This window comes from Quercus robur, chromosome 6, assembly GCF_932294415.1.
Source record: "Quercus robur chromosome 6, dhQueRobu3.1, whole genome shotgun sequence".
NCBI classification, from domain to species: domain Eukaryota; kingdom Viridiplantae; phylum Streptophyta; class Magnoliopsida; order Fagales; family Fagaceae; genus Quercus; species Quercus robur.
In genome coordinates this window covers 37,853,657-37,925,745 of record NC_065539.1, presented here as the reverse complement: position 1 = coordinate 37,925,745, position 72,089 = coordinate 37,853,657, and the positions used below count along the sequence as shown (strand labels likewise).

The following is a 72,089-nucleotide window of genomic DNA, read 5'->3' as shown; positions in this document are numbered from 1 at the left end:
AGGCTATCAACCAATAGGCCATTGGGTTATATACTGACTAAGTTCCTTAGAATCGATGGACTCAACTACAACTCTGCCGCTGGATTCGGTGGTGATGGCTCAGCAAATTCAAGCACTAACAGCTAATGTGCAAGAATTGATGAAACAAAATGAAGACTTGCAGCAAAAAGTGCGTCCAGACGCCACAAGTACGTCACAGTCACAGCGTAACCGCAATGACAATGACGACGAAGCCCATAGCCTAGGAAATAACAGAAGAGAAACTTTCGAGCACATTGCACAGTTGACTCGTGGTAGCGATCAAATGATGAAAAACATGAGGAAGGAGTTAGATGAAATCAAGAACGCCATGAAGGGAAAAATAGCAGTAAATCTTGATGGTATGATCAAGAGGACAGACTCACCCTTCACTGCTAGTGTTTTGGAGTACCCCTTGCCTCCTAAATTTTATCTCCCTCAGTTGTAAGTATATGATAGCACTAAGGATCCCCTTGACCACATAGGGGAATTCAAGACGATATTAAACCTCCAGTAAACCCCAGATGAAGTAATTTGCAGATCATTCCTAGCAACCTTTAGAGGAGCAGCAAGGGTGTGGTTTAGTAAGCTGCCCGCGGCATCTATCGTGAACTTTGACTAGCTGAGCGACTCTTTTGTTCGCCATTTCATTGGGAGCCAACGCCATAAGAGACCTACCTCCTACCTGCTAACTATGAAGCAACATGAAGGGGAAACCCTAAGAGAGTATGTAAAATGCTTTAACAAAGTAGTATTAGAAATTGACGACCAGGTGATAATGACGACCTCCCAAGTAGGGTTGATCAATCCTGACGTCGTCTTCTCTCTAGGGAAGACCCCGCCGACCTTGATAACGGATTTGTTGTTCAAAGTACAGAAGTATATGAATGGAGAAGATGCATTAACTGCAAAAGGGCTGATGGGCAAGCACAAGAAAGAAGAGAGTGCTGAATCCAAGGTCAAGAAGAGGGATTGCAAAGATAACCCCTCAGAAGCCAAGGCCAGCAAAAGTGGTTTGAAGGCACCATCAAAGAAAAAGCCGAATTTCACTCATTTGTTAATGCCTATGGACAAAATCCTCATGCAGATAAAGGACGACCCTACTCTAAAAGGCCCAAACCATTGAGTTCATCCTCCACTGATGAATGCTAGGATTTGAAAGAACAGATAGAGGAATAAATCTAGAGGGGAAAACTCCAAAAATTTGTCAAAAAAGACTATTAGACCTGCCATTGGATGAAAGAGAAGTCTACTGACGACCACAAAGAAGAAGATCAGGACAATCCCAAACAGGTGGTAGGAGAAATAAGGACGATCACTGGAGGACTAGTCATTGGGGGGTCGTACAAGTCCTTGAGAAAGGCAATCCAAAGACAAGTCAATAGTGTTCATGTCAAGCACCTGATAGCCAAACATCATCGCATCGGAGATGACGACATTGTTTTTTCCGAGTGAGATGCAAAGGGAATTAGGCAGCCACACGATGAACCCCTCATTATCATGCTAATCATCGAAGGGTACAACACTTGGAGAGTTTTGGTAGATAACGAAAGCTCAGCAGATGTGACGTACATGACGACATTTCAACAAATGAAGTTAGATCCAAAATGCTTCAGACCTTTCAGGTCTCCCTTGGTCAGCTTTAGTGGGGACCGCGTATATCCAAAGGGCATCATTTCCCTACAAATTATAGTAGGGACTCACCCAGCCCAGGTAACAAGGGAGGTAGACTTTCTAATCGTTGATTGCCCTTCATCTTATAATGTAACTCTAGGATGACCAACCCTTAATCGCCTCAAGGCTACAACTTCTACATACTGCTTAAAGATGAAATTCCCAACCCCCTATGGGATTGGAGAAATCTATGGAGACCAACTTTTAGCAAATGAATGTTACTAGGCGGTTTTGGCTTCCAAGGAAAATCACACTTGGACGGCAGAGGAAGAACCGCTTAAGCCCATGGAAGAGGCGGAGAATGTAGAGTTAGTGGAAGGAGACCCTTCCAAAACTACCAAGGTAGGGAAAGAGCTCCAACAGTCCTTAAAGGACGAACTTGTGAAGTTTTTGAAAAAGAACCTGGATGTCTTTGCATGGAGCCATGAAGATATGTCGGGAATTGACGGACGTGTGATAGAGATTGTCTTAATGTCGACCCAATGAAGAAGCCCATCCAACAGAAGAGACAAGTATTCGCCCTAGAGCAAAACAAAGCAGTTATGGAAGAGGTAAAAAAGCTCTTGACTGTAGGATTTATTTGAGAGGTTTACTACCTTGAATGGCTTGCCAATGTTGTCGTGGTAAAAAAAGTACAACGAAAAGTGGAGAATGTGTGTGGACTTCACAGTTTTAGATAATACATTCCCTAAAGACAGTTTTCCCCTTCCTAGAATTGACCAGCTCGTTGATTCAATAGCTGGCCATGAACTGCTAATCTTCATGGATGCTTATAACAAGATACTGATGAAGAAGGAAGACTAGGAGAAAACTGCATTGGTCATTGGCCAGGGCCTATATTGCTACAAAGTCATGTCATTTGGACTGAAGAACGCAAGTGCCATGTACCAAAGACCAGTAAACCAAATGTTCAACAAGCAGATAAGCAGGAATATGGAGGTCTATGTGGACAACATGCTTGTAAAAAGCAAGGAAGTAAAAACCCACCTTGAAGACCTCCAAGAGACATTTGATGCTTTAAAAAGGTATAGAATAAAGCTCAATCCTATGAAGTGTGTTTTTGAAATCTCATTAGGAAAATTCCTTGGTTTCATGGTATCTCAGCGAAAGATTGAGGCAAATCTAGAGAAGGTCAGAGCCATACTTGACATGACTTCTCCTAGAACGGTCAAAGAGGTGCAACAGCTGATAGGACGAGTCATAACATTGAACAGGTTCGTCTTTAAGGCCACTAATAAGTGCCTTCCTTTCTTTAAAAATCTTAAGCAGGCCTTCCAATGGATGGACGAGTGAGAAGCAGCCTTCCAGAACCTTAAAGAGAATCTAGCCAAGCCCCCACTCTTGAGCCCGTCTATAGAAGGAGAAGATCTGTTCTTGTATCTGGCTGTAGCACAAATAGCCATCAGCTCAGCTTTGATTCGTGAAAAATCCAAGGTACAATGACCCGTGTACTAAACAAGTCAAGCTTTTTAGGGCATTGAAGCAAAGTACCCACAGATAGAAAAGGTGGCCTTTTCATTAATCCTTGCTTCAAGAAAGCTTTGTCCATACTTCCAAGCTCACACCATCATGGTAATGACAGATCAGCCAATCTGAAAAGCCATGAGCAAACTAGATGTAGTAGGGCACATGGTCCAGTGGGCTATTGAACTAAGCCAGTTTGATATTGAATATAGGCCAAGAATAGTGATCAAAGCCCAGGCATTAGTAGATTTTATCATTGAGTTCACTTTTCCAAACTCGAATCAGGGAGTAGAGTACTAGACGATCTATGCAGATGGCTTGTCTGTCATAGGACTCAGAGGCATCAGTGTAATTGTGACCTCGCTCGAGAAGGACGTCCTTAAGTATGGAGTTCGTCTCCAATTTCCAGTGACGAACAACGAAGCGAAGTATGAAGCGATCCTTACCAGCCTGAGGATTGCAAAAGCTTTGGGGATCAAGAATTTAAAGCTGAGAACTGATTCTAAGTTGATTGTTGGGCAAATAACCAATGAGTATGAAGAAAAAAAAGAAAGAATGAAGAGGTACCTGAAACTGACGAGTCAACTCATTGATTATTTTGATGACGTCAGGTTCGAACAAATCTCATGGAAAAACAACTCAGTTGCTAACGAGGTCGCTAAATTGGCATCAACTAAAGATGCCTCAGCGAAGCCAGGGCTATTCATGGAAGTCCAAACAATCCCTAGCATAGAAGGATTTGCAAGCCTTCTCAGTCCAGTAACCAAGCCCCTAGATGGACCTAATCCTTTCTTACATCAAAGACGACCAACTCCCATCTAACCCGTCTAAAGTAAAAAAGGTAGAGTCAGAGCAGCTAGATTTACTGTCCTGAAAGGTGAACTCTGCAAAAGGGGATTTTTGATGCCTTACCTAAAATGCCTGAATCTTAAGGAAGCAACGTATGTGTTGTGAGAGATCCATGAAGGTGTATGTGGTAATCACTCGGGACCTCGATCTTTGGAGGGAATGACAATCAGGGTAGGCTACTTTTGGCCAACCATGCAAAAAGGCGTAGTTGAGCTCATCAAAAAATGCGATAAGTGTCAATGGTTCAGAAATGTACAGCACATCCCGGGAGAACTAATGACGAGCATTTCCTCACCATGGCCATTTTCCACCTGGGGTATTGACATTGTTGGTCCACTCCCACGAGGGAAGAAACAGGTTAAGTTCTTGTCGCTATTGATTATTTCACTAAATGGGTTGAAGTAGAGCCATTAGCAGTGATCAGTGAAAGCAAGGTACAGAACTTCGTTTGGAAGAACATTGTTTGTAGGTTTGGAATCCCAAGGATGATCATCTTTAACAATGGTCGACAATTTGATAGCCAAAATTTCAGGGAATTTTGTGCAGGCCTGGGAATAAAAAACCACAACTTGTCACCTGGCCATCCACAGGCGAACGGCTAGATAGAGGTAACAATTCATACTTTGCTCAATCTCATCAAAGCACGACTTGAGGGGGCAAAGGGTGGATGGCCAGAGGAGTTACCAAGGGTACTATGGGCTTATCGAAAAACTACAAGAACACCAATAGGAGAAACACCATTCAAGCTGGCTTTCGGTACGGAATCAGTTATTCCTGTTAAAGTGGAGTTGTCTAGCCTTAGGCGAGCCAATTATGACGAAAGTTTAAACAATGACGAGTTGAGACTAAACTTGGATTGTTTCTCTAAAGTTAGAGACAAGGTAGCCCTAAGGATGACTCATATCAATAGAAGATGGCAAAGTACCACAATCAGAGGGTAAAGCTTAGAAGGTTCAACCCCGACAATATGGTACTGTGAAAGTCTCACAAGCCACTAGAGACCTAACCTAGGGAAAGTTAGGCCCTACTTGGGAATGTCCATATAAGGTCATCCGTTACTTAAGAAAAGGAAGCTACTACCTAAAGGACCTCAACTGCAATCCATTGCCTCGTCCCTGGAATGTAGAGCACCACAAGAAGTACTATCAGTAAGAAGTACCTGAATCAATAAGCTCTGTCCATAGGAGTACCTCAACTGACGATGTATTAGATAAGCGAGATTTCATTGTTTTTCTTTAAGAGTTTTTCCTTTTAGCATTTTAGTTTGGTCAAGTTATTTTCAGTTATTTCCCTTGTAATCCCCTTGCAAATAAGGGTGCATGAAATAATAAGGCTACATAAGTCATCTCTTTTTCAATAAGCTTGATCTTCAATTTAGTCGTCCATAACAACAAAACCTCAAGGTTAAATTTACAGACGAGTTTGAGCCATGAAAAGGAGATGCCCATGTAAAAACAGTAAAAACTCCACTTACGAGTTTTAATCGAAAAGGAAAACTGCAAACGGTAAAAACTCCATTGACGAGTTCAAATCATAAAAGAAATCTTCATGTGGTAAAAACTTAAATGATGAGTTTAAATCATCAATGGTAAAAACTCTAATAACTAGTTTAAATCATCAATGGTAAAAACCACAAATGTATGTCACTAATGACGAAAACTCCAAAGTCCAGATCATACATTCCCAAGGGAAGTATCACGTATGACCAAAAAACCCCCAAACAACGAAGTCTAAAGTTATGATGAAAACTTTAAGGTTTAAGTCATAACGAAACTTCTTGAGCAAGCTTCATTGAAAAAATGCAACTAAGGCTAAAGGCATGAGTAAAGCTTAAAGTCTAAACAAAGGAATTACTTACAAAAACAAAAGCCTCAAAACAAAAGGCATCTACTGTTCTTAAAGATGAAGATATGAAAGTCTCAAAACAGGAGGCATCCAAAATATCTATTGTTTTAAAGTTAAAGCCTCAAAATAGGAGGCAACCAGAGTTTTCAAAAAAAAAGAAGAAGAAAGATATTGAAAGTCTTTTTCTTAGGGTGCAGCAACGACCTCCTCAACATAGCCCTCGTCCACGGGTCTACCCCCTATAGCACCATCACCTTCAATAACAGCAGTAGCAACAGCTTCTCCTTCCTTCTCTTTGGTCTTGTTAGCAAGGATCTTAGTATCAATGGCCTCGAAGTCAAGATTCAAAAAATCTGCTACCTGGTTATGATGCTTCATCATCCACCTATGAAGCAACTCAAAACCCTTGAAGTATTGGTCGAACTGGAGATCAGAAAAGCGATCAGCTTCCAAGAATTTGGTGATCACTTTCTCACGCTCCTCGTCTGTCTTCAGAAGGGCAGCTTGAATTTCCTCGTCCTTTTGAATGACAAGCATCTTTTCCACCTTTAGTGCATCTTTGAGCTCCTTCACCTTCTCCTTAGCCTTTGTAGCTTGATCCATTGCCTCGATCAAGTCCTTCCTTAACCTCGAGCTTTCAGCCTCAACTAAATCGACCTTAGAGTTGGCGACCACCACTTTCACCTTACTGCCCAAGTAATCTATCATCAAACGCAGGGATTCTCCAAGAACCTGAAGACAGAAGCAGAATCAGAGCTTTTTACAGGTGTAAAAACTTAATAAACAACAAAAGTAATTGAGTGAAATACCTACACAAGTTTGTGAATGTGACGGCTGACCAATTCATGAGAGAGGCCTTTAAGCTCGTTGTCAGTAATGACGTTGTGAGCTTGTCCAAGGGCCGTGGCAGGGTTTTCCCAAACACTCTTACCAGCCTTACTCTTCCCTTTGAATGAGTGGTTGGAGATGTGAAGGTCATCATCTTTAGAAAAGGGGTGGGAGAAGATGGAGTACGAAAAAGAGACAAGGGAGCAGGAGTTTCGTCTTTTCCTTTGCATAGCTTGCGTTTCTTCAATCCTAGGGTAAGCTAGACAAAGGCTCATTTTTCAATCCTTTCACGTGGGCATACTTGTCCTTGCTATACTTGGTAGCCATTTTTACAAATAGGAAGTCAGACGGAAGTACGAGTTTTTATAAAAAAAAAAATTAATAAATAAAAGAAGAGAAGACAAGCTGAGCATACTCTTTTCTTCTCGAGCAATCTTCTTTAACACAAATGCAGAGGGTTCAGGACCAAGGCAATAGTCGTATAAATGACGAGGATTCACCAAATTGTTAAAATCTTCGATTGTAAGAGTAAACTCTAGAGTAGCTTGAACTCGTCCGTGATAAAGGCCTTCCAATTTGGAGCGATCAGAGACTACAAAAAAAAATTTAAAAGGAAGAATAAAAAAAGGAGTAACTAAAACAATTAGTCTAATTGAAAGGTAGAAGAATGCACCAAGAGAGGGAATTTTCCATTTTTGTAGCAACCATGGGACCTCACTTGACAGGTCGTCAGTTATGGTTTCCCATCTAGATCCAGAAACAAAAAAGTATCGTAATTTCCAATCACGAAATGATATAGGAAAACTACGGATGATCCTAGACTCCTTATTCTAAGGTAAAAGCTCAAAGTACCCGTGATGGGTAGAAGGCTTCAAATGATATAAATGAAGAAACTCCATTAGAGTTATCATATCCCCATCATGGGCAAACACCCAAATTGACATGCAGCCAATGATCGTCCTCCAAGCATTAGGGACGAGCTACCCGGGTGCAACGTTAAGAGCAAAAATAAGTTTCATGATAAAAGGATGAACAGGGAAATAGAGACCACATGAGAAAGTAGCCTCATAGAAGCTCACCTCGCCATGGGCAAAGGCGCAAGCTTTCTCATTTGGATGAGGTAATCTAGTGATGACCCCTCGAGGGAATTGAAATCTTTTCCTTATAGACTTCAGATGTTTCTTCTCCAAAGATCAAGATTTGGAGAGAGCATAAAAAGGGATTGAAGACATGGAAGAAGAGGGTTTTGAAGATAATGAAGGTTTCGACACTACAATCTCAAAATCTTTATCTACAGACTCATTACTTGAAGACAAACTAGTTTCGAGTTCATTAGACCCAACTTCGGTGTCACTATCCCCTATGGTGGTCATCTTTAAGTGATGTGCAATCAAAGAACAACGAATCTAAGGATAGATGGTGAACAAAACAGGCCTAAAAGCCGCATAGTTTTGAGATAAAAATAAGACTACTTGGGGATGTTGCCCAACAGAAAGCTCTAGAAACACCCCTAATCTAGCGAAGAAGAAAGAAATAGAAGGAGCTTCCTGCCTAACGAAAGCAAAATCAACTATTAATGGAGCTTTGAGAAGAGGAGTCTTATCGTACTGAATGTGCAGGAGCTTTTTTGAAAACTTTAGACTTCAAATACAATACATGGTGAAGAAGAAGAAGAAGAATATGAGAGGTTTTTTTTTTTTTTTTTTTTTTTTTTTTTTTTTTTTTTTTTTTTTTTTTTTTTTTTTTTTTTTTTTCTTCTAAAAAGGAAAGAAATATCAATGCGCGGGAGACACGAGAAACCCTTACACGTATGGCCAATGCATAAAGAATATGTAGCCATCACCTGACGGGAGAGTCAATTCACATTAAATGTGATGGGACGAAAATCTCAGGGCACGAAAAGAAGACCCACCAAAAAAGACTTTCCATATTCCTATGCTCGTGACGATAACGAAATAAGGGGGGCAATTGGCGGATAGCGATAAAATGGTCGTCTATACTTACAAACCATCCATGTTAATGACAAGTAAAAGTATAGACGAGTGTAAGCACATTACTTCCAGAAAAAATTTAATGACAAAATGATAAATAATCACGGAGTCGTTACTGCTGTCCAATTATGTGCATTTAATGGCCGTTACAGACGTTAAAGGGTTGAGGTTAAATGGTCATTATTGGGCCATAAATCCTCCAGTTATGGTACAACATTAGAAAGGTTAATAGATTGAGCATTTACTCAATCTAAGGCTATATATAGCTAGGAGATACAGGTAAATGATTCATATTGAACGCACACACAAATTTCTTTACGATTACGGGGGCATTGTGGTCATTTTTTTTATTTATAGGGGTATATTGGTCTTATTTTACTCATTAAGGGGTATTTTGGTCTTTTTCAAACATAGGGGGATATTTGTGGTCGATTTCCATGTTTCGGGGGGTATTTTGGTAATTCTATGCGCTTTTTTGGGGGGGGGGGGGGTTTGGTCATTTTTTAAAGTTTCAAGAGTGTTTCAGTCATTATTTAGGTTTTAGAGGTAATTCAGTCTTTTTTTTTTTTTTTTTTTTTTGGGTTTCTGTGGTACATTGGTCTTTTTCTTGGTATTGGGTGTATTTTGGATTTTTTTTTTTTTTTTTTTTTTTGTTTTGGTGGTTATGAGGGCATTGTGGTCATTTTTTTCGATTTATAGGGCTATTTAGGTATTCTTCAAGTAATTGAGGGGTTTTCCACCTTTATCAGGCATGAGGGGGTACTTTTGTCATTTTCTAGCTTTTAGAAGGTATTTTGGTCATTTCGATGTTTTGGGGGTATTTCGGTCATTTTTTATGTTTCGGGGGTGTATATGTCTTTTTCTAGGTGTCGGATGTGTTTTGGACTTTTTTGTTTTTGTTTTTTGTCTTTTTAGGGATATTTTGGTCATTTATCAGACTTATAGGGGGTATTTTGGTCTTATTCAAGTAATCGAAGGTATTTTGGCTTGTTTTAGGCACAAGGGGTACTTCGGTCATTTTCGATGTCTTAGGGGGTGCTTGGATCATTTTTGATGTTTTGGGGGTATTTTAGTCATTTATTAGGTTTTGGGGGTATATCGGTCTTTTTCTAGGTATCGAGGGTGCTTTTGCTCTTTTTTGATGTTTTGAGGGCTACTTTGGTATTTTTCTAGGTTTAAGGGAGTATTGGTCATTTGTTAATTAAGAAATCCCTATAGGTGGCCTATTCCAACGCTTTTCCAAAAACGCCGAGATAGGTTAACCATATGCCAGTGCTTTCAAAAGCACTAGGATAGGTCTCTCTCCATAAGGGAATGGAGTGATCCTATTCCAGCCCTTTTAGAGTGCTGGAATAGGTGGACCCTATTCTAGCAGTTCCAAATGTGCTGGGATAGGTCTCTCTCCATAAGGGAATGGAGTAATCCTATTCCAGCGCTTTTGAAAGAGCTGACATATGGTTAACCTATCTCGGTGTTTTTGAAAAAGTGCTGGAATAGGCCTCTCTCCATAAGGGAATGGAGTGATCCTATTCCAGCGCTTCCAAGAATGCTAGGATAGTTCTTTCGCTATAAGGGAATATTGGAGTAATCCTATTCCAACGCTTCCAAAAGCGTCGGGATAGGTCTTCCCCATAAAGGAAATCAGTAACCCTATTCTAGCGCTTTTAGAGCGTTGGGATAGGACAACCATATTCCAGCGCTTTTGAAACGCCGGGATAGGATAGCTTCAAAAATTAAATTAATTAAAAAAAAAAACCAATAAACCTAACCTATAGTGGCGGTTATAAAACACTACAATAGGGCTTCCTATACCAGCGTTTTTGGAAATTGCCGCTATATGCCTCATATTGCAGAGATTTATAAAGTGCCGGTTTTGAGCTGGCGTAATAGGGTTTCCTATACCAGTGGTTTCAAAAAGCGCTGGTACAGGCTTCTCTATTACGACGGTTTTTAAAAGCGCCAAGAAAAAAACGCTGCAATGGGACAATTTTTTTGTAGTGAGATTACTAATTTCTAAAGAGTTTAAGCTAATTTAAGTATTGGAGGGTCCTTGGCAGGCCCCAAACCCATGTCATTATCTACTTAGTGTCGTCTCTTACACAGGATCTCAAGGTGGTCCATCATATTGACGAAAAACATACTGACGAGGCAAAATCGTTCTTTATCAGTATGGATTACAATGTGGAAAAGTCATAGATGACATCCTATAGGTAAGTACTCATTTTCTTTCATTTGAAAAAAAATTTAAACTTTAAATAATATCATTGCATCATAATAAAAAAATCATGTTTAGAGGTAATATTAAGTACATTACTTAGATCAACGAACTATATTTTTTAAATTAAAATAGAACATTTAATCAAGATTCAAAATGAATAATTTGCATATTTACCATTGTTATCCCTATAAGATATTTTTCAAGAGTTGACAAAAAATAAAAAATGAATATTGGTAATAATTCTTCCTCTCCACTATTAGACATGCCCTTTTGGGTTCTCTCTAACATGGTTCATAGGTTATTGATTTTGTGTGTCTTGCTCTAGTAGCAAGTATCACCATGAATAACAAATATGCGGGTCATTAAAACATGAATGACAACGTGAAAAAGTTGCATATAAGATCTTAGAGGTAAGTACTTCTGTTTTTTTTTTTTTTTTTTTTTTTTGAAAAATGTTAACGTTAAATAAAATCATTGCATCTTAATAAAAGAATTATCTTAAGAAATTAAATATAAATATATAATTATCAAAAAACTATATTTTTTTTAATAAAAATGGAGCAATTATTCAAGATTCAAATTGAATAATTTGTATTTACCGGTACCGTAGCCCAGAGGTTATCCTGATAAGATTTTTTTTTTCAAGAGTTGACAAAAATTTTAAAATGAGTATTAGCAGTATTGAACGCAAATATGAACTTTATTGTGTTTATTTTTAAGATTTTTTTTTCAAGAGTTGACAAAAATTTTAAAATGAATATTAGTAGTATTGAACGCAAATATGAACTTTATTTTGTTTATTTTTAAGTGAGTCATTGCATATGTTTGGTGTATAATAAATAATAATAGTATATATGGTATAATTTAAAATATATATATGTGTGTATCACTCCACTTTACAAAATATACTCCCAGTATGTTGCGTATAATTACTCCAATCACATTAGCTTTCTTTCTTTCTTTCTTTTTTATTTTTTATTATTTTTTATTTTTTTAGAGGGAAATCACATTAGCTTATTAATTGTATAATATTGCACACAAACGACATACAAATGAATAATCAAAACTGTCAGGCCCTTTTAGATATACAACACTGTCAGTTTTTTTAAGACATTCTCTCCTCTTTCTATGTGTGTGTCAAAATACTTAGTATTCTTATAAAAAAAAAAACTGTCATTCAAGCTTTAATCAATTTGTTTATTGAATATCTGAAGGTCATCTATATATTAAATATCAGAAAAATGAGAAATTTTTTTTGGATTTAATAATTTTTAATAGTCATTCATGGAGTAAGGGCATATATAAATCAAGTTCTTTTCTCTCAAAAAAAAAAAAAAGGTCAACTCGCTGACTTTTTCCATATCCACAACAATGTAGCAAGTGAATTTCACCAATTAAACGGTTATTACCTGGCTTGTTATACGTCATTTACTAAGTCATTTTTTTTTTTTTTTTTGTCCTTTTAGAAATGATTAGGGAATAGCTATAGTAGACGAGTTTAGATCCAACAGTTAGGGATTTGTATAAATTTTTCCTTAACAGCAAATCCGAGACATTTCTAGTGACGTTTTTAAATATAAACTAGTTGAAGTCCTATGCGGTGAACGATTTTGATTAAAAAAATTTATAAAATATATAATTTATTTGAGAAACAATAATTTAATGAAATATTATTTCTTAAAAAAGAAAAAAAATTAAATTAAAACCATAATTTCAGAATTTAACATACCAGTTGTCATATAATAACATTTGTAACAAAGTGTTTACATCTGAATTGTGTATCTAACAAAGATTTGAAATGTGTATATCATTTTCTTATGCTTTTATGATTTCTATTTTTTAACTCAAAGACATGTTTTGGAAAAGATAAATCTACACTTTTGGAAGACACAAATTCGAATTATATGCAATCATCTAAGTGATTTGGATAATTTGACTCAGCTTAGCCGTTGTAGCCTTGTAGGCGATTTGCATGCCACAAATTTTAAGTGCTAATAATATTTACATTTTTTTTGAAGGCATGCTAAAATATATCATGCGTTATGCCAAACTTCCTCGTGATAATTTTATTTTATTTTATTTTTTGCAGATACATAAGTTTATTTGATTATTAGGACTACTAGGTTATAATTTCATACATACATATTAGTACATTTTAAAATAAACAATTAGATACATTTTATGATTCCTAGATAAGCTAAATATGGTCATTATTATATTTTGTTAACTCTTAAAAAAGCCTTGTAAGAATATTCTTTAGTAGAAAATGCAAATTGTTTAAACTTGTGTATTTTATTTTAGAAAATAATATATATTATTTTACTTCTTAACTTAAGTTTTGTTATTGTGTTGCAATAAATTTATTTCATGTAGCTTATAACCTTGCTAGACACGCTTTGCACATCATAGATTTTTTTTTTTTGTGTAGATGGAAGATGTCCCACCACACCTTTCAACTGTTGTACAAGTCAATTGGGCTTTTTTTTTTTTTTTTTGGATGGAATTTCTAGGTTTCTTCTCAAAAATAAAAACTTCTAGAACGTAATATGTTTTTTCACTGAAATTTATATTTGTACTAATAATTTTTTTTTTGTATAAAAAAAAAAAAAAACTAAGTTTTAAATAGATTGGATGTAATTTCAAATGGGACCTAAATAGAATGAGCCGGATGTTTTTTTTTTTAGATTAAGTAATTTTAATTGGGCTTAAAATAGTTTTAAATAGATTGAAAGTATTTTATAAATGAAATGAAATGAAATGACACTTAGAAAAAACTGAAACCTATTTAAAACATAGGGACACTTGGCATCAAATTACTTGTGTATTGTATTTTCAGTATATCTGATTTGATATCACGTAGATCTAACTCTAGGTAGCAGTTTATTAGTTCTAGCATGTAACACATGCAAATTATTAAAATTAAACACAAATTTTATTATAAAATATAAATAATTAGTTAAATTATTAAAAAAATAGCATGTAACACATGCATACATATAGATACATTTAAAATTAAACACAATTTTTATCATAAAAATATAAATAATTAGTCAAATTATTATGTTTTAAAATTAAACGTAATTAGTCACATATTAAAATTCTTAAATAAATTTAATACTACTTATGATCATTTTTTTTTTCAAATTTTTAATAAAATAGAATGTGTAGTGATCTTTGTTGTGTGGTGATTTTTATTGAGTATATGTAATTGGTTATTGGTTTTTTTTTTTTTTTTTTTTTTTTTTAAATTTTAAATTTTATAGTTCATTAATATTAGATTCTCAGTATTTTGCACTCATTAACTCATTTGGCAAAAAGATTAAAAAACTTAAGTGGACATATGATATAAATTTAAGTGGATAATTATGGTGTGGTTTACACAAAAAATTAGGCACATTGCACATGTAGGCTCCAAAGACGTGCTTGCTGGGCCAAACCGCTATTTGTGCTCACAATCTATTTGTGTGTGTGGGTCTGGGTATCCTACCTTGGGTTGTTCTAGGCTTAAGGACCCAATGGGAGCACTTCCCTCTCTTTCTCTACGTTTTCTTCTTCTCAAATCCTCTCTTTATCTCTCCTTTCTCTTCCCAAAATTCCATCCCCTTCCCATTCATCCGTTTCTCCTATTTATAGCCTTTGTTAATAGGGTGATCATCATTATCTTCTCCCTTAGTGCAAGGAAATGTCCAATGTCGATAAACTTAAGTGGATTTTTAGGTACGAGTGGCTTTGGGAGCGGTTCCCACTGTAGCAAATGTGTTCAGCAGTGGAGTTTCCTAAGGTTCTGCCGAGCACTTAAATGGCGATGTGACCGGGCACGTGTATAGAGCTCGGAAATGGTTTCCCAGGCAGCATGCGAGCGGGGCGTCTGCTGTCCGCTTTCCAAGTACCCGGACAACATCCAGTTTAGACTAGTAGTTATTGTGGGCTTGGGCCAGGGCTTTTGTTGGTGAGAAGGTTGGACCCCCGGCCCATATAATTAATTAATGGCCCAAGGCCCAAATGAACCTGGACACTAGGTGCCATACAATAGCCCCCCCTTGATTCGTCCTCGGCTCCTAGGACGAATTAAGGAGTCAGAGAGGCAATGATTTGCCTGAGAAATCCAACGGATGCGTTTTGGGTGGTTATAGCGGTCCATAAATGCGCTCCTCAAAAGGCGCGTTGCTTCAGACCCTTTGGTTCTGTCGTCATTATTACCTGGCGGTTCGTGAACCGAGGCGCGCGTGTTGATTGCTCTGGGTATTTCTAAGGTCACTCCCTTTTACTTCATCATTACTAATTAATGTTAATTATTGCTCACTAACCGATGCTTTTCCTTAGCTCTTATAAATAGTTCACCTTAATCCATTTTCTCACTTTTCATTCTCTGTTCTTCCGAAATTTCTCTCTGCTAAGCGTTCACTTGCGTTCCAGTCCACTAACCTAGAATCCTCCTCTCCCTTAGAGCTAGAAGTAAGTCTTCTTCCCCTTTCCTCTGCTTTTATTTCCCTCCCCAGAGCTCTTTCTAATTTCTAGGCTTAGGATGGGTTTTGCTTATCTTTTAAATGCCGGAGCCCCCTTAGCCGCTTTTAGGCAAAAATTTAGTGTCCCTGATGATGTGGAGATGGCGTACTACCATGAAAGTGAGATCGCCCTCCACAGAGGGGCAGGCACGGCCTTTATCCTATTGATGTCAGTCCTAGAGGGCGGGGTTAGGTTTCCCATAGACTCACTTTTACTTAACACCCTTAGATATTACGGATTGAGTCCCGACCAACTTCCCCCAAACTTTTATTGGGTAGTGAGTTGTGTGGGTAGGCTAAACCAAACATTTGGTTTGCAACTAGACCACCACGACATAAACCACATGTACAGCCTTTGTGGAAAGAAGAAATCAAATTACTACTTAAAGACTAGAGATACAAGGGTACGGCTGATTTCATGTTTGCCGGACTCTAATAGGAATTCCGCCGGGGAATATATCCGGGTGTGCGGCAATTGGTTTGCCGGTGACATCCCTCCCCCTTTGTCACGGTGCGAAGTTGGTTCGTTCTAACCTTTAATTTTTCATATCCCTTCCATTTGTAACTACTTTATTTACTCTAACTCTGACTCATTCTCTTTTGCTGCAGACGGTTCAGTGTTCACCCAGGATATAAGAACTATTAATGTTCGGGACCTGAATTTTGTGCTAAGGTTCGAAATCTTTGTGCACCGAGACGGACAACTCTGTGCATCTCACCTTATTCTCGGCGTTGATCCGGTGTACCCCACTTGGCAACCTTTCAGCCAAGCCCTCATTGTTGATAGTCCGCTCCTTTCTTACATAGACGTTCGGCACACAACTTCCTTCCTCCCAACTTTACTGTAGGCGAAGCCCGAGACCTCTGCCCGCGGTACACCTGTTCGGATGAACTTGCGCCTATAAGGGACGAATCAGCCGATGTAGCATCCAGATATTTCTGGGAATGTGCTCATGAGGCTGTTTAGCGTGAAGTTGTACCAGCCGAACCCGAGAATCCAGTTCAAGTAGCCGCACAGGAAGCTGCAGAATCTAGTGACTCTTCCCGGACACAATTTGTTCCCGAAGACATGGTGACCAGAAGGACCCTGACCGTCAGCCGTTTCATTCCTGGGGCAAGCCAGGCCACTCAACAGTAGCAGCCACCTCAAGGGCGTATCCCGGCTCCTCCCGCTCATCCTCCACCTCCTCCCTCTTCCGGGCGGCAACGTAAGAGATAAAAGGTTGCCGATCTATCCTCCACCGGCCCAGGAGAGGGTCAAGTCCAAATTTCCCACCAACCTTCTTAGGGCATCATTATTCGGGAATCCCCGGCCCAGGTTGGAACAAATGTGGCCTCATCCTCCAAACCGGCGCAACTGTGGCAACCAACGTTCGAGCTAGATGGCACGCCCCTCCCAGCTAGTGCAAGCGTTCGGGCATGGGAGAAAGGTGAAGGGGGCCGTGTTGCCCAAAGATTGGTCCACGGTCTCTTTTTACCCGAGGATGTGAGTGCGTTTGCTGATGGGACCGATGAGTCCATGGGGAGAAGACTCCAATGGCACACTATCGCGATAAGTTCTCTTTCTTTGCACTCTTATTTTTTCTTTTGTGCACATTCTTATTTTTTCCGTGTTCGTTGTTCCTTCAAGTTACCGTGCGTGAATAATGTTGTCTTTAACAGGCTGCTCAGCTAGCCCATATCCTGAACGAGAGGGTGAAGGACCTTACCGAGGAGGTTGATCGGGAGAAAGCTGGCAGGGAAGAGGCCATAAAAACGGCTAAGGAGAAAACAAAAACTGTTGAATCAGCTGAGAAGAGGGCCGCTGCTACGGAGAAATCTCGGGCCTCGGCAGAGAAGAGATTGGCAGAGTTGGTGGCGCGGTAGAATGAAACAGAAGTGAAGCTGGCTGAAGCAGCAAGCTTGAACTCTACCCTGTCCGAAGAAGTTGCTGATTTGCGGGCGGGCCTTGAAGCTTGTGAGAGTAAATGGTATGACGAGGGGTTCGCTGACGCAGAGAAGGGCGTGGAGCCGGTAGTGATGCAAGCTCGGCAACTATCTTTCCAGGAGGGTTGGATGGCTGCTCTGCAGGCCTTAAAGGTGCCCGATGACTCTCCTCTTAGGGACCCTGGCCAGATTCCCATTCCAGATTTTGCTTCTGTCACTTAGAACCCAGCCGGTCCAAACGATGAGGAGGAGACGGATAATTTGAGGGAGTTGGTGGAGCAGATTGATGCCCACGTGGAGATGATTGGGACAGAAGCAACCAGCAACCCTTCTACTGACGGCCCTCATGGTGGAGATGTTCATCCCCAGCCTCCTGTACCCGAGCACCACTCCGTCGAGATGACCTCCGAAATACAACCTGTGGATCTTTCCTCCTGACTGCCGAACCTGTTCTACTTTACCTTTATTTGCTTTCATTTAACAGCTTTTTATTTTAAGTTGGTTTGCCCATGTCGCCGGGTTGTGGCAACTAAACAGTTATTTTCTGGTTTTTTTACTAAACAGCTACTTAATTTCTGGATTTGAACTTAATGTCATTGGGTTTTGGTGATGAAGTAATTGATTTAATATGCTTAGTTTTGATTTAGGTTTATTTGCCGATCAGTTACCTTAATCGTTTTTGTGACTATACATGTATATTTTAACCTTCTTGTGCATGCTTTAAAGTTTCCGGGCATGCATGTATCACTAATGTACAGGGTGTGTTTCCGACTTGATATATAACATATTTTTGTAATACTTCTGCCCTTAGAGAGTTTCGAATAAGGTTTTCCCTCGTTTGGTGATAGGGATCGAACCAAGAAGTCGGATTATGCTCTTTGGAAATTCTGAGTAAGGTTTCCACCTGCTCGGTGATAGGGATCAAACCGGGAAGTAGGCCTCTGTCCTTAGGCAATTTTGAGTAAGGTTTCCACCTGCTTGATGATAGAGATCGAACCAAGAAGCAAGCTTCCGTCCTTAGAAAATTTTGAGTAAGGTTTCCACCTGCTCGGTGATAGGAATTGAACCGAGAAGCAGACTTCTGTCCTTAGAAAATTTTTAGTAAGGTTTCCATCTGCTCGGTGATAGGGATCGAACTGAGAAGCAGACTTCTGTCCTTAGAAAATTTTTAGTAAGGTTTCCACCTGCTCGGTGATAGGGATCAAACCGAGAAGCAGGCTTTTGTCCTTAGAAAATTTTTAGTAAGGTTTCCACCTGCTCGGTGATAGGGATCGAACCGAGAAGCAGACTTTTGTCCTTAGAAAATTTTTTAATTGCTTGAATTTCCTTAGCTTCCCCCGCGTCTTTCAACCAAACATAGTGATAAAAAGAATTGGCTGGGCTGGTACGAACTAGTTGCATCGTTATCATCTGAGTTAGTACAATGTACATTTTTCCGTGCATGGACGGTCAATGATAAAACTTCTTAAGATTATAAGCATTCCAAGGTCGGGGCAACGGTATTTCGTTCATGTCTTCCAGATAATATGCCCCTACACCTGCAATAGTTGTAATTCTGTACGGTCCTTCCCAAGTTTGGGCTAGCTTCTCGGCGTTTGTATCTCGCATGCTTCCTACTGCCCTCCTCAGTACCAGGTCTCTGGCGTTGAATTCTCTCACCCTTACATCTCGGTTGTAACGCCGGGCAAGCTTTTGTTGATACTCCGCTAGTCTTATAGCCGTTGCATCTCGATATTCTTCAAGTAAATCTAGTCGCTCCATCAGCTGACCATCATTCTAGGACGTATTGAATCCTGAAACTCGTGCACTACATAAGTTAACCTCGGCTGGTATCACGGCTTCAGCCCCGTATGTGAGAGAGAATGGGGTCTCGCCCGTGGACCTCCGAGGAGTTGTCCGGTATGCCCACAAAACATTGGGTAGTTCCTTGGCCCAGTTGCCCTTCGCTCCTTCCAGCCTTCTCTTCAAGCCGTTCACGATTACCTTATTCACGGCCTCAGCTTGGCCATTGCCCTGGGATACGCTAGAGTAGAATATCTGTTCTTGATACTGAGATTGTTGCAAAATTCACAGAAAGCTCGGCTGTTAAACTGCAGCCCGTTATCCAATATAAGGGAGTCCGGAACCCCGAACCTGGTGATTATATTCTTCCATACAAATTTCTTCACATCTATGTCCCGGATATTGGCTAGAGCCTCTGCCTCTGCCCATTTGGTGAAGTAATCGACGGCTACCAAAACGAATCTTCGATTGCCCATTGCTCGGGGAAAAGGCCCGAGTATGTCCAGCCCCCATTGTGCGAAGGGCTAAGGACTGCTAATCAGGTTCAAATGCTCGGCAGGCTGGTGTATCAGAGGGGCGTGCTTCTGACACTGCTCACACTTCCGAACGTATTCCGCGGCGTCCTTCTGCATCTAGGGCTACCAGAATCCCTGAGTCATTGCCCGGTGTGCCAATGACCGTCCCCCTACATGGCTGCCGCATACCCCTTCATGTAACTCGGCCAGGAGTTGTCCTACTTTCTCTGGGTGTAAGTATAAAAGATATGGTCCTCCGAATGACCTACGATAGAGTTTCCAGTATCTGGACAACCAATACCGGGCAGCTACCCTGCGGATCTTGTTGGCCTCCTTCTTATCGTCCGGAATTCGGTCATCGGCTAAGAAATCTATGATGGGATCCATCCAGCTCGGTCCAAGTGTTGCGACTACTGTGACTTCGACTCTCGTAGCCCCCTCATCTCCCGTCACCTTAATGCTAGGCTCGGGGACGAGTTCTACTTTGATAAGTTGGGGAATATCCTTGGTAATTGACGATGCCAGAGTGGCGAGAGAGTCAGCATGTCTGTTCTGTGCTCGGACCACTTGAATCACCTTCATCGTACAAAAGCTGCCTATGACCTACTTCCCCAAGTCTACGTATGCTTTCATCCGAGGATCTCGAGCCTCAAAACTCCCCTGCACTTGGTTGACTATGAGCCTTGAATCCGAATAAACTTCTACATCTCGGTCTTCTAACCTTGAGACTGCCTTTAGTCCAGCAAGCAAAGCTTCATACTCTTCCTCGTTGTTGGAGGTGTTAAATCCCAATCTGAACGAATGCTCCAAGAGAATTCCCTCCGGAGTAATTATGACTATCCCGGCTCCGGCCTCTTTGGCGCTGGAAACCCCATCCACATGTACCTTCCATGGGTGGTGTTCCAACTAACAGACCATCTCCCCTTTAGGAGAGAATTCTGCTACAAAATCAGCTAATACCTGCCCCTTTACTGAACTTCTCGACTTATATCTCACATCGAATGCCCTAAGCTGTGTCCCCCATTTAGCTATTCACCCCGTGAAATAAGATCTTTTCAATAATGACTGTAGGGGATGTTCGGTCAGCATATATACGATATGAGCTTGAAAGTACTAAGGCAATTTCCTGGTGGCATGCATTAGGGCCAGCACCAATTTCTCCAAGGGCAAATACCTGGTCTCGACCTCGACTAGGGTCTTGCTAATATAATACACGGGCTGTTGTACTCCCCAATCTCTTAAAAGCACAACACTCATAGCATGGTCAGATACCGAGAGGTACATGAACAGTTCCTCTTCGGGCTCTGGTGCACTCAACATCGGCGCCCACACTAAGTACTCCTTGAGGTTCTGGAAAGTCTTTTCACATTCATCATCCCACCGAAATCCCTTCCACTTCTTCAAAAGCTGATAAAATGGACGGCAGCGATCTGAAAATTTTGAGATGAACCGGTTAAGAGCGGCCAGCATCCCAGTCAACACTTGTACTTCTTTCGGATTGCTCGGCGATTGGAGATGCTTCACGGCCTCTATCTAGTCAGGATTGACCTCTATCCCCCGGCTGGTGATTAAGTACCCCAAAAATTTGCCTGCCCCCACTTCAAAGGCACATTTTGTTGCATTAAGACGCAATTTATGCTTCTGTAACACCTTAAACACCCCCCGGAGATCCTCTACATGCCGTGCCTCTTGCTTTCTTTTTACCACCATGTCGTCAATATACACTTTGAGCATATGCCCAATTTTATCCCGAAACATCCTCGTCATCATCTGCTGGTATGTCGCCTCGGCAGTCTTTAGCCCAAAAGGCATCACGGTGTAATGATAATTAGCATCGGGGGATATGAACACCTTTTTCTCCTGGTTTTCACCGGCCAGGGCAATCTGATGGTACCCTTGAAAAGTATCCAGGAAACTCATCCTCGGGTGCCTGTAAGTGGCGTCCACTAATTGATCAATCTTTGGAATGGGGAATGGGTCCTTTGGGCATGCTTGGTTCAAATTAGTGAAATCCATACAAACCCTTCACTTGCCGTTCTTCTTCCGGACAACCACAGTATTTGCCAGCCATTCCAGGAAAAAGGTCTCCCTTATTGCTCCTGCCTCCTTCAGCTTCTCTACCTCCTGCCTTACCACCTCAACATGGTCTTTGGCTGACCTTCTCGGCTTCTGCTTCTTTGGGGGATATGAGGGGTCTACGTTAAGCTTATGGACGATAAACCCGGGATCAACCCCGAGAACTTCATAAGGGTTCCAAGCGAAAACATCCATGTTTTGAATTAGAAACAGTAATACTTGGACTCTTTCATCATTACTCATGCTTGCTCCAACCTGAAAATATTTATTAGTGTTCGGTAGTATTTTTACCTTTACTAACTCCTCAGCGCAGCCAGCCCCCATTCCTACTTCGGGCCCCTTTGATTGCTATAAAGGGTTTTTTTGGGACGCATCTTCTCGTTCAACATGCTCCTGTCCAGACCGCCCAGTCCCCTCGTCTCTTACCAGTTGTCCGGTGATTTCTCCCTGACTGACCTGATTCCCCCGCTTCCAATTCACTACGGCGGTAAAACACTGTTTGGCCGCTTGCTCGTCTCCTCTTATCACGGTGACACCTTGCTCGGTTGGGAACTTAATCTTTACATGTAGTGTTGATGGGACAGCCCTCATTGAATGGATCCACGGTCTTCCCAGAATGGCAGTATACGGGGAAAATGAACTTACTATTCTGAATGTCACTGCCACCTCTTTCCCTCCCATAATCACGGGAAGAGAAATTTGCTCCTCAGGAATCACTACTTTGCTGTCGAACCCAACCAAAGGTGAAGTGTGCTTCATCAAGTCCTCCTTCCTTAGCCCGAGTCCCTTGAATAGATCAGGGCACATTACGTCGGTCCCGCTTCCCTGGTCTATCATCACCCTTTTTACTAAGAAGCCGCTTATCCGGGCCGTGACCACTAATGCGTCATCATGTGGTTGGATCGTCCCCTCCAAATCGTCATCGTCGAATGAGATGGGCTCTCGTACAAACTTCATCTTCTTACCCGACGACTGTAGATTCGGGTTACCCTCTACCGGTACTACTGTCAACACTCGTTTCCTTCTTCCTGCAATGAGCTTCTTCGGGGAAACATGGATTACTTCAATCACCCCTACAAGGGGTGGGAGAGGGTTCCCCCTTTGTCGAGTATCTTGCCCTACGACTCTGTCCCCCGAGTCTAGCACGAAATCCTTTAAGTGCCTGGCCTTGACTAATTGCTCGAGGTGATCCTTTAATACCCGGCATTGTTCGGTAGTATGACCTTTGTCTCGGTGATAAGTGCAGTATAGATTTTGATTCCTCCTAGATGGGTCCCCTCCCATCTTATTCGACCATCAAAAATATGGCTTGTGTTTGATCTGGTCAAGAATCTTGTGTACCGGTTCCTTAAACGTTACATTCACTTCTCCCATTTGTGCGGCCGGCTCTTGAATCGTCAGACCCTCCCGAGGCCTGAACAGGAAACTAATCTGCCGGGGATGATTCATCATTGGCGCCTTACCTTTGCTCTACAGCCGGTCATCCTCTAATCGTTTATATTCCTCGATGTGTCTCATAAGCTGCCGCATGCCTTCGGGAGGCTTCTTGGTCAACGACTCTCGTAGCCTGGAATCCTCAGGCAACCCCATCCTAAAAGTGTTTGCTACGACCCTTTCATTATCCCCACCTATCTCATTGTATAGCTCCCAATACCGGCTGGCGTAACTACAGAGGGTCTCTCCCGCCCTCATTTTCATTGAAAGAAGCGCGTCTACTGGCTGAGGTACTTGGTTGCACGTCACAAACTGAACGCCGAACTCCTGAATTAGCTCGTAGAAACTACGTATAGATCCTTTTTGTAACCTGTTAAACCGCCTTAAAGTAGTTAGTCCCAGACTCGAAGTAAATACCTTGCACATCAGCGCATCATTATGAGTATGCAAAGACATCATTTGAATATAATAGCTGACGTGTTCTACCGGATCAGTCTTCCCGTCATAGCAGTTGAACGGTGGACGGGTAAACCTGTTTGGCATCTCGGCTCGCACGATTTTGTTCGAAAACGGGGACTGAGCTACTTTTCGCAAAGCGTGACTCATGGCATCCATGGTAGCATTCTGAGGTCGCCTTTCTTCCGGGGAGAGCGAGTCTCTAACTTGATTTTCCTGAGAATGTGAACGGTCTTGGCGTTACCCCGATTCTCGGGAGGGAGACCAGTTCCTATTTCGTCGAGACCCTCTTGAATGTGAACGGTCTCAGTACTAATGGAATTCTCGGGAATGTGAACGACTTCGCCATAATCGAGGTCTGGACTAATTAGATCCTTCTCCGTATCTATTTCCCCCAATTCCAACCTCCTGTTGCCGGTCATTTCTGTCTCCTCTCAAGCGCCTACCTCTCACCTCCAGCTCCAAACCCCTGACTAGTCTGCACAGTCGTTCAAGCTCTTTATCCCGTTCCTCCCTTTGCCTACGTCCCGTAGCACCAGAAACCGTCCGTTGGGTTTGGTACGACCCCTTTCCTGTGCCGGACATTTCTTCTCGTTGGTCGTACTCCCTATCTTCTTGTTCTTTCTGTCTGCGCTCTCGCCAACTTGACCCCCGAAAAGACCCTATGGATCCGGTTTCCGCATGGTCCCCCCAATGTCTTTCAGACATTTTTCCCGAGCTCGAGTCCCTCTAGAACCATGGCGTCGTAGGAGAGCCCCACAGTGGGCGCCAATTGTAGGCTCCAAAGACGGGCTTGCTAGGCCAAACCGCTATTTGGGCTCAAAATCTATTTGTGTGTGTGGGTCTGGGTATCCTACCTTGGGTTGTTCTAGGCTTAGGGACCCAATGGGAGTACTTCCCTCTCTTTCTCTACGTTTTCTTCTTCTCAAATCCTCTCTTTCTCCCTCCTTTCTTTTCCCAAAATTCCATCCCCTTTCCATTCATCCGTTTCTCCTATTTATAGCTCTTGTTAATGGGGTGATCATCATTATCTTCTCCTTTAGTGCAAAAAAAGGTCCAATGTCGATAAACTTAAGTGGATTTTTAGGTATGAGTGGCTTTGGGAACGGTTCCCACTGCAGCAAATGTGTTTGGCAGCGGAGTTGCCTAAGGTTTTGCCGAGCACTTGAATGGCGATGTGACCGGGCACGTGTATAGAGCTCGGAAATGGTTTCCCGGGTAGCATGCGAGCGGGGCGTTTGTTGTCTGCTTTCCAAGTACCCGGACAACACCCAGTTTAGACTAGTAGTTATTGTGGGCTTGGGCCGGGGCTTTTATTGGTGAGAAAGTTGGACCCCCGACCCATATCATTAATTCATGGCCCAAGGCCCAAATGAACCTGGACGCTAGGTGCCGTATAGCACAAAATTGGATTCTAATTTCAATTTCTAATTGAACTTTCTCTAAGTTTTATTTATTAATATATATATTACTATTTCAATTTTTTTTTTGAAAATTTTCAAATTTTATTTTGTTTGTTTGTTTGTTTGTTTTTTTTTTTTTTTGGATTTTTGGACTACCATAGTTGGTCTTTGTTGTATTATTATTATTTTTTTTTATTATTATGTCTACTTTATGACTTTGGTCTTTATGTTATGTTTTAGAGACAGTTTTATAAACAATAGTTTTGATCATTATATTTTTATTCTTGGTGGGGCATTGAAAAATAAAAACATAAGAGTTCAAATTTTAGAGGCTAACAATTTTTTAAAATTTTTTCCCTAAATTATTAGTTATATTAATTATAATTATAATTATAATTTTTTATTATATTTTTAAAAATATTTTATTCTTGAGTTATCTTACTCAATTCAAATTCAAAATAATACTCCATCTTTTTGATGAGAAGGTTCTTTTTAAAAAAGAAAAAAAAAGGAGTTTTCTAGTTGTTTTATAATAAAAATAATAATTAAATATGCTATTATATTCTTATATTTAAAAATAAATAATTCTTATTGAAAGTGGCGTGAAATTTAATATAAAATTAAAAAAAATCCTCGATTGTTACAATGAGGGATAAATACGCACCAAATTAAGAAATTGATTTGACACATGCACAAAATTATACTTCAATTTTAGAATCTAATTGAATTTTTTCTCAACTTTATATTTAGATTTATATAAAAAAGCATTTATATATATATATATATATATATATTAATAGGCAAAACTGAGAGAAAATCCAATTAGATTTTAAATTAGAATTCAATTAGAATCTAATTTTGCGTCATGTGTCTCTTCTAATCCATGTTTTTAAATTTTTGTGCCAAATGAGTTAATTTAGTGTAAAAATTAGATTTCAATTATAGTTTAATTTTTGTGCCACGTGTCCTATCTAATCTAATTTTTTTGCCAAGTGAATTAATTTAGTGTAGAAAATGAGGAGTCCAATGTAAATAAACCTAGGTAATATATATATATATATATATATATATATATATAAAACCAAAGCTTAGAGAATATTTGATTAGAATCAAAATTAGCTTTTGCATTTGTTAACTTTTCATATAAATTAAATTGTTTAGATTTTTGCTGTTATTTTTTATTTTTTTTCGGAAGTAATGAGTATATTTTTTATACTATTTTTATTTAGATATTTTGTATGTGAAGATTTTGAACGTAACAAACTGTAATTGAGCTAGACAATCCCATGCACTTATCCCCATTCAATTTTGAAGATACTATTTGATAGGCCAAGAATGTATTGACCCATTTGGTAAAATTAATCAATTAATTAACTAAATGAATTAATTAGATTCAATTACATGCAATAAGCATGGTAGCACAAATAAATCACCAGCTAGGTTAAATGTAGCGGAAAATAAATTTGACATAGGTGATTTGTTTATAAATGGGGAAAACTACCGAGGCAAAACCTCACCCGGTGAATTTAAGGTCACCACTCTTGAGAATCCACTATCATCAAAATAAGCGGTTACAAGTAAAAAGAATATTAGTATCTAATACCAACCTACAATTGAACTTTTATCTTAATATCCAATTGGACTTGTAATGTAGTGACAGTCTCTCCTTTCAATGCACGGCTTCCAGTACGTGACTAACCAATCGTTGCACAGATTCTAGTATGTTACTAACACACTAACTTGAGGAAGATATTGGTTGCATAGTTCTTTAGTTCATTCAACGATGAAGATCAAGAAGCTCTTTGGTTACAAAACCCTTGGCGCAAAGACGCAGCAGCTTCTACAAGGAATAGGATGAACTCGGGCAAATTTTATCTCCAGTCACAATTTGCATGCACAATGACTTTGCATCAAGTTGCATTACCTTGCATCACTTGACACGGCCCTTAAAATAATCCTTATATATGTCTAGGGTTGTGAGAAAAGAAACCCTACACAAATACACTTTAATATGCATGAAATCATATTTGGAATTTTGAATTTCATAATTCTCGATAGATACAGCTTCTGTCGAGTAGTCGAACATCAGCATTAAATCTCGATGGATATTAAACTATCGAGCTTTAATGAACAACACTTCTTCACTTGTTTCTTGGACAGATTTTCATAGCTTCAATACTAACCTTGAATTCTTGTTCCTTGAAGTACTAAACCTATCCTAAATCTACCCAATTACAAGTAAAGTGCGTTTTGTCAAAGATTTAGCCAATTTACATAATATATGTCTCTAACAATATCCACATATGTCCTAACACTATTGCACTAATTTTTTCTTTTATTTTGTGTTGTATTTAGTAGAATTTCACGGATAATGATAGTGAATCAATATTGTATATATAGTGTCCAATAGTAATTTTCGAAATTATATACATAACAATAGTGTAATGAGAAAATTGGCATAACCAATATCATTAAAGTTGTAAGGGAAAATCATTTTAGTACATCCAAATGTCCTAATTGAACTAATGTCCTATATAGTTAATAACCTAAACTAATATCAATAGAACCACTATAAATCATCATTTTTGTGCGTAAGCATAGGGTTACATACTAGTTTATATAATAATCATTAAATTTGTATTGACATAAAATTACTACACCATATATATATATATATATATTAATAGGTAAAGTTAAGAGAAAGTCCAATTAGATTTCAAATTGGATTCTAATTGTAGTATAATTTTTCGCCACGTGTCCTTTCTATATATATTTTTTAATTTCTAGATGAGTTAATGTTGTACAAAAGATGAAGAGTCTAATATAAATAAACAATAAAAAAAACCAATAAAAAAGAGTAAACTCATGTGTATATCTAAAAAATAAAATACAATAAAATAAAATAAAATAAAATAAATAAAGAAGAAAGAAAGAGTAAAAAACTCATGTATATGTCTATGACTTAAACAAGTTATAATTTGAATCTATATATATATATATATATATGTAATTGTATTGTTTTTAATTGTACTGTGCATATGCATGAATTATACACTAGTGTGTGTGTATATATATAGTGAGAAATCATTACATATTTTTAGAAATGTATGATTTAAAAAAGGTGTAAATTAATACCACGTATAATTTAAACATCTTATAAAAAAATTGTATAATTTGAACTATATAATTGTAATTGTTTTTAATTGTACACGTGCATATGCACGAGATTATACACTAATTTATATAAAAAGCACCAAATTCACAAATTATAAACTATCCAAATTTATAACGGCACATTTGACAAAGTATTGTACAATGGCCACAATCACGAAATTGCCTTTTTCATTCTCAAATTGCCTTTTTAACTACTAAGCAAAACCAAAACAAAAATAAAAATAAAAACAAAGAAGAAAAGTTAGTGTTTTTTAAGTATATGAAAGATAAAAATAAAAACAAATCATGCACAAAACGAAAAATTGAGTGCTTTTCCAAGGCCAACTCATCTGTACCTTAAAAAAAAAAAAAAAAAAAAAAAATTTCATCTATACCTTCAATACATAGCTACAATCACCATTTACATTGGTAAATCCATTGCATCTCTTTGCCGCACAGCATATGGTGAGAATTAATGAGAAGTTAGGAGGAATCGATACTTGACATAAGAACATAAAAGTGGCGTTTCTATCAATACAAGAAGCAGAAGTATGTTTAAAATCAAAATTGTCGCAGTTCACTATAATAGATGGTGGAAAGTAGAGCAATATCTATGGCATTTATTATTATTATAATTTGAATGAAAAGATAGAAATTATATTCAATGTTTAGCAGAATTACAATGAAGAAACGTTGCAAGCATCTTCGAAAAAACATACCCGGCTGACAGGTACCTTGTTAAGCCACTTACTTATGTGCCACAACAAGCTGATTATGTTTGGCGAATAATTTTGATGGTTGGAGCCATCCCTGCCGCCCTTACATACTACTGGCGTATGAAAATGCCCGAGACAGCTCATTATACAGCCTTGGTTGCCAGGAATGCAAAACAGGCCGCAGCAGACATGTCTAAGGTACTACAAGTAGAGCTCGAACCAGAAAAGGACAAGATAGAGATGGGAACTCAGGATTCCTATGGCTTATTCTCGAGCGAATTTGCGAAACGGCATGGGCTTCACTTGGTTGGAACTGCTATGTGTTGGTGCTTGGTGGACGTTGGTTATTATAGTCAAAACCTTTTCCAGAAGAATGTCCTCTCCTTAGTTGGTTGGCTTCCTCCATCAAAAAATATGAGCGCTATTGAAGAGGTTTTCAAGATTTCAAAGGCACAAACGCTAATAGCACTGTGCGGTACTGTGCCGGGGTATTGGTTTACGGTGCTCTTCATGTTGGGTGCGCTGCACCATGTTCCAGCCCACACTTTGTCTTAGCTCATTAAATGAGCTTGTAGAAAAATTGGCAAGAAGTCAACAAAGCAAATTGAACTTGCTGGAGGAGCTTGTCCGAAAGAGAAGAAATTGGGTTCATCTTTTCCTCTATAATTATGTACAAAAGTCCATCAACATTTATGAAGGGATGTACAAAAGTCAAGTCACATAAATGATTATGTGATATTAAACTTGTGAGACACGTTGGAAGGAAGAAAGAAAAGAAAGAAGCAAAAGGCAAGGGTGATTCGGCTTAAGGAAGAGCTGAAGAAAAGAAAATGGTTGAAGCAAAGTCAAGATAAGTGGCTTGTATTTAATGTGACTTGATGTGAAGAGTGTGAAAGGGAGAAAAGAAGAAAAGGTGAAAGAAATAAAAGGGTAGAGGCCATTCGGCCATTTGGGCAGAGGGGCTGAAGAAGTGAAGTCCCATAGGGAGGTGAGGACTAGTGCAGTCTTGAAGAGCTGCGTGAGTGAGAGCAAGCAAGAGAGAAGAGAAAAATAGAGAGAGTAAGAGAAAATACACAGTGAGGAAGAGAGCAGTGAGTGAAAAGAAAAAGAGAGTTTTTTTTTTACTTAAGTTGTATCTCTAAGTGTTGTAATATCTATTTTATATAGTGAAATTATTCGGAGTTTGTCCCGTGGTTTTTCCCTTCAAGGAGAAAGGGTTTCCACGTAAATCTTTGTGTTTTTGTGTGGTTGTACTTCCGCTGTGCTTGCTAAAATTTATTCACAGTAATATAGAATTTTTCCCAACAAGTGGTATCAGAGCGTAGGTTTGACTGGGAGCAATGGCCGGAGAAGAAGAAAGACGTCAGGAATCGAGAAGTTTGACGGCACAGACTTTGGCTATTGGAAGATGCAGATCGAAGATTATTTGTATGAGAAGAAATTACATCTTCCTCTTTCGGGAAGGAAACCAGATAGTATGGAAGAAGAAGAATGGATTCTTCTTGATAGACAGGTGCTAGGAGTTATACGATTAACTCTAACAAGATCAGTTGCACACAACGTTATGAAGGAAAAGACCACAGTGGATCTTATGAAGGCTTTGTCTAGCATGTATGAAAAGCCTTCGGCTAACAATAAGGTGCATCTGATGAAAAAGTTGTTTAATCTGAAGATGGTGGATGGTACTCCTATGGCTCAGCATCTGAATGAGTTTAACACCATCACAAATCAATTGTCCTCTGTGGAGATTGATTTTGATGATGAGATCCGTGCATTAATTGTTTTGGCTTCTTTGCCAAATAGTTGGGAGGCCATGAGAATGGCAGTGAGCAATTTTGCAGGGAAGAGCAAACTCAAATATGATGATATTCGAGATTTGATTCTAAGTGAGGAGGTTCGCAGAAGAGATGCTGGTTTAAACAATGCACAAGATCAAGCTCTTGTCATGGAGAACAGGGGTAGAAATAGAAGCAGAGGGCTTGATGATCAAGCTAAATCTAATGATAGGTCACAGTCAAAAGGTAGATCTCAGTTTAAAGAGATGAGAGAATGTTTCCATTGTGGGAAAAAGGGTCACATAAAAAGAAACTGCTGGCATTGGAATAAAGAACAAACTGAAGAGAAAGATGAAAAGAATGATGATGAGAAGAATACTGCAGTAGTTGTGTTCCATGAGGATGTTTTGATGCTCTCTCTTGAAGAGCAAAAATGTAAGCATGTTGCTAAAAATGATGTTGAGTGGGTTGTTGATTCAGCAGCTTCCCACCATGTTATCCTCACAAAAAGGTTGTTCACCACATACAAAGCAGGCGACTTTGGTGTTTTGAAGATGGGTAACTCCAGTTATTCAAAAATTGTGGGAATTGGTGATGTATGCATCAAGACAAATGTTGGTTGCACGTTGATATTGAAGGATGTGCGACATGTTCCAGATTTAAGGATGAATGTGTTGTCTACATTGGTTTTGGATCGAGCGGGTTATAGTAACCATCTTGGCAATGGAAGATGGAAACTTTCTAAAGGATTATTGGTTATTGCAAGAGGACGTGCTTGTTGCGGTATGTACAGGACTCATGTGAGGACTTGTAAGAAAAAGTCCAATGCAGCCAAAGTTTTTGAGAAAACTCAACAGTTGAGAGTTGATAGTAATGGTGTTGCAACTAAGAGAGTAAAATTCTCTCTACCTGAAAGTGATTTAAATGAGGAAGTGATATTTGATGAAAAATATCATGATGCTAGGAAGAATGATGAAGTGAAAGATTGTGAAGGTCTTGAGCAGGGGGAGCCAAGAAATTGGATTAAGGATATCCAAAGTGAAATAAATTCTTTGAGAATGAAAGGAATTAATTTTGATGAAATTTTCTCAGTGTTAGTGAAGATAACAAAGAAGGTTGAGTCTGGTGTTGACTTGGCCGGAATGAATTCTAACTGAAGAGTTGAATCGAAGATCTCCTCCGTAGTGGGCTGGAGGGGGAGATTGTTGGGTGCGCTGCACCATGTTCCAGCCCACACTTTGTCTTAGCTCATTAAATGAGCTTGTAGAAAAATTGGCAAGAAGTCAACAAAGCAAATTGAACTTGCTGGAGGAGCTTGTCCGAAAGAGAAGAAATTGGGTTCATCTTTTCCTCTATAATTATGTACAAAAGTCCATCAACATTTATGAAGGGATGTACAAAAGTCAAGCCACATAAATGATTATGTGATATTAAACTTGTGAGACACGTTGGAAGGAAGAAAGAAAAGAAAGAAGCAAAAGGCAAGGGTGATTCGGCTAAGGAAGAGCTGAAGAAAAGAAAATGGTTGAAGCAAAGTCAAGATAAGTGGCTTGTATTTAATGTGACTTGATGTGAAGAGTGTGAAAGGGAGAAAAGAAGAAAAGGTGAAAGAAATAAAAGGGTAGAGGCCATTCGGCCATTTGGGCAGAGGGGCTGAAGAAGTGAAGTCCCATAGGGAGGTGAGGACTAGTGCAGTCTTGAAGAGCTGCGTGAGTGAGAGCAAGCAAGAGAGAAGAGAAAAATAGAGAGAGTAAGAGAAAATACACAATGAGGAAGAGAGCAGTGAGAAAAGAAAAAGAGAGTTTTTTTTTTTACTCAAGTTGTATCTCTAAGTGTTGTAATCTCTATTTTATATAGTGAAATTATTCAGAGTTTGTCCCGTGGTTTTTCCCTTCAAGGAGAAAGGGTTTCTACGTAAATCTTTGTATTTTTGTGTGGTTGTACTTCCGCTGTGCTTGCTAAAATTTATTCACAGTAATATAGAATTTTTCCCAACACTTCATTGATCATATAGGACGGTTTGCAATCCAATTGATGGGGTTCTCCTTCATGTCTATCTTCATGTTTGCACTTGCTATTCCTTGTACTCACTGGACAAATACGAAAAATAAGATTGGGTTCGTGGTGTTGTATGCATTCACCTTTTTCTTTTCCAACTTTGGACCAAATACTACAACATTTATTGTGCCGGCGGAAATCTTCCCCGCAAAGCTAAGGTCTACTTGTCATGGAATATCGGCTGCAACTGGGAAGATTCGAGCAATTGCTGGTTCATTGGGGTTCTCATATGCTTCTGAAAGCAAAAACAAAACTTCAGATGATGCAGGGTACCCAGCTGGTATTGGAATGCAAAATACACTTCTTATACTCGCAGGGATCAATGTAGCAGGTGTATTTTTTTACCTTATTGGTGCCTGAATCCAAAGGGAAATCGCTTGAGGAGTTGACAGGGGAGATCGATGAAGATAGGGAAGAGACCATTACTGCGTAATACTAATAATATATAATCAATAATAATAATAATAATAAAGACTTAATTAAAAATTATTCTAGAAGTATAATAATGTTGTACTCTCAACTTTCACATAATAATTGTGAGTTTAAGTTAATGTTTTATGCTCCAAAAATATTTCATGTGAGAGAAAGGATTACAATATTATTGTCCATCTAGATTGTAATTTTAGTTTTCTAAGTTGGATTATAATCCAATATGTTTAAGTTAAACTTTTCAAGTTCCAAAAAAAAAAAAAAAAGTTAAATATTTATGAGTGCAATTTGTTGCGTTGTTTGGGGGGAAATGAACAAGTGTATTTGTTTAATAAACACTACCTGTAATTTTCATTTTGATCAGCTGTCCATTTTCATTTTGATTATAATTTATGTACGACACTATCTTTCTGAACCAAATCATTTTTATTTCGTTATTTGATAAGGAAATTTTCCTTTTAACTTAATAGATATTTTATGAGTGGACAATACTACTGATGTGGTTTTCCAAGGCAAATAAAGTAGAGAAGTACATTGGGAGAATTGTGCAATCGTATGTAGAATACCTATTAAATTATGACCTGTTTGGAAGTTTAGAGAGGGAGGAGAGTAGAGGGGAGTGGAGGGGAGAAGAGTAGTGTTAGGACATATATGATTCACTTGTTAGGAACATATGTCACTATTTTATGTAATTAGTTAATCCTTTGACAAAATGCACTTTACTTGTATTTGGGTAGATCTAGGATGTGTTTAATACTTCAAGAAATTGTGTTTTAAGATCAAGTGTTGAAGACATGCAAGTCTGTCTAAGATTCAAGCTGAAGAAGTTCTGTTCATTAAAACTTGACAACTAGCTATCCATCGAGCTTAAGAAGCTGTTCTAGCCCCGTGGCTCGACAGCTGCATGACGGCATCTCGACACAGGTATCTGTCGAACTTTATGAAAAACAGAATTCCAGTTCTGTTTTGACTCTAATCCGTGATTATGTGTTTGGGGTTTCTTTTCTACTAACCCTAGACATATAAAGTATTATTTTAAGGGTCGTCAAAGTGTACACAAGTTGCACAAGTGTTGAGCAAAGTTTGTTCAAGCAATTTATAACTGGAGACAAAGCATAGGGTTTTGTGCACCGTAGGGTTTTGTGACCAAGCATTTTCTTGATCTTCATCATTGGGATGAATTGAAGAATTTTACAGCCAACAACCTTCTCTAGTTGGTAATTGAAGTCACCTACTGGGATTCGCACATTAGTTAATCACGTACTTGAGAGCCGTGCATCAAAAGGGGAAATTGTTACTACAGAAGAAATCCAATTGGGTATTGGGGTAAGGGTTCAATTGTAGGTTGGTATAAGGTACTGGGATTCCTTTACTTGTAACCGCTTGTTTTGATAATAGTGGAATTTCGAGAGTGGTGATCTGAAAATCACCCAGTGGGGTTTTTGCCGTTAGGTTTTCCCCATTTGTAAACAAATTACCGTGTCAAATTTATTTTTTACTTCATAATTAGTTTATTGGTGATTTGTTTGTGCTAGTATGTTAATTTGATTAATTAATAAACTTGGCTAATTAATCAATTAATTAATCACAATGGGTCAATTTGTTTTTGGCCTATCGAGTAGTGGGGAGGAGAGTAGAAGGAAATGATTATCCTCTACCTTGTTTGGATGTTTTTAAAATTAGTAAGGGGAAGGGAGTAATTAAGCATTCCTCTTGTTTGGATGTTTTAAAAATTAAGATGGAGAAGAGAGGAATTGATTTAAATAGACAAATTTACCCTTTTTTGAAAATGGACTTGAAACATTAGTCTATGATTAATTTATCAGTTTTGTAAAGTCTTGAACTTGATTATCATTCGTCCAAATTTTAGAATATGTTAGTGATTTTTTTTTTTTGGAGAAGCGTAAATAAAATTAAAAAAAAAAGTATATACTTTTTTTTTTTTTTAATGTGAAATAAAGTATATACCTAAAAACTAAAAAAAGAGTAAAACTCCAAACCCAATGGCCAAAAATAAGAGGCCCAATCTTCAACAACCATGCTTTCACACCAAGACATCAAATTACTCAACATTGAAAAAAAAGAAAAAGAAAAACCTAGCAGACAGTTCTAACCAAGCAGAATCTACAAAATTACGATAAAACCACCGCAACAAAGTCAAAATTTTCTCAAAAAATCCTAAGAACACACCTGCCTCCGCATGAAATAGTTAATGCCGAACGCCAAATCATTGATCGGCCACTTGCCCAGAGACTTCGAGTACGTGAATCGGAGCATCTTCAACAACGTCGTGATCGACTCAAAGAGTGTCGTCGGAGCCTGAGCTGGCCTCCAAGCAATTCTCTTTCTACTCTATCTCAACAAATCTCCGCTGTTGCTCCTCCTATCACCCCCGTCTTCATCGACCTTCGGCGCCAACGACGATGTCGCCAGCCTTCAGTTGAGCATGTAGTAGAGCAAAACCGCGGCTCCGGCGGTGGTCACCATTGTCCTCGCCGCCATGGGAATACAACGGCAGAGATTGGAAAAAAGCGAGGGAGAAAAAAAAAAAAAAAAAAAAAAAAAAAACCTCAAGCCAAAAGCATCAAATTACTCAAAATTGAAAATTTTGAAGAAAAAAAATAAAATTTCTGAATTATGAAAAAAAAAGTGAAAAAGAGAAATCTTGAGAAAGGGTAAATTGGGGAATTCATTTGGTCAATAATTTATCTACTTTACTTTACTCTCCCTCCAAATCTCTCCAATTTGGGGGAATTAAAAATAAGGGGTTAGAGGTAGTTGAAACCCCTCCCCTTCATTCCTTAAAAAACTTCCAAATAAGAAAATTGAATTACTCTCCTTCTCTCTACTCTACTCTTCCTCATTTTTTAAACATCCAAACAGGCTATTAATTAAAAAGCTTTATAATACTGTTGTACAACTAAGCTAACCATGCTCTATGGTACTGAATGTTGGGCTTTTAAGAAGCAACATATTCATAATATTAATAGCATTAAAAGCAAAAAAAAAAAAAAAATATATATATATATATTTATATAATTTTTTTTTAAAGTGCATCTGTACATATTCAAAGAGTTACAAACTAATATACATATACTATATGATATGTTTGGTGTATAGTAATAGTATGGTCTAATTTACAATATATTTATACATCTAATATATGGTATCACTCCTTAATTATGATGATTGTACAAAATTATATACTTCCAGTATATTGTATAATTACTACAATCACAGTAGCTTATAATTGTACTATATTGCCTCACAAACGAATAATCAAATTGTCAATCCTTTCTCACAAAAAAAAAAAAAAAAAAAGAGTCAATCACGCTTTAATTCATCTAAACGAAATCTAATAGCCGCTCAAGTAGTAGTAATCATTTCGATAATGAATATCTGAAGGTCGTCTATATATTATATTTCAGAAAAATGAGATTGAAATTTTGGATTTTATAATTTTTAATTTTTAATAGTCATTCATGGAGCAAAGGCATTAATCAAAGTCAACTCGCTGGCTTATTCCATATCCGCAACGATGCAGCAAGTGAATTTTACCAATTGGATTCTCCTGTTGCAAAACGCCATGGGCTTCACTTGCTTGGAACAGCTGTTTGTTGGTTCTTGGTGGACGTCGGTTACTATAGTCAGAACCTTTTCCAGAAGAATATCTTCACGGCAGTTAATTGGCTTCCTCCAGCAAAGAACATGAGCGCTATTGAAGAGGTTTACAAGATTGCAAGGGCACAAACACTAATAGCACTGTGCGGTACTGTGCCGGGGTATTGGTTTACGGTGGCCTTCATTGACCATATAGGACGGTTTGCAATCCAGATAATGGGTTTCTTCTTCATGTCTGTCTTCATGTTTGGAATTGCTATTCCTTATAAACACTGGACATTGTCAAAAAATCGTATTGGGTTCGTGGTGCTATATGCATTCACCTTTTTCTTTGCCAACTTTGGACCAAATACCACAACATTTATTGTGCCAGCAGAAATCTTCCCTGCAAGGCTAAGGTCTACTTGTCATGGAATATCAGCTGCAACTGGGAAGATTGGAGCAATTGCTGGTTCATTGGGGTTCTCATATGATTCTGAAGACCCGGTTCGCACAAAGGATGATAAAGGATATCCACCCGGTATTGGAATTAAAAAGACACTTCTTATCCTCGCAGGGGTCAATTTAGCGGGGGTATTGTTTACCTTATTGGTGCCTGAATCCAAAGGGAAATCACTTGAGGAGTTAACAGGGGAGAACGAAGAAGAAATGGGAGAGACTGCGTAGTACTAATAGTAAAGACTTAAATACAAATTATGCCGTTAAGTATAAATAAGGTAGCACTCCCAACCTTTTTTTTTTTTTTTTTTTTTTTTTTTTTTGAATGCTTGTACTCCCAACTTTCAAATAATAGTGAATTTCAATAATTTTATCCATGGTGATATTTATTATCAATGTGATAGAAATTGTACAATATTTTTGCCCTTCCATATTGCAATTTTAGTTTTCTGCGTTGGATGATAATCCAATATATTTATGTGTGCAATTTGTTGCTTTGTTGAGGAGGGAAGGGGGCCCCCGGGGGGGGGGGGGGGGGGGGGTGTGGGTTTGTTACGAACAAGTGTATTTGTTAAATAAACACTATTTGAACTGGCTTTTCTTAAAGGCTTGTTTCATTGTACGTACCTTGAAAATTCAATTGTCCAATTTTGTTACAATTATAATTTATGTGTGAAGGGGATTGTAGACATTATATTTTGCAACTTTCATTTAACCTCATTGTATTATCATCATCATATCACATCATAGGGGTAAAACTATAACTTTTATAGCTTAATTTCCAATTATGTTGCATGAAATTGATCTTGAAGTCACAACGATTAAAAGACACTTCATGAGCTCTTATCTATCTACGGGACTGAAAGATATCATGAAAATATTTTTGACAGTTAACATACACTTGCGTGAATTAAGTTTCGACTACACGTGATTATGGATTCTTAATTATAATTAATCTTTTTTTTGTTTAATTTGAATTAAATAATGTGCTTGATAAAAATAAATAAATAAAATAATGTGTCATAACACTATATCTGCTTCCTGGTTGTTTTATATATATATAAACACTAGTCGCTAACCCGTGCGATACACGGGAAAACTATTTTATATAAAGATGAAACTTTAAATTACTTAATAAAAAATAGAAATCAAACTTAAGTTCAAAAAAAAAATGAAGAATTAAATCTTAAATATCCTCAACTATCCATAAAATGTATGAAACATAAAATCTTAAGGCAGTTATTCATTGCCTTACCATATACTGTCGTGTATGTACTACAATGACCAATCACCACTTACCAAGAGATGCAAATAAAACATTTGCTTTGACTTCATCACTAAATTGCAGAAAAAGAGCAGCACACGGTACGAACACACTACAGAATCTAAAGAGTAGTAGTAATCATTTCGATAATGAATATCTGAAGGTCGTCTATATATTATATTTCAGAAAAATGAGATTGAAATTTTGGATTTTATAATTTTTAATTTTTAATAGTCATTCATGGAGCAAAGGCATTAATCAAAGTCAACTCGCTGGCTTATTCCATATCCGCAACGATGCAGCAAGTGAATTTTACCAATGGGATTCTCCTGTTGCTATTTAAACGATTATTACCTGGCTTATTATACGTCATTTAGCAGCTCATTATCCATGGAAATAATCATGGAATCCACAATAGACAAGTTTATATTTTACAATGAAACTGGCGTTTGAATAAATTATTCCATACCAGCATATCCGAGGAATTTCTTGTGATGTTTATTTATTTACTTTATTTCGTGTACAGAACACATAGTGGACCTCAAATTATTCACGCTGCGTTTATTTTTTTAATATAAATTAGATGATTCTTCTCTTTCGAACAAACATGACATTTCGTGTGAGTTTCGATGTTATGGAATATATCAATTTACAAATGCAGTTCCGTTTTTTTGAAGTTACACAGTTTGATATTGCTCCAGAGAGAATAGATTTTCTTTGAACACAAAATTTACTTTAAAATCTGAAAGAAATTATTATAAAAAAAAAAAAAAAAAAAAAAAAAAAAAAAACATGTTTGTTTGACTTTAGTCTCAGGTTGAATTGGGTTAGTTGAGAACGAGATTAAAATAACAAATTAAATAACTCTTACTTATCAATAAGTAAGGTTGTAACCAGTGAAAGCAATGACCATGGAAGATATATAAAAGGTGTTATATGCCAGCATATGGCTAACCACCACACTCTTCTTCAATATCTCAAGCTCCATTTGGAACTCAATAAGCAGGTCAGTCTCTTTCTTTCTCTGGCTTCCATAATTTTTTTTTTTTAAAATTTTCCTGCCATACCTTACACATGAATCCCCAGAAGTTCCTAATTTATTTGAAACGACTGCTCTTTTCTGCCTTAGTATTATGGTGAACTTTGATGAGCTGAATTTTTTGGTGCCTGCAGTAAGGCTCTCTTTTAATTATTGAATATTTTTAATTTGGATAATTTCATTAACAGTTATTTCAATATTAGTTCTATGAAATCTGAATATAGGAAAATATATCATGCCACTGGGTTATAATGTTCCTGACATTCTAAGACTATTTTTTTTTTTTTTAATATTATACAGTATTGTGCTTAATTTTTTGGGGAAAATATTATTGTACGTCATGGATTTGTTTTTTCTCCTTTTAAGTTACTTTGTGGGATACTTATCTTTATGCATAATGATAAGTATAGTCCCAGTAATATTATAGTTTGTTTTGTTTCTTTCATTTGATTAAAAATAAAAAGAAGATAAATTGCATTTTAAATTTATAATTTAGGAATGAATTCAAATTAAACCTCAAACCTTCAAAATTTTCAAATCAAACAACACTTTTGATGATTGATGCCCTAAGGGAAATTGCTTGAACAAGACCATGACGTGTGGTTTGGATTGAAATAAATGTTCACACACAACTGAAAGAATATCCCAGTGTCTTTTTGTTATCTCACCCTATAATTTGATTTTTTTAGTGTATTTTCTTTTTATAGCATATTTAATGAACTATTATATTTTTTATATTTCAAATTTTCCAATAAGAAAAAAAAATTCCTACTTTTATCAATGACTTTTAAAGTTCAAAATTTATAAAAGTAAAATAAGGATAAGAGGAAAAAGGAAAATAAAGAAGAATATCGATTAAAAAAAAAAAAAAAACAATGTTACTCGCATCTTTTTATTGGAAGTAAATTTTGACAAATCCACTATTGAATTTTCTTTTTACACCCTCCATGAATGCAAAATTTTTATAAAATCAAAGATCAATGATTATGTCATCAATAAATTGTTTAAATTATAATTTTTTGTAGTTTAAAATTATGCATAAAATATAATTTTATAGATCATATAGTAAATAATATCCGATTGTCACAAAATTTGATATATGTATTAAGAGCGTAAATAACATGCAATCTAACGGTTAGATTTTCAAAATATGTAATAATGTTAATGATATTGAGTAATAAATTTTGTCCAATTAACATTCTTGTTTCCTTTCAAGAGTAAAAAACAGTATTGTCAGTAGGATAAATTTTTTATCGAATAATTAATTATTCTTCACAAATTTTGTTTAAGGGAATTAATTATGGAGATAATTACATTTAAAAAAAAAAAAAACTCTATATTTTGATGTTATTTAGGTTAAATTTTAGTTTCAAGCACACAACCTTTCATAATATAGTTTTAAAATTATTACAATTTGAAGATTTTGTGAATACATATTAATCAAAATAATAAAATTTATGTAAATGGAATTTTAATTTTGAAAAACTTGGAAAACGAGTTATACATAGAGTAAGTCATTATAAAATAGTCTAATCATGAACTAGATACAAACAAGGGAAAAATCCTGTAGCCCTCTGGGGAAAAAAAAAAATATATATATATATATATATATATATATTTAATTCTGAAAAGTATTTCTCTATGGTAACAATCGAAAATAGTTTTCCAACTAGAATTAAAAGATACGGATGCTTTAATTTTATCATTGCAGGATCTGCTTTGATAAGTTAAGAATATTCTAACAGTTAAGTTTAAATATGTCTATGTAGGTACACTAATTACTTCAATTGATAAAGGTTATTCTCCTTAGTTATACCAAAAACTAATTAGTATTTACCATGATGATAAAGATCAATATCATAATAGAGTAGACAACATGAGTTCAAATTCTATCATACCAAAAAAAATGTCTAACTTATCATATTAGTTTTTCACTTTTTCGTAGATAAGATAATTTATCTATGGATGGAGGATATTCCACTACATCTTCATGCTATAATTCAAGTTGATTTAGCTTTTATTTTTTTAATGGAATAAATAGTTTTTCCTTCTTTAAAAATAAGAAGAAGGAAGGGGGCATAAATACCCATAAAATAAGTATTTAAATTCATTTGACCCTTAGTTCTATGAATTTTTCTTCATTTATACATTTTTTAATCTTTCAAAGAAATCAATATATTAAGAAAAATGGAGGGAAATGTGAAAATCAAACTATATATATATATATATATATATATATGTGTGTGTGTGTCCATTGTCATGTAAAATAATCTTCCAGTGACTCAAAACAAAAATTAGCTTTAGTTTAATAAAGTTTTGCAATATATTGTAAGATCATTGAATTAAAATCATTTATAATTATCATATACTTATACATACTGAATTTAATAACACTTTATTTTATATATATATATATATATATATATACAAACTACAAAGTCAAACAACGACACAAAAACTCATTTTCTATAGAATATATAACACGTTAACAAAATCCTATATAATATGATATACACAAACTTAATAACAATTTATTTTTTCTATACATAGAGTGAAACAATTAATTACTCAAAAACTCATTTTAAGTATAATATATAATATTATAAACACAAACATTTTTGCAATTTATTTAGGTGACAAGTTATAATTGAAGTAACATTACTTTCATATAATTTTGTCATTAACTTCCTTTTTATAATTCATCAATTACCATAGAATGATCGTCACAAAAAATTGTGAAACTTTTGTTTCTATAGATTTATCTTTTCTGTATAAAATATTTTAAGGACTTCATTAATGAACTTTTTTTCCTTATTACTTTCAGGGTTATATTTTGAGAAACCTTTTTTATTTTTTTTTTGTTCTGCAAAAATTTTGCAACTATAGGGGGAAAGATACTTGAAGTTGTAAGATCCAGCCATGCCTACAGAGAAGATAGGGGTTCTTCAAGCACTCGATTCTGCGAAAGTCCAATTGTATCATTTCACAGCAATTGTAATAACTGGAATGGGATTCTTCACAGATGCATATGATATCTTTTGCATTTCCATTGTTACAAAGTTACTTGGCCGTATATATTACACACCGGCGAATCACAGTGCGCCAGGCACATTGCCTCCCAGTGTGAATTCCGCTGTTACTGCAGCTACACTTTGTGGTACTTTTGCTGGCCAACTCTTCTTCGGTTGGCTTGGTGACAAATTGGGACGCAAAAGAGTTTACGGTGTGACACTCATGCTCATGGTATTTTGCTCCATTGCATCGGGACTCTCATTTGGAAAAGAACCAGCTGGTGTCATTACCACACTTTGTTTCTTTAGGTTCTGGCTTGGCTTTGGCATTGGTGGAGACTATCCTCTTTCGGCTACAATTATGTCTGAATATGCTAACAAAAAGACTCGTGGGGGATTTATCGCTGCAGTTTTTGCCATGCAAGGTATTGGAATATTATTTGGTGGGATTGTTGGATTAACTGTCGCAGGTGCCTTCAATGACAAATACAAAAGTGTAAAGTTCAGTACAGATCCAATAAAATCTCTGCCACCCCAAGCTGATTATGTTTGGCGCATAATTTTGATGGTTGGAGCCATTCCGGCCGCTCTTACATACTACTGGCGTATGAAAATGCCCGAGACAGCTCGTTATACTGCCTTGGTTGCCAGGAATGCAAAACAAGCCGCGGCAGACATGTCTATGGTATTACAAGTAGAGGTCCAACCCGAAACGGAGGTAGAGACAACTCAGGATTCCTATGGCTTATTCACAATGGAATTTGCAAAACGCCATGGGCTTCACTTGCTTGGAACAGCTGTTTGTTGGTTCTTGGTGGACGTCGGTTACTATAGTCAGAACCTTTTCCAGAAGAATATCTTCACGGCAGTTAATTGGCTTCCTCCCGCAAAGAACATGAGCGCTATTGAAGAGGTTTACAAGATTGCAAGGGCACAAACACTAATAGCACTGTGCGGTACTGTGCCGGGGTATTGGTTTACGGTGGCCTTCATTGACCATATAGGACGGTTTGCAATCCAGATAATGGGTTTCTTCTTCATGTCTGTCTTCATGTTTGGAATTGCTATTCCTTATAAACACTGGACATTGTCAAAAAATCGTATTGGGTTCGTGGTGCTATATGCATTCACCTTTTTCTTTGCCAACTTTGGACCAAATACCACAACATTTATTGTGCCAGCAGAAATCTTCCCTGCAAGGCTAAGGTCTACTTGTCATGGAATATCAGCTGCAACTGGGAAGATTGGAGCAATTGCTGGTTCATTGGGGTTCTCATATGCTTCTGAAGACCCGGTTCGCACAAAGGATGATAAAGGATATCCACCCGGTATTGGAATTAAAAAGACACTTCTTATCCTCGCAGGGGTCAATTTAGCGGGGGTATTGTTTACCTTATTGGTGCCTGAATCCAAAGGGAAATCACTTGAGGAGTTAACAGGGGAGAACGAAGAAGAAATGGGAGAGACTGCGTAGTACTAATAGTAAAGACTTAAATACAAATTATGCCGTTAAGTATAAATAAGGTACCACTCCCAAACTTCTTTTTTTTTTTTTTTTTTTTTTTTTTTTTTTTCTTTGAATGCTTGTACTCCCAACTTTCAAATAATAGTGAATTTCAATAATTTTATCCATGGTGATATTTATTATCAATGTGATAGAAATTGTACAATATTTTTGCCCTTCCATATTGCAATTTTAGTTTTCTGCGTTGGATGATAATCCAATATATTTATGTGTGCAATTTGTTGCTTTGTTGAGGAGGGAAGGGGGCCCGGGAGGGGGGTTTGTTACGAACAAGTGTATTTGTTAAATAAACACTATTTGTACTGGCTTTTCTTAAAGGCTTGTTTCATTGTACGTACCTTGAAAATTCAATTGTCCAATTTTGTTACAATTATAATTTATGTGTGAAGGGGATTGTAGACATTATATTTTACAACTTTCATTTAACCTCATTGTATTATCATCATCATATCACATCATAGGGGTAAAACTATAACTTTTATAGCTTAATTTCCAATTATGTTGCATGAAATTGATCTTGAAGTCACAACGATTAAAAGACACTTCATGAGCTCTTATCTATCTACGGGACTGAAAGATATCATGAAAATATTTTTAACAGTTAACATACACTTGCGTGAATTAAGTTTCGACTACACGTGATTATGGATTCTTAATTATAATTAATCTATTTTTTGTTTAATTTAAATTAAATAATGTGCTTGATAAAAATAAATAAATAAAATAATGTGTCATAACACTATATCTGCTTCTTGGTTGTTTTATATATATATAAACACTAGTCGCTAACCCGTGCGATGCACGGGAAAATTATTTTATATAAAGATGAAACTTTAAATTACTTAATAAAAAATAAAAATCAAACTTAAGTTAAAAAAAATATGAAGAATTAAATCTTAAATATCCTCAACTATCCATAAAATGTATGAAACATAAAATCTTAAGGCAGTTATTCATTGCCTTACCATATACTGTCGTGTATGTACTACAATGACCAATCACCACTTACCAAGAGATGCAAATAAAACATTTGCTTTGACTTCATCACTAAATTGCAGAAAAAGAGCAGCACACGGTACGAACACACTACAGAATCTAAATAATGCCGAGCCAAGCAATAAACCGTCAGATAAAAAGGCTTAATATCATATAATATATTATAAGCCAACTATATTTCAAAATCAAAAAATGCAGCGTTGGCACAATACGCATAGACCAACAAATATATAGACCAATGCTCAGTCAAACAAATATTCAAGAAGACAAATATCTTAATATAATATAATATAATTTAATTAATCCCACCACTACTGTCAAGCATCAAAACAACTTTATACCATGGTTGGAAAATATCTCAGACACAAAGCAAACACAGCAAATATGACAAAGTCAAAACACTTTATCAGCAATTGGTTTACTTTGCGCAAAATTTTCTCAAACACATGATTGTGAAGAAAAGAATTACCAATAGCAGTAGCGTCAAGGGTGCTCTGTTTTTTGTCCACAACCTTCGCTGGGTTTGTTCACGCAAAGGGAAAAAAAAACATAAAATGGAAAAATGGAAAGAAGAAAACAAAAAGATACAATAAGTAGTTACCCACTAAACTAATATCTTAATATAATATAATTTAATTAATCCCAATACTACTGTCAAGCATCAAAACAACTTTATACAATGGTTGGAAAATATCTCAGACACACAGCAAACACAGCAAATATGACAAAGGCAAAACACTTTATCGGCAATTGGTTTACTTTGCGCAAAATTTTCTCAAACACATGGTGTGCACAAAATATTTTAATGCCTTAGTTATAAATGTTTGTTATTATAAAAATTAAAAATTAAAAACAGAAAACAATAGCATGATTGTGAAGAAAAGAATTACCAATAGTAGTAGTGTCAAGGGTACTCTGTTTTTTGTCCATAACCTTTGCTGGATTTGTTCTCGCAGAGGGGGAAAAAAAAAAGAAAACGGAAAAACGAAAAGAAGAAAACAAAAAATAAACAACATATATAAACAATAATAAGTAGTTACCCACTGAAACTAAATAAGCAAACCATCGAAAAGATACAATTGTTTAGTATTTTGAAGTGAACGTGTTAGCAATTTATGTAACCATGTGGTGAAATGAGGAGTGGTCAACAAAAAGTCAAACATTTCGCCTGTTAGTTATTATATAGATATGGATAAATGTTAAAGTTAAAAATTTTAATCTCATAAAGGAAATGATAATATATCCAAACTTAAGTGTTGTAATTCGAATTTTGACCATAAAAGGAAAATATTTTTGAATTATACCATGTGAATGCAAACAAAAAAAAAAAGAAAGAGAAAAACATTTAAGGGAATCCAAAAATATAATACTCTTTATTTATTTATTTTTTAAATTTAATTTTTTCAATTTTAATAGCATGTAAAGGAAAGTGCAAAAGTCGAGTCACACCATCGTTTTCACTGACCATCTTTACCCGCGTGAAGACTAGAGACTGAGGGGCTAGAACTAGAAGTCGACGTTGAATTGACTTGGAGACTCGACTTAACGTGCCCGGCCCATTGTTCACTTCTGTGTGGATACCATTTCTTTGCTAAAAGCTAAAAATATATGGCTGAAAACACCGTAAAAAATATTTTTTAAACAATCAAAATACTATTCACGTATTTTTGTGCAACTTGACTTTTTCTTGAATAGTATCATGGGACCAGCCAAACACAAACGCAAAAGCCAAAAAAAAAAAACAGAACGCAAACAAACACACACTATTGTCGCTGCTGTGCAAAGCTTATCGGCTTAGTTTTGTCATCACCTATTTAACAGTCTCTCCGCAAGTTCTTTTCTCATACTCATAGAGAGTACCGTCTCCTCGTCAATTTTTCTGAGTCATTTTCCAGGTAACTTCATGGAAATTGTTTAGGGTAATGATTTACTTGTGCTACTTAGGCCTGTTTGGTAGATTAGTTAAACAAGACATTTTCAGTTTTTAAATAACATTATACAGATTTTCACACATTTTTTCACTCACACGTATTTAAAAAAAAAACAAACAATATTACTCAAATTTCTCTACTAAACGGACCCTAATGATATAGATGATGTTGAAAATTTTAGGATAATAATATAGAAACAAGTTACGCAGTACCGCGTATATAAATGTCGCATCATGGAGATTTCATCATATGTATAGGGATTATGAATATAAGCTAAGTTGTGAGGACATTTATTATGACTTATGAAAAAGTATTCTTTCAAATTTAATATTTTACATAGGATCATGTTAACAAGTGCCCTTAAAGTAATGGTTAATAATTCATTTAAAAAAAAAATTGATACTACTTTTATAGGAAATAAAAAAAATGTCAAAATATTAATGGACAAAATTTAGCTACAAAATTAGTTGTAACTTTAGGTTACAAACTTACTTAATATCTTTTTGTTAGACGTGAATTTTGACAAATCCATCATTGGATTACATATTCTTCTTATATCATCTATACTTGCAAAATTTCAAGAAAATTAAAAATTAATAGTTATGTCATCAATAAATTTTTTTAATTGCAAATTTTTGTAATTTAAAATTATATATAAAATATAAACTTATAAATCATATAGTAAATTATATCCGATTGACACAAAATTTAACATGTATATTAAGAACGTAAAGAACATGCAATTCAACGGTTAGATTTTCAAAATATGTTATAATACTTATTTTATTGAGTGAGTTTATAACCTTAAGTTACAACCAATTTTGTAGCTAAACTTTATCCAATATTAATTGCTTTTTTTCTTTTCTCATAAAAATTTTCTTTAAATGGATTGTTAACCATTACCCTAAGGGTATTCGTTAGTATTTTCCTTTTACATATATAGCCATAATTGATAAAAAAAATAAATGTTCACATTTTAACATATAAAAGTGAATGTAAAAAAAAAGGGTAAATTATAGTCGCCCCTCCTAAGGTTTGAGTTAATACCTTGTCCAAAATATTTCAAAAATGACCAATTTGGTCCTTACACCATATGCTCTTAGAAATGAAAATGTTGTATTTAGCATATGATTCAAGAACTAAATCAGTTAATTTTGAAATGTTTTGAACTTGTTCGACTCTATCCCAAATTTCAGGGTGCTGAATATAATTTCCCAAAAATAAAAAAGTGAAATAGCAGATGCGTATGTTAGTTAAACTAAGCATGTTTTGATGCTAATCTCCAATCCTAGAATTAGGATTTGAAGATTTTAATAGCCAACAAGTTGGAATTTTTTTTTTTTTTTTTGAGAAACCAGCCTGGAAGTCCAGACAGGACTTTATTCAAAAACCAAAAACTTAAACAAATTCAGCAATAACCAATGGTACTAAATCCCCAGGAATGTCTTCTAGCCAAACTTGAAAAGTTAAACCAGCTCTAGATTATTTAGCCAGTTACATGACAAAAACAAAAAGAAACGCAATTGGGAAGCTTGTTAGAGAACATCATCAATAATATGCCCATAAACGAATCGGTCAGCCTTTCCAGATTTGAGAGCTTGAATTACGAGCACTGAATCACCTTCAAAGGTTACTTCATGGATTCCAATCTCACATACAAATTGGACAGCACGTCGGCACTCAAGGACCTCCACTTCTGCAACAGTTTGAGGGAGCGGAATACGCATAGAGAGAGCACCAACAACATCACCTCTAACATCTCGAACAACCACTCCAATTCCAACCGCATTGATGCTATTGAAAACAGCACCGTTGAAATTTGCTTTGAACTGAGGATGGTCAGGTGGGCAACATTGATGCGAGATGGGAATCTGATCTACAACGGGCAAGGCAACTTGAGGATTGAGGAAGTCCTGGAGCATGTCACCTGCAACTGAGAGGATATGGCCTAAAGGACGAGTTGGGCGGCTTAGATGGACAACATTCCTTTGATTCCACAATAACCAAGCTGTGAGTATGAAAATCTCGGCTTTGTAGGCCTCCGAAACCTGCAAAAAACTTGAAATAAGGTTAGTGAAGTCACCCGGATGGATGGAGTCCGAGAGATTAGCCCAACTGAGGTTACTCCAAACACTTTCCACCTCCTTACAACTCCACACAGCATGAACAACATCCTCAGGTTGGGACTTGCAGCTGTTGCATTGATCAGTGGTCACAACTTGGCAGCAGATAAGGTTAACCATTGAGGGGAGAGCATTACTACAAGCTTGCCAGGCAAAATGCTTAACTTCATTTGGGACACGTAGCATCCAAAGGCCTCTCCAAAAAGCATCACAAGCCAACAATTTGTAAGCACTTCAGGTAGTAAACTTACCGGAAGGAGTTTTGGACCAAATCAATTGGTCCGGTGGGAGTCTACTACTCAATGGAATGCTCAGAATTTTTTCAGCTTCTTGTGGCAAGAATAACGAGGTAATGTGCAAAACAGTAATGCAAAAGAATTGTATATAGTTAGTTAGGTAACGTTTGAAACAATAAAGGAAAGTAGCATCTCGAGTTTTAGAAACTCGAGATCCATATTACAAAAAGGGCACATAGATCTCGAGTCCTTAAGACTCGAGTTTCATGCGAAAAAAATTTCACCTATAGTGGCGTTTTTAAGCCTTTCAGTGACGTTTTAAAGCCCTATAGCTGCGTTTTCCTGAAATTTTTTTTTTCATAAGTACAGATTTATGGAGTCCTATAGTGGCGTTTTTAAACCCTATAGTGACGTTTTATAGACCTATAGCGGCGTTTTTATTCAATTTATGGAGATCGAGTCTTTAAAACTCGATTTTCAGCTTAATTTTTTTCCACTTTAGACTAATCCACTTACAAATCGAGACTTAAAAACTCTATTTTTATCTTGGAACTCGAGTTTTAGACACTCGAGATGCTAGTTTTCAGCATTATTTTGAAACGTGACAATTAACTAAATTTTTTAATATTTATTGTTATTTAGAAAAAAAATTCCAAGAATAACTGTTGGATCATAACAAACTTCCATTCGTTTGAGTTGGAATTAATGAGGCAGCTCGCCTTGAAGTCAGGAGGAATAAAAGGGAGAGGGGAGATGATTGATCTATAGCTCGGATCCGATAGTGATTTGTCTTCTCTAATACTCATAGTATCACCATCACCAATACGCCAAACCATCTATTTCTTCACCTCCTCTCTAGCACTTAAAATGCTTTTCCACGCATAGGAGCCAACCCTTAAATCATTTGCCTCTAGAATAGAACAATTTGGGAAGAATCTAACTTTAAAGAACTTATAACAAAGCGAATCCAAGTTGTTCATCATACACCACACTTGCTTAGCCAATAAAGCTTCATTGAACTTCTCAATCTCCTTAAAACCCATGCCCCTATCCTCCTTAGCTTCAAATAGACACTCCCATTTTACCCAATGGATCTTCTTGGAGTCACCACTGTAGCTCCATGAAAACTTGCAAATCATAACCTCAATATCCTTAATCAACCCTTTGGCAGTTTGAAGCAACTCATAGAATAGGTTGGAATTGCTTGGATAACAGATTTGATAAGTACCTCCCTGCCAATCTGAGAGAGAATTTTCTCCTTCAACCCCTGTAATTTTTTCCACACACGCTCCCAATATTGATAAAGCTTTGTTTCTTTGCTCTACCTACAAAGTCTAGCAAACCCCGATATTTTTCATACTATCTAATTAAAGGGATGCCCAAAATCTGTTGGATGCTTGTTTGAAGGTCAAGCTGAGTGTTGGAACTAAAGAAGATGTTGATTTTATCTTTATTAATTTTTTGACCCGACCCTTTCTCATAAATTGATAAGATATCAAGAATTACCTGACATTCTGATTCTTTTGCTCGACAAAATAGCACACTATCATCAACAAAGAACAAGTAGGAGACCCGAGGTCCATTTCTACAGATTGAAACCCCTCTTATAAGAACTTCAATTTCGGCTTTGTGGAGTAATCCCTGAAGCCCTATGATACACACCAAAAACAAATATGGAGATAAAGGATCACCTTGTCAACGTCCCCTGCTAGGTTTTGTATTACTAACTGGCTCCCCATTAAGGAGGAAAGGGAAGGACACCAATTTGATGTAGGACATGATTGTGTTGACAAACCTTTCAACAAATCCCAGATGCAACATAGCTCTTCCCAAAAACTCTCATTCAACTCTGTCATATGCTTTGCTCATATCTAGTTTTAGGGCCATGAAGCCCGACTTGCCTTGGGTTTTTCGTTTAAGGTAATGCAATGTTTTAAAAGCTACCAAAACATTGTCAGTGATTAGGTGCCTCGATAAGAAAGCGCTCTAAGAATCAAAAACTACATATGGTAGAATCAATTTCAAATGATTAACCAGCACCTTGGCAATAAGTTTATAAACTATGTTGTACAGAGTAATGGGTCTAAAATCAAAGACCTTTTTAGGATCCTTAATTTTGGAATGAGAGCAATAAAGATGGTGTTAATGGACTTAGGCACAAAACCATAATTTAAAGCAGTTAAGACAGCCTTGGTAACATCACTCCTAACAATATGTCAAAAATATTTATAAAACATAGGTGACATACCATCAGGTCTAAGTGCTGTGAGAGGATCCATCTAGTGAAGGGCCTTTTGAACTTCTTTGGCTGTAAAGTTCGAAATAGACCAACATTGATCTCTTCAGTCACAGTTGGGAGTACACCATTAAGAACTTCATCAAAACCTGAACAATTCGAAGTAGTGAATATGTTAGTGAAATAGGATTCAACCAAACCCCCCATTCGGCCTTCATCCACAACCCAATTGCTATAATCATCATCAAGACCCAATATATAATTATGCTTGTTTCGCTGATTTGCCCTACAATGAAAATACCTAGTGTTTTGGTCACCCTCCCTCAACCAATCAACACGAGATCTTTGCTTCTTGATGGTTTCCTCCTTAGACTTAAGCACTTGGATTTCTTCTCTAAATGTATAGATCAGAGTAGGATTAAATCTATACAAACCTGCTTCTTCAGCCCCACTTAACTCCCTTAATTTTTTAGCAAGTGAAATCCAAATATGCCCAAAAGTTTCTCGGTTCCAAGTTCTGAGATTGTCCTGACAAGTGAAGATTTTATTTGATAAAACACTAACTAGAGATGGATCATGCACCTCTGCCCAAGATTCCTTAACCACATCCCCACAAGTTTTATCCCTCAGCCACATAGCTTCAAAGCAAAATGGCCTCCCTTTTCTATAGAACCTTTTTTACTCAGAGTAAAAAATGACCAAAATAGGTTTGTGGTTTGAATGAAATGCATCTAAATGGTGAATATGGGAAGTAAAGAACTGAAGAATCCAATCCACAGTGGCAACCCCATGATCAAGCCTTACCTAAACATTCTAATGGCCGGCCTCCTGTTACATCAAGTAAAAGGAAAACCATTAAACCCAAGGTCTTTTAAATTACATTAATCTAAAGCACCCCGAAAACCTTACATCTATCTCTTAGGCCAGTCCAACCAACCTTGCTTCTCCTCTGGTCTAATAATTTCTTTAAAATCCCCCAAAACCCAAGGGAGGCCCATGTTATGGCTTAAGGTCCTAAGTAAGGACAAGGAATTTTCCCGGTTGGCAGTTTCAAGGTCACCGTAGAAACCCATGAAATGCTAGGTGTCATTCATTCCATGGTCAATAATAGCATCAATATAATGATCGGAGGAAGTAAACACCATCACATTAATATCATTCTTCCATAAATGGACTGAACCACCACCCCTAGAAAGAAGGGGTCACAACAAAGAAATTAGAAATCTGCAGCTTACAACAAATTTTGGCTATAACATTTCTATCAACCTTGGTTTCCATCAAGAAAATAAGTTTGGGATCTTTTTTTCCAATGAAGGCAACAAGCTTGCCTTCTGTCTGTATGTTCCCAAGCCCACGACAGTTCCAGCTTAGGCAACTCATTGGAATCGGTGGTGTTAGCTACCAACAACCACCTGAAAGTTTTCTTTGTCATTAAACACACCAGTTGGCATACACCTCTTTTTGGACAAACTAACTTTTGAGGAGTCCAATTTAGGTCGACGACTCTCTTGGGTATCCAAATTAAAACAGTTACTGTTGGGACCATCACCTCGAGCTATTTTTTTCACGTCTTTAACCCTCTACTCATAAGAATAATGGGATCCACACTGTTAGAAATATCAGTCAAGCAAGGTTTAGTTGCATTAAAATTAAATGTACTAAACTGGCTATGTACCTTTGCTTCATTCATGGGTTAAAGCAATTGTTTTCTATTATTAGGAAATGTAAGAGCCTCCTCCCTTAACATTGTTTTATCACCATTCATCCCCTCTAAGCCCAATTTGACCCTAGTACTACACTAAGAAGTTGAGCCAAAAGGAGATAGAGTAACCTCACTAGTGGGTACAAACACTGGATTGACAACATCTTCCATCATCGGTTTGCCTTTGTCCATAACAGCAACATTTCGGTCTATAATGATCGGGTCATTGACCTTCGTGGTTGATGATTTTTTGTGTGGCTTAAGTGGCCCTTTTTTCCACGAAGGTAAACCACGAGCACTCCCAGAAACCACTACAACTAATTTTCTATTTTGCCTTAGCAGCTCTGCATGTAGCCATTCACCATATTCTTGGTTTTCTTTCTTAAGTTTTCCCTTTCCTTGTAGCCATACCTCGCAATCCTTCTCCCCGTGATTTACCCTTCCGCACCAATAGCAAAAGTTAGGCAAGTGTTCATATTTAAGAAGCGTCCAACCAATGTGCTTACCAGTAGATCACAATTTGCAGCAATGAAGTAGAGGTTTGTAATATCAATAACCACGCTAATCCGTAAAACCTCACCACCCACTCCATCATCCTCCGGGTCTATCACATGGACTATGGGACCGAAAGTATTCCCCACTACTTCACTAGTCTCTTGTGTTAAGCTAGTGGCTGGGATGTTATGAAGTTGCACCCAAAAATTGATTGAAGCAAAATCCAGTGAAGTAGCAGATTCCACATCAATAGCACGTTGAAAAACAACCAAGCTATTATCGTAGGACCAAGGTTCAAACTCCAAGACTCTTTCTAAATCCACAGCATCCTCAAATTCGAACAGCAATAAACTCCCCCCAATGTCTCTAATTTTGAGTTCCCCACTTGGTTTCCAAAGAGATTTAAATGTGCGTGCAATCGCCTCAGCATTCACAACTCTTTTAGTAAAATGTTTTGTAGCTAACCGATATAGACAAAGCTTGCCTTGTTTGGGAACATCGACACGTTGTTCTTCTTCCACCATAATAGAAAACCGAGCCCAGAGATCCTCAATGTTAGCCATGCCTGTGGACACAGAACCGAAGAGGAGAGCAACCAAACCAAACCAAACCAATAGGATACAAGCGATCCACAACCGTCCTACCAGACCTATGTACTAAGGGGAGCCAAGAAACCTACACGATGGTAGGGACAAAATTCTACACACAGTGAAGAGATGCCCTAACAAGAGAAAAACCCTAGCAAAGAAACCCTAGACGGTGTGAGAAACTTGATCACAGACTATAATATATATATATATATTGGTGATTATGAATAAAGACACTTTTATATATAGTCATAATCATCGATATATATTATAGTCTGTGATCTTATATATATACACAAAGCAATTTAGGATAGAATGCCACTCAATCAATTTTTCTTTTTAAAAATTTTTCCTAAAGATATTAACTCCAAATTGTGTCAAGTCTAAATCTAAAAGCCTACTTGGCGTGCAACAAAAAAAATCTTTTAAAAAAAAATTGAATCAAGTAAAGAAATTCTATTTCGACTTGTATTATAAGTCCTAATTCAACTTATATTCCAAGTCTTGTAATCCTATTAATTTGAGGTTTAGCCTCTTATAAATACCTTTTCATGAGTTCATTTTGGGCTAGAATAACCAAAAATTTTGTTAGGGGGGAAGGCCAAGGCTAAACTACCATATTAATTCATAATTTAAGAAAAACCCAAATATATCATGTATGTCTTCATGCATTAGTTTATACAAATTAACTTAGAAGTACCTATAATAGTGCAATGTCTTTGTTTGAAATTTTTAATTAGTTATATTCTTATTAGCACTAAAAACACTAACAAAACTATAGAGAAATTAAGCATTTTAGAGCATTCACATCAGTCTCAACAAACTAACATGAGGTTAAAAATATAGCTAAAAACCTACAAAAAGCTCATGCATCAGTCTCAACAAACTTTCAAGTCTTCCTCACTACCCCCAGCTAGCCACTATTTTTTCTACTACTAATAAATTTTTTTTTTTTTTAATTCTCTTTTCTCTCTTTCCTCTCCCCGTGACTCATTCTTTCTTCTCTTTTATCACACACACAAACACATACACTTGCTTTAGCAATTTTTGATTTGTGATTGGTGGTACTTGGTGGGTCTAATCTTAGATTGGCCTGGGTTTGTGATTTTGTTTGCTATGATTGTTGGTGCTTGGTGGTGGTGGTACTTGGCGGTAGATGTGATGGTGTTGCCATGTTGGTGATGGTGTTGCCGTGGGATGGAGAAAGGGAAAATATTTATTTATTATTCTTAAGAGTGGAAAAAAATAATATTTAAATAGAGTAGAAAAATAAATATCGAGACTGATGCATGTGTCCATTTGTTAAAGTAGTAATTTCAATCTTCAAATCAAGCTCGAAAACAGCACTGATGAAATATAGTTTTCTCTCGTTGTGTTTAGTTGGAAGGATGAAAAAGTGGAAAGTAGAAGATATAGTTTTCTCTCATTATGTTTGGTTGGAAGGATGAAAAAGTGGGAGAGATGGAAAATTCATTTGTTTGGTTGAGAAGAAAAATGAGATGATGGAAAATGTTGTTTGTATAAATTTACTCTCATGCCCCTATAAGAATTTTTTTGTAATCATTAAATAAATAAAAATTGTTAGGTTCTAAAATCTTAGAATTTTATGTATTTAGAACTCTAATTTGTATTGTTGGTAAACCATGATCAAAACAATGTGTTTAGAAGTGTTTAAGCCTAGCTCAAAGTTGTGCATCTATGTAAAGTTGGAATCGAGTTAAAGCAGGAAAGGATTGTGCCTTTCGGCCTGGCTCAATCGATCGAAAGACAGGCTCGATCAATCAAAGCTTGGGCAGAATGTTTTTCTACAGATTCGTCCAACTCAGCCCTAAGTGTTTGAAAACATTTTTAGGGTTTCTTATTTGTTCTAAGTACAAAAGGAAAACCCTAGCCACGTTTTAGTGTTGCTCATATTTGCGGTTTGTGTAAATTTCTTGTGAGATCTAGAGGAGCTTTCCTTTACACAAACTTAGGGTTTTCAAGGAGAAGATTTATCTACGCCTTGATGATCAATTCAGTTGCTGCCATTGAAGCTTAAAAAAAACACAAGCGGGTGTGCTTGTATCTGGTGGTGAATCCAAGAAAAAAGGAGTCCGTAGATTCGGAGCTTGCACGTGGTCGTGTTAGTAAGTTCTACTAGTTGGTAGCAATAAGAAGTTGAGCGTGGGGGCTTGTAAGTCTTATTGTATGAATTTCGATTCTTTCAAGATAGTGGATTCAAGTTTACCTTGAGGATAGCTAGGTCAAATCCTCCCCAGGTTTTTACTGGTTTGGTTTCCTGGGTGATCATATCTTGTGTTATTTATTTTCCGCTGCTTTGCATGATTTGATCTTTATTATTTTGATAATCTAGACTTGTTTAATTGGACTAAGTAACAACTTGGCTAATTACATCGGTTTAATTAATTGTTTAAGGGGTCTAAAAACTATCAAATGGTATCAGAGCGGGTAGCTCTTTTGCTGTTGATCCTTTGATCACTGAGCTAATCCTTGAACCCTGTTGTCATGGAACACGGACACTCTCTAGTTATTCCTCCTCACTTTAATGGGAATAATTATGCTTATTGGAAAGTAAGGATGAAAGCATTCCTGAAATCCATTGATGAAAGAGTGTGGAACTCCGTTGAATACGGATGGGAGAAGCCCACTACTCCTGTTAGTGAGTGGGAAACTTCTCAAAAAGAAGCAGCTGCATTTAATAGCAAGGCTATGAATGCAATCTTTAACGCTGTTTCTATGGAGGAATTTAAGAGAATCTCTAATGTTGAGGTTGCTCATACTGCTTGGAATATCCTCCAGACTGTGCATGAAGGCACAAAGGCTGTCAAAATAAATAAATTGCAGCAATTGACTTCTAAATTTGAAAGCATTAGGATGTCTGATGATGAATCTTTTGATGAATTCTATGCTAAATTGAATGATATTGTTAATAAAGCTTTTAACTTGGGTGAAATCTATGATCAACCTAAAATTGTTAGGAAGATTCTTAGATTTTTGACTGAAGACTTTAGATCTAAGGTGACTGCCATTACTGAAAGCAAAGATGTGGACTCTATTCCTGTTGATGAACTTGTAGGATCTCTTCAATCTTATGAGTTGGATCTACCCAAAACTACCAAATCCAAATCAATGGCTCTTAAGTCAGTTGATGATGTTGAAGGTAGTGGATTTGTTGATGAGCTCTCTGCTACAGAGATTGCTTACCTTACCAAGAACTTTAGAAACTTTCTCAGGAATAGTAATAGAAAGGCAAGAGGCACAAACACTGCTGAACCTAGAAATTTTAGGAAGCATGATCCCACTAAGGTTAACAACAATGATAAACCTAGAGAAAGAGTAGGTAAATCTTCCAATAATTCCTTGGACTCTCAGTATTTTGGATGTCAAGGGTATGGACACATGAAATCTGATTGTCTAACCTATTTGAAGTCTAAGGGTAAAGTTATGGCTGTAACCCTTAGTGATGGTGAAGTTTCTGATAATGAGTCTGATTGTAATGAGGATGGAAACTTCATTACTTTCACCGCTACTGCTATAGTTGATGAGAGCATATCTGTTGAAGAGAACCCTTCTGATGGGGAACTCTCTGAAGATGCAGATTTTCAAGAGGCCTATAATAAACTTTGCAAAGTTGCTGCAAAGGATGCTATGAATGTTGAACTTGGCCTGAAGAAAATTGAATCTCTTGAGCTTAAAAAGAAAAATTTACTTGTTAAACTGTTTGATGCTAATGATCTTTTGAACAATGTGAAAACTGAAAACATGCTTTTGCTTGATAAAGTTAAATCTTTGGAACTTGATTTATCTATTGCTAGATCTGTTAGTTCTAAACTTGATCAAATGTTGAGTATTCAAAAGTCTTCTTCTGACAAAACTGGATTAGGTTATGTTGAAAGCATCTCTGTGTTCGCTCCTCATTCCACAAAGTTTGTTCCTTCATCTTCTTCTTCTGAACCTTCCGTGAGTGAGATAGTGAGTGAAACTGTCAAACCCCCTGTGAGTGAGGTTGTTAAACCCTTAGAAGGTTCATCATCTAGGAAGATTAGGGTTGATCTGAAAGAGTCTAAATCTAAATCTAGGAAGCCTACCCTATCTAAGGACAAGACACATGATAAGCCTGCATGGGTTTGTCACTTTTGTGGAAAGTCTGGACACATCCGTCCAAACTGCTACAAGCTGCAAGCTGCTAAGAGAGCAAACAAACCAAAAGTACCTGTGCCTCAAGCACTTGATCCTATGGTACTTATTGGTAATTTGGTAAAGGCTTTAAACCTTTATTCCGATCCTGGAGTTGATAATCATTCTCATGTGAATAAGAACTCCAATGCTCATGGTGCATCTAAAAGGTTTTGGATGCAAAAGACTCGATCTAACTGAGTCTTTCTGACATGGTCCTTGTGCTTCATTGCTCTACCCTTTGTGACCATTGTTCTTTGGTTTTGTTTTTTTGTTTTTTTTTTTTTTTAGGATTTGCATAGCATAACATTCATACATTTCATTCTAGGTGTTTTTTTTTTTTATTTAAAAAAAAAAAAAAAGGAAGTACATTTTGTTTTGTACTATTCTTCTTGGTTTTTGAGAATAAGGTTGGTCAATTTATTTTCACATAACATGTCTTTTGTACCTTGTTTAGTTTTGATGAGCTTATTTGTTGCATTTTACTAGTTGAAGTTTTGTAGTGCATGTTGTGTGAGAAAGATGTTTATGGTTTTTGATTACTATGTCTTAATCTTGAAGTCACATGTTTTTAAATGTTTGACTTGAACTTTTAGAGAAATGCATAAATAACCATCTCACCACTGTTCACTAGCCAATCATGAACACCTTAGTGCATATCATAAGATTTTGTGCTCAAGAAAGTGTAGCACATGCACAAAAAGAACATATGGTGAAGCCTCGTGTTAAATTGCTTAATTCTTAAAATCAAAATTGGTGTGTACTATTAGGCTTGATGCCAAACTCACATAACTTAAAATTTTTATGTATATTATGAGGTATAAATTCAAGAAACTTATATGATTGCAAGCTTATGATCTAGGAGATGTGGGAGTTATATGATGTAACTCTTTAGGTGATAGTCTCTTTTAAATTCTTTGTGATGAATTTTGTAGACTTTGTGATTGATTACTATTCACATATCACCTCACATGTATCTCAAGTGTTTGCTAGTTGTACACACTACACGAGTTACTCTTTGCTAAACATTGTATATGTTATTGTGTGTGTTTATGATCTGACCAACCAAGTTTTGCAAATACTTTGAATTTTGTGCAAAATTAATTTGTTGCTTGAAAATTTGTGGAGAATGCAAGAAATTTTGTTTTTGGGAATTTGGGCTTAAAATTCTTGTTTTGAAAATCATATCATCACATATTCATGCATTTTTGTTCTTAAATTTCAATGCTTTGAGTTAATTCTAACTGTTTTTCAAAAACTGTGTTTTTTCTTCAAAATTTGGTGAGCCTCTGCCTAATTTGATCGATTTATTCTGTTTTTCGATCGATCGAAAATTTTTAAATTTGATAGAGAGAGCCTCTGTTTGTTTCGATCGATCGAGGCTGTTTTTCGATCGATCGAACTTGTTTCAAATTGTTTTTATAGAGTCTCTGTCTGTTTCGATCGATCGAGGCTATTTTTTGATCGATCGAAACTCGTGAAACATGTTTTTTAAAAGGTCAAATTGTCTTTTTCAAAAGTTTTTTCAATTTTTCTCTCTCTCCGTGTTGGCTAAAGGCTCCACCATTAATTTTTTGTCATTTTCCTCCACGATTTTTGCAAGGTTTTTGTCCTTGAAGGTCGGTAAGTCTCTTTTGCCCTTCCTTTTGCATTTTATTTCATGTTTTCATGCATTTTTCATGCATTCTTATGGGTATTTTCGGCACTTTCAAAATATTGGGGTTTTTGATGATTCGAACCTATTTTGGTGAAATTGATCAATGGGTTTTTGTTCTATGATGCTATAATGATGATCCTTGTAGTTTAATTTGATCAATTTTGTGGTTTTTGAAAAATTGGAAATTCTAGGGTTTGAATTTGATCCGAATTGGGGATTTTTGTCTAATTAGGTTAAATTGATGAAATTGGCTTATCAAATTGATGTATTTGGTCATTATTTTTGTTATTCTATCATGTGTGATGATCAATTCGTCAATATTTTTCAAATTGATCAAGTGGTTTTCCAAATTTTGGGATTTTTGTGTTAATACCTCAATGTTCAAGCCAAATTTGTGAATTTGAACCTTTTGGACTTAATTCACTGCATTAGAACGTGCATCATACCATTTTAAATTTGTCATGCATCATATATACTTTATTTCTATATTTTTTTGTGCCAACTTACAGTCTGCTCTTGGTTTTGGTTTTGTGTTTTGTTTCTTTTGCTCTATGTTTTGGTCCTTATCTTAGCACCACGCCTAGGAAAACTAGAGCCCATAGGACCAGTTCCACTTCCTCTGTGTCTCCCATTAGGGTTGAGTTGTTTCAGAATGATAAGTGTAGAAAGGCCTTTGAGACCTTGAACTGTAAGCGTAAGATATGGGTTGAGCGAGCTGTTGTGTTGGATGAGCTTGATCCGGCCATTAGGGCCAATTTTGAGTCTAGAGGTTGGTTGCCTCTCTTAGAGATAGATCATCCACCACCGACCGCCCTGATTAGAGAGTTCTTCTCGAACCTCTCTTGCCACATCTATGATTCCAACACCCTTGTTAGGAGTTGGATACAAGGTGTTGAGTTCACCATTACCCCTCGGGTAGTGGCTGAGGCTCTTGGGGTTCCAGTTGTTCGGGAGTCTGGCTATCCCTATGATGAGTCACCCTCATTAGATGTAGTCATGTCTTACATCACTGGGTCATCTATCCAGTGGGGTTCTAATCCTCGGATCACGTTCGCTGAGCTTACCGAGACTGCTTATCTCTTCTTTAGGATAGCGTGTCATTCGTTGTGGCCTATTTCTTACTTCCACACCATCCCTTTAGAGCGATGTGTGTTTTTGTATGCCTTTGTTTCTGGAGCGTCTATCAGTTTTTCTCACTTGTTCCTTCGTTCTTTGAACAAGGTTCATAGGAGTTCTGCCGTAGGGCATGCGCTGATTCATCCTATTTCATTCATAGGATTTTGCTCTTTTTAGGTTTAGATGGTTTTCCGTCTGGTGAGCCTGTGCATGTGATTGCTCCCATAGGTGCCACCTTTCTTCGTCAGAGGACTGCTCAATTGAGAGTTTCTCCTTCTCGTCCTAGAGGTGCGTCATCTAGTGGTGTTCCCCCTCCTCCCTCTTCTACAGGTGCTGGTGCTGCAGAGACATCGGGTGCTGCTGCTGATGCTGATGTTCCTCCACCGACTGCTTCGGATGATTCAGACATTCGTCGTACGTTGGATCATGCCTTGACCGTTCAGGTGGCTCAATGACAGATTTTGGTGGACGTGCTTGATGAGATCCGTGCCTTGCGTGCGGAGTTGGCGCAGTTTAGACCACCTCCCTTTTGATGATGGATATTTTGTTTGCCCTTTGGCATTTCGTCATAAAAAGGGGGAGTACTTTGTAGAGTTTTTGCTTTCAGGGAGAGTTTATTTGTTTTTGGTTGGAGCTTGTGGAGTTTAGATTGTATCTAGGTGCTTCACTTTGTACTTTACATTTTTAGCTCTTGCCATGTTTTTGATGGGATATTCATGTTAGGGGGAGTTTTATGTTTTGTTGGTACTTTATATGTTTCTTGTTTCAAACTGCTTATTGATTTATATTTATGAGTTATTCATTGATATTTGTCTTTATTTATGTGTTGTTTGAAATCAAGATGTTATTTTGTTTACTTGTATTGTTTCCACACATGCGGTTATGCATTTTGTTTAGTGTTTCAGGAAATATACAGGTTGATTCAATTGAGTTGCTGTCTACACTTGCAACTGATGGATAGTAGTTAGGATTGAATTTGTTTTATGAGCATTATTCTGTAAAGGGCTTTTTATTTTGTAAACTTTGAGCTTCTAGTTGTGGTTTGTCACGGATTGCCAAAGGGGGAGTTTGTTAGGTTCTAAAGTCTTAGGATTTTATGTTTTTAGAACTCTAATTTGTATTGTTGGCAAACCATGATCAAAACAATGTGTTTAGAAGTGTTTAAGCCTAGCTCAAAGTCGTGCATCTATGTAAAGTTGGAATCGAGTTAAAGCAGGAAAGGATTGTGCCTTTTGGCCTGGCTCGATCGATCGAAAGACAGGCTCGATCGATCGAAGCTAGGGCAGAATGTTTTTTTGCAGATTCGTCCAACTCAGCCCTAAGTGTTTTAAAACGTTTTTAGGGTTTCTTATTTGTCCTAAGTATAAAAGGCAAACCTTAGCCACGTTTTAGTGTTGCTCATATTTGCAGTTTGTGTAAATCTCTTGTGAGATCTAGAGGAGCTTTCCTTTACACAAACTTAGGGTTTTCAAGGAGAAGATTTATCTACGCCTTGATGATCAATTTAGTTGCTGCCATTGAAGCTTAAAGAAAACACAAGCGGGTGTGCTTGTATCTGGTAGTGAATCCAAGAAAGAAGGAGTTCGTGGATTCGGAGCTTGCACGTGGTCGTGTCAGTAAGTTCTACTGGTTGGTAGCAATAAGAAGTCGAGCGTGGGGACTTGTAAGTCTTATTTTATGAACTTCGATTCTTTCAAGATAGTGGATTCAAGTTTACCTTGAGGATAGTTAGGTCAAATTCTCCCCAAGTTTTTACCGGTTTGGTTTCCTAGGTGATCATATCTTGTGTTATTTATTTTCCGCTGCTTTGCATGATTTGATCTTTATTATTGTGATAACCTAGACTTGTTTAATTGGACTAAGTAACAACTTGGCTAATTACCTAGGTTTAATCAATTGTTTAAGGGGTCTAAAAACTATCAAAAACTTTTCCATTATATATATATATATATATATTTGTCTTAGAAGTGAAAGTCACCATTTAATTTAAAACAAAAAAACAAAACCCACTATTGTTTGATTTTAAAAAGTAAAAATGTTGATAGGAAGAAAAAAAAAAAAAACCACAGCTTGTTTGATTTAAAAAACACATTGACGGAAATAAAATGAAAAATAAAAGAAAAGAATAGAAAAAACCACCGCCTAAATCTTGATTCAACACCTAAAAAAAGAGAGCAGAGCAACAATAACGTTAAAATGCATAGGGGGAGGGGGAGGAGCAATTTTGGTGTTTTTTAAAAAACCCCTCCCCTCTCTTAGAGTATTACCATCAGGTGTGCCAAATAAACACCAAAAACCAACCTTCATCAGGCTTTTCAAATCTCAAAACTTTTAGCATGAGGCTACAGTGCACTTCCAAATATGAGATGGTATGGACAAAAAATGCCAAAACTTTTATTCTTATTTTATTTACTTTTTCTCTCTCCTCCCAACACAAATCTCTCTCTCTCTCTCCATTTGGTTCTCTCATCTCTATCTAGCCTTCTCTATTCCTCTTTCACAGCTTTGCCGATCTCACCACTTTGACCACCACGCCACTAAGCTTGCCATGCCATCCACCGCGCTAGGCCGCCAATCTCTCACCATGTGAGACATTTCCTTTCTTTCCTTTTTTTTTTTTTTTTTTTTTTTTTTTTTTTTTTTTTTTCTGTGGTTTTATTGTTGTGGGTATTGGTTGATTTTCATGGGTTGTGGTGGTGCTTTTGTTGTTGTTGCCAATAGGTGGATTTCCTTCTTGCTTTGTTATTGGCATTGTTGTAGTGGCAGTTTTGGGTTATGGATGGTTGTGGTGTGATTTTAATGGTGGATTTGGCAGTGGGTGGGTTCAAATGGGTGTTTTTTTTTTTTTTTGGTTTTTGATGCGGTGGTTTTGGTGTCTTTGATGGTGGGTTGTGGGGGTGATGGATGGTGTTGACTGGTGAGGTGGGATGTGGGGCGGTGGGGGTGGTGGGTTTTTTATTCTATATTTTTATATATTGTTGGTTTTTTTTAATGTTATTTTAATAATTGTATATATTATTTTAAAGTATAGAATTGAAGAATAGAAGATGTGATGAGTGGTGTATTGTAAAATGATGTGGTAAAATAATAAAGCTTTTTGATATGTTCAAATGGCATAATTTTGCAATGCCTAATGTGAATGCTCTTGTGGTTATTTTCTCAAATCTCTCCAAATTGGAGAGATAGGATTTGGTGGGCCCGAAAAAAAAACTCTTGGGCCTCACTATGGATGCCTAAATATATTTGGGAATTTTTCTAGGTTGGTTGTACATTGGATCCTTGACGACGTGATTCTTGTATGCTCGTAATTCTAGGGTAGGGTGTGTGTATGTGAGTCCCTTTTTCTTATTCTTATTTTAGGAGTTGTCACAAATCATTGGTTTTGTATTAGGTGTGATTGGTCACCTAGAGGTCTAATTCATTTTAAGTTGCCTAATTAACTAAACCAAATTTTAAGGGTTTATTAATTAAGGCGAACCGAAAAGTCTCGAACCAAAGATTTTGAACTCACAAGTTTGGTTACATGTAGGGAAAGTGTTAGGTACCCCACAACACCTATCCAAATATAGTACCTCATTTTAATTTATTTCAAACGCTATCTTTTTAGTGAAGAAATAGAATACTTAGCATTTTTTTTTTTTAAGTTTTTGCAAATAATATATATATATATATATGTGTGTGTGTGTGTGTGTGTGTGTGTGTGAGAGAGAGAGTAATTATTTACTTATAATACCATGTGAATATTAACTCCAATGAATATTTACAAATAAGACATTTGAGGTGTATACATAGGTAGCATGTGAGTAGAATATTTAATAGATAGATAGCATGTGAATACTAAACTACTATACACAAACAAACTACAACACAAAAAAGGGAGTTAGAAGAGTAGCACATTGTTTTCATCCACATGTTTCTCATTTTTATCATGCAAAAAAGATGACACATAGAATATGTTATTGCCAAAGAAATGGGAAGGACAATGTGAGCTTGATTGGTGCCTACAGATTCAAGAAAATGAACCATAGACAGAAATCCTTTGCATAAGTACATTTACAACGTTAACTCTATTTTATTTTTATTGAAAGGAAAATTTGGAATGACAGATTTTTTTTTTTAAGATATTATTTTTTTGAGAAGTTTTAAGAACACATTTTCAACATTATTTTTGGAATAATAATCTCTTTTGAACAATCAAAATTTCAAAGGAAAACAAGTTTTTATTTTTAGAAAAAAGGTTTTTGAAATGTGTCATTTTTTTTTTAGGGGAACCCAAAAATTCAATGAGGAAATTAAAATTTTCAAAATTTTAACTTTGAAAGAAATTCCAACGTGGTAAAAACATTTTTGAAAACATTTTTATTTGGAAACATGGTTTTCGGATTTTTAAAGAAAAGAGTAAAACATTTTTTGAAAGCATTTTCCAACGTGGTGGAAATATTTTTGAAAACATTTTTTTTTTTAAAAACACATTATTTTCGGATTTTTTTGAAAGAAAGGAACAAAAATTTTAGAAAAAGACATTTTTTTGAGAAGATCATTTTTTAAGAGAAAATTTTTAAAAAGAAAACCCCTTTTTTTAAAGACCTTGTCTTAAAAAGAACATTTTTCTAAAGAAAATGAGGAAAAAAGAATTTTATTTTGAAAAACATTTCCTTAGAAAAGTATGTATAGAATTTGTTTCACCCAAGTAACTTTAATTTATGGCAACGTTATTAAGAAAAATAAGGGCAAAGTTTAGCTACAAAATTGGTTGTACCCTTAAGTTACAAAATTGATTGTACCCTTAAACTACAACCTTATTTAATATCTTTTTATTGGAGGTGAATTTTGACAAATTCATCGTTGGATTACATCTTCTCTTTTTATCCTCCATACCTGCAAAATTTCTAGAAAATTAAAGATCAATAGTTATATCCTAAATAAATTGTTTAAATTGCAAATTTTTTTAATTCAAAAATTATGTATAAAATTTAAGCTTATAGATCATATAGTAAATAATATTTGATTGACACAAAATTTGACATGTATATTAAGAGCATAAAAAACATTAAATTCAATGGTTAGATTTTCAAAATATAGAGTAGTATTTATTTTATTGAGTAAGTTTGTAGCCTTAGGCTACAACTAATTTTGTAGCTAAATTTTGTCCAAAAAATAAAAAGCAACAATATTGAGAGTGCCATGTATTTAAAAGCAAGTAAAGTGCTGAAAAATAAATAGGAAGGAAAGTAAAGTGCTGAAATTTAAATGACATAAAAATAAAGAGCTGGAAAAATAAATAACTTCAAAGTAAAGAGCTGAAATTTAAATGACATAAAAATAAAGTGCAGAAATATTAAAAAGGTTAATTGAAAAAAGGGTTTTTTTTATTTTTTATTTTTTTTTATCCCTCTTAAATATATTTTAATCTCTTTTAAGCCTTATGAGTGCTTCATCAAAAGGACAAAAGATACCTATATTGTGCTCTACTAGAGGTTTAAAACCCATTGAAGAGGGATGAGTAGAGGGGAAGGGATTACTCGAAATTAAAATGGATGAGATAAAAATAAAGGGGAAGAGATTACTTGAAATTAAAATGGATGGCATAAAAGTAAAGTGGAAGGGATTACTTAAAATTAAAATGGATGACATAAAAGTAAAGCAAGAACAATAGAAATTCCTAAATGCCCTTTCTCAAAAAAAAAAAAAAAAATTCCTAAATGCCTAGATGAAATGAGATTTCTTCCCCTTAAGGGTACTTCCCATATAAAGTTTAAGAGATGGCTCAATATCCATCTAGGAAAATATTCACAATATCACAAACAAACAAAAATGATATAGACATAAAGAGATATATACGCAACAATATAGGAAATTAAAGTAATAAAGTAAAGAGACAATGAATTTAAAAGATATATAATTTTTATATAATATAATGTATGATGTTCCAAGAACAAGAGAATAGGGGAATGGGTATAGCTATATGTGAAAGTTCAAAAACGTGTACCAATACACTTTTGAACGTTTAGACCCCCAAAAATTAACTTAACCAACACAAGCAATATGTTGAACAACAAGTGTGCGGAAACTTAACATATGCTATAATGTGAAATAGGATAAAAACTATCTAAGCCATAACATAATAAAATCACAGCAGATAATATAAAGGCAGAGATAGAGAGGAAGGAAGATGCAAACACAAAGATAACACCCGATGTGTTATCGAAGAGGAAACCGAAGACCTCGGCGAAAAACCTCTCCACCGCCCTCCAAGCGGTAATCAATCCACTAGAAAATACAGTTGGGATACAAGGACAGCAATAGACCCTCCAAGCCTAATCTACCCAGTGCACCTAAGCCCTCCAAGCTTCTTGCTCCAACGAGGTTGCGCCGAACCTTTTTCTTTTCTAGCTTTCCGGATTCCGCTACTACACCGTAGCATCAACCAATGAAGATTGGCTCCTTCCTAACTGCTTCCCAGAACTCCAAACGACTGTCTCACAGAGATGATAATGGTGAGAACCAGGTTTGGTATAATGCCTCTCAAGGTTTTGACAATGGAGAGGAAGAGAGTGAGGTATTTTGATGAGACTCTAAGGTAGAGATTGTGTGTGAAACAATCTTATTTTTCTTTAGGGTTTCTCTCTCAAAATTCTCTCTGGAAGCTCTCTTTCAATCGTGGGTTAAAGGGGTATTTATACTGGAGAGGAGAGGAATGTGAAACGTCAGGTTTTTCCAAAACAGGGGTGGCTCGCGGCTTGACCAAGTCGCGAGATCCAGTCGCGAGTTAACCGTATGGCCAGTTGTCCTGTTTTGTCCTGTAGTGCTCCAGCTAGCATGACTGTTCATCTTCCAGCATGCTTGGCACGTGTGCAGCTTCTGGCGGCTTGCAGCCGTGAGTCCACCCGCGAGTCCCAGCCGCGACACTCTGTTTTCTTGCACACTCTTGAGCAATCTTCACTCTATCTCACTCACTACCCTTACAACAAACCCACCTAAATACAGGGTTACTAAATGCTGAATTACAAGCAAATTTGGCACGGAATAAAGCCAATTAGATGGTTGAATAAATTCAACCTTACAATATGGAAGCTAACCCATTCTCTTACAACTTACCCAAAAAATTACAAGTAAAAATGCAAGAGGCCTTTTTTTTAGTTGTCGTGGGTTTCCTAGAGCAAGAGACATTTTTTTTTTCAAAATTTCTAAGGATTTTTTAGAATTTTCTCTCTCTCTCTCTCTCTCTCTCTCTCCAAAAACTTCATTTTTTTCACAAAAAATGAGGGGGTATTTATAGAGGAATGAGTAAAAATGGGGGCTAGGTGTAGCGTATCAGGATACACTACACCTACTCCCTATTTTTGCCATCTCATCAATCTATTTTGTCCGTTTTTATGTTTCTAGTCCGATCTTTGTGCAGCTGTTTGGAGGCCTTTCTGAGCTCCGTTTTCTTCAAACTTTATATTCATGGAAAGCTCTAAATGTGTCGTTTCCAATGTTTCTAACCTTGAAAGATTTGGAGCTACGATCATCGAGATATCACGTTCAAAGGGAAGGTAACGCAATGCTAAAAATTTTGTAACGTTTTTCCTTTAAAAAAAAAAAAAAAAAAAAAGAATTCTTCAAAATCATGGCTGATATCATCGAGCCCTTTTTATGAGAGGTATTCAAGACCTTATACTTCAAACTGGTTTAGCCAAAAGGCTCTAGTTCATGCCCAATCAATACAGTTTATTGCACAAAGTTGGCCAAATCCTACCTGTTTTTCCTTAAAAAAAGTGAAGATTTTATTACGGTTTTTGGTATTTTCTTGATATCTTACCTGCTTTAACTTTGAGTTTGGCCCATAATCTATCATTTTGAAGGGAAAAATATTCCCTACAAGACGGTCCAAAATTAAACTTGATTTGACAGTTGGATCCAAAAGTTAACCTTTTTTACCATACCCGGTTAGGGTTTTGGCCTCAATTGCTATCAAAAGGATTTTTAAATGTTGTGACCCTTTGATCTACTATTTGATCATGTTGTATTTTGTTTTATACCCCTTTTGGCTTTAGAATTTGCAATTTTGCACCTTTTCAATTTTTTTGGATTTTTGGCATTTGTTTAGACGTGTGAATTAGGGCCGAACAAAATACGGTATCGACACCCACCAAAATCCCTCCCCTCCTCTCTTCCAACCAAAAGACCTACTCCCTAATTTTCTTCCCTATTTTCCTCTCTCCATTTTCTATCTCTCCTAAAATCACTCAAATCAAACAGACCCTTACAAACTTGGACTAGGTTCTCGTGTTTATATTTTGGAAGAGGGTCTTGATAGTTCTCGAATTGGGTTCCTTGTAATGCACGAATCATATAGTAAATGGTACGTAGCACTATGGGAGTCATTGACATAGATTGTTAGGCTGAAGTCGAAAACATGTTAATTTTTTGCGTTTTCTTTCTTTCTTTTTTTTTCGCTTTATCTCTCAATATTTTTTTTATTTTCTCATGAAATCAAAACTATATTCTATCTTTTCAGTTGCATTTTTCAGTTGGCAAATTCAATGATTTGGAATCTTGATTGAATTTGTATTGAATCATGATTAGTTCAAGATTAAGTATCCAAAAAGCAACTCAAAAGAAGAAGAAATCTGTAATTATGACTGAGTCTAGACTAAACTTCGATTGCAATTCTCAATTGCACTCAATTGGTCAATCAAGACTCGGGAACCCTATTTTACATGAAACTATTTTTGAGAAGATTCAACTCTATTATAATCCTAATGTCCCACATGAATTAAGTGTAAACTTAACTAAGTTTTTATAAGCTATTGGGCACCCTCTCCTTGCAAGTCGGTTAAGGGTGAGTTCTATCCATAGGTTCATAACATTTGGTATTATAGCCAACCACCACCCCGAGTAATCGAGCGTACCTCATTGAGCATGAGATCAAATGAATTGCAGTTTTGAGGTTGGATCCTGGAGGGGTGACCTAGAGGCTAGATTAAAATAAATGATAGTTGACTGTGGAGCCGCCAAATGATTGATAGACACATTCAAATGAATAGTCATGTCATTTTTATTTATATAAATTCAAATTTTCATTTCCAAAATAAATACGTATTAACTCAAACAAAAATAAAATCAAAGTTATAAGAGAGAAAGCAGTGTGTTTGAGTTTGATTTGCTCTGTAGCAGGATTGGTAAGATTGATGATTGTATAGGCTTGAAGATACAAAAGGCATTGTTTTGCGAATAATTGATGGGTCAGTGGGACAATAAGACGAAGGGTGCATGAGAGCGATTGGAGTTGACTGGAAATGTGGTATGATGCATGGAGCACATAGATGCGCAAACAAAATGCGTGAGACGCAAGTATGAAGCACACGATAAAACTGAGCCGAATGGCATATGCTATGAAAAAATGGATTGACTGTGGACTCGTGTTGCAGATGGCCTCCCAAAGAAAGGGGGGCCTGTGACGGGTTGTGGATGCATGAAGCATGTGAACGCGCATGGCAAGAAATATGCGTAAAGCGAATGAGCATCTCTCTCTCCATGTTTGAACTTAGAATCTTTGACAGTGAGATTTTATGAATGTTTGATAAAATATCTAGTTTTAAATAATATTATTTTAATAATTGACGTGGGTTTCTTTTACATAAATTAGTGTATGCCTCATGTATATGCATAAGTACATTTAAAAAAACACAATTATACACATATATAAGTTCAAATTATACCAAGTATTAGAGTTAAAATTTACACATTTTTTATGCCATGAATTTCTAAAATATGTAGTGGTTTCTAATTATGTATAATTCACTTGGATTTAGATTCTTTGGTTTTTGCACCCAACAATTCACTTACCATAAAAATTAAAACATTAGATACGACACACGGTGCAAAATTAAACTTCAATTGAAATCTAATTTAGACTATAATTGGATTTAGATTCTTCGATTTTTACACTTAAAAATTCAATTGACACAAAAATTTAAAAATTAGATGAGACATGTGACGCAAAATTAGACTTCAACTTAGAATCTAATTGGACTTTCTATAAGCTTTGGTTTTAACCATACATATAGATGAGTGGTTGTGATTTTCTTTACATAAATGTGTGGTTTTTGTTTGAGTGGTAACAGTGTTTCCACTTTCCTGTACTTCAATTTATATTGGATTTTACTAACGTATACCCTTTAGGCATATATTATTAAACCATTTTAGAAAACTTTTTATGAGAAAATGAACAAATAACTAACTTTTTTGATAGCTTTATCAATTTCATATAAATAGTTTCCTAAAATGGAATATTAATATATATATCTAAAGGCATACATTATTCAGACCCATTTAAATTATTATATTTTTATTTGGTAATAGGCTAATAGTGTCAGCAATTAAGGTGTGCGTATATATATACATAGTTATATTTGATGATAATAGTATTTACTTAATTGTTTTTCCTTCTTTTATTTGATTGGATATAACTTAGTATTTATGAATTTTTTTTAATATTTTTTTTTTATATATATAAAAGGTAGAAATATGATATTTGCATTTTTTTTAAGGGTAAAATATCATTTTCATTTCTAAACTTTCACAAAAATTATTTTTTATTCCTAAACTTTGCAAAAAATTCTACTTTTCATCATTCTATCAATATTCGTTAATTTTTATCCTACATTGTTTAACGGAGTGCTGATGTGATATCTGATTTGGGCCTAACTAATTTATTTATTTAATTAAAAACATGTGTCGTACAATGATTGGCACATATAGATTAAAAATCTTAGTGAGACAAATTGGCCCCTCACAAATCACACCTATATAACCCGATCCAAACAACCCAGT

At 36.4% G+C, this 72,089-nt stretch overlaps 6 protein-coding genes and 1 long non-coding RNA gene across 7 annotated transcripts; 4 read left to right on the top strand and 3 right to left on the bottom strand.

Moving 5' to 3' along the window:
- Positions 1-23,161: 23,161 nt before the first annotated feature.
- Positions 23,162-23,731, bottom strand: LOC126690153 (uncharacterized). Its single transcript, XM_050385284.1, has one exon. The coding sequence runs from the start codon at positions 23,729-23,731 to the stop codon at positions 23,162-23,164; it is 570 nt and encodes a 189-aa protein (XP_050241241.1).
- Positions 23,732-26,471: 2,740 nt separating this feature from the next.
- On the top strand, positions 26,472-33,119 carry LOC126690152 (low affinity inorganic phosphate transporter 2-like). The gene is given in 4 exon segments (XM_050385283.1): positions 26,472-26,515; positions 28,826-29,354; positions 32,612-33,022; positions 33,024-33,119. Coding segments are annotated over 4 exon segments (1,080 nt in total).
- LOC126688650 (uncharacterized) lies at positions 29,847-32,547 on the top strand. The gene is made up of 2 exons (XR_007644326.1): positions 29,847-29,965; positions 32,431-32,547. It is a non-coding gene; the product is annotated as an uncharacterized LOC126688650 (long non-coding RNA).
- Positions 33,120-36,674: 3,555 nt separating the features above from the next.
- Positions 36,675-37,570, top strand: LOC126688649 (probable inorganic phosphate transporter 1-7). Its single transcript, XM_050383418.1, has one exon. It carries the CDS (start codon positions 36,824-36,826, stop codon positions 37,400-37,402), a length of 579 nt encoding a protein of 192 aa, XP_050239375.1. The 5' UTR covers positions 36,675-36,823; the 3' UTR covers positions 37,403-37,570.
- A 1,729-nt stretch (positions 37,571-39,299) lies between these two features.
- LOC126688648 (probable inorganic phosphate transporter 1-3) lies at positions 39,300-44,139 on the top strand. The gene is made up of 2 exons (XM_050383417.1): positions 39,300-39,444; positions 42,364-44,139. The coding sequence occupies exon 2, from the start codon at positions 42,397-42,399 to the stop codon at positions 43,960-43,962; it is 1,566 nt and encodes a 521-aa protein (XP_050239374.1). The 5' UTR covers positions 39,300-39,444; positions 42,364-42,396; the 3' UTR covers positions 43,963-44,139.
- A 4,336-nt stretch (positions 44,140-48,475) lies between these two features.
- LOC126690151 (uncharacterized) lies at positions 48,476-49,183 on the bottom strand. The gene has a single exon (XM_050385282.1). The coding sequence runs from the start codon at positions 49,181-49,183 to the stop codon at positions 48,476-48,478; it is 708 nt and encodes a 235-aa protein (XP_050241239.1).
- Positions 49,184-50,135: 952 nt separating this feature from the next.
- On the bottom strand, positions 50,136-52,171 carry LOC126690150 (uncharacterized). Its single transcript, XM_050385281.1, has 4 exons — positions 51,548-52,171; positions 51,201-51,285; positions 50,806-50,948; positions 50,136-50,624 (listed from the first exon to the last, which is right to left on the bottom strand). Exons 1-4 carry the CDS (start codon positions 52,169-52,171, stop codon positions 50,136-50,138), a joined length of 1,341 nt encoding a protein of 446 aa, XP_050241238.1.
- Positions 52,172-72,089: the final 19,918 nt, after the last annotated feature.

Excerpts from the sequence above, each read along its gene's own strand:
- LOC126690153 (XM_050385284.1), bottom strand. The coding sequence starts at position 23,731 with ATGAGTCACGCTTTGCGAAAAGTAGCTCAGTCCCCGTTTTCGAACAAA.
- LOC126688649 (XM_050383418.1), top strand. The coding sequence starts at position 36,824 with ATGAGCGCTATTGAAGAGGTTTACAAGATTGCAAGGGCACAAACACTA.
- LOC126688648 (XM_050383417.1), top strand. The coding sequence starts at position 42,397 with ATGCCTACAGAGAAGATAGGGGTTCTTCAAGCACTCGATTCTGCGAAA.
- LOC126690151 (XM_050385282.1), bottom strand. The coding sequence starts at position 49,183 with ATGGTTAACCTTATCTGCTGCCAAGTTGTGACCACTGATCAATGCAAC.
- LOC126690150 (XM_050385281.1), bottom strand. The coding sequence starts at position 52,171 with ATGTGGCTGAGGGATAAAACTTGTGGGGATGTGGTTAAGGAATCTTGG. Across the intron at positions 51,286-51,547 it reads CACAGCACTTAGACCTGATG|AGCGCTTTCTTATCGAGGCA; the intron begins GTATGTCACCTA and ends TTTGATTCTTAG. Across the intron at positions 50,625-50,805 it reads CAAAAGAATCAGAATGTCAG|GTAGAGCAAAGAAACAAAGC; the intron begins GTAATTCTTGAT and ends TAGACTTTGTAG.